Source organism: Bactrocera latifrons, unplaced genomic scaffold (assembly GCF_001853355.1).
Source record: "Bactrocera latifrons isolate USDA-ARS-PBARC rearing strain unplaced genomic scaffold, ASM185335v1 scaffold_9, whole genome shotgun sequence".
In the NCBI taxonomy this organism is placed as follows: Eukaryota; Metazoa; Arthropoda; class Insecta; order Diptera; family Tephritidae; genus Bactrocera; species Bactrocera latifrons.
Window position 1 is genome coordinate 2562911 of NW_017537600.1, and position 70510 is coordinate 2633420.

The 70510-nt window shown below is 35.8% G+C and overlaps 8 protein-coding genes and 1 long non-coding RNA gene across 12 annotated transcripts; 6 read left to right on the forward strand and 3 right to left on the reverse strand.

Moving 5' to 3' along the window:
* The first annotated feature begins 25728 nt into the window (after nucleotides 1-25728).
* On the forward strand, nucleotides 25729-28126 carry LOC108977481. 2 transcript variants are annotated; one of them, XR_001994040.1, is made up of 4 exons: nucleotides 25729-26006; nucleotides 26066-26184; nucleotides 26361-26565; nucleotides 27902-28126. It is a non-coding gene; the product is annotated as an uncharacterized LOC108977481 (long non-coding RNA). The 2 variants fall into 2 exon arrangements; XR_001994039.1 differs by having other exon boundaries at nucleotides 25729-26184.
* An 875-nt stretch (nucleotides 28127-29001) lies between these two features.
* Nucleotides 29002-30239, forward strand: LOC108977482 (transcription factor Adf-1-like). Of its 2 annotated transcripts, none has more exons than XM_018947180.1 (5): nucleotides 29002-29111; nucleotides 29186-29329; nucleotides 29385-29535; nucleotides 29588-29825; nucleotides 29893-30239. In XM_018947180.1, the coding sequence occupies exons 1-5, from the start codon at nucleotides 29051-29053 to the stop codon at nucleotides 30142-30144; spliced, it is 846 nt and encodes a 281-aa protein (XP_018802725.1). In that variant the 5' UTR covers nucleotides 29002-29050; the 3' UTR covers nucleotides 30145-30239. The 2 variants fall into 2 exon arrangements, with proteins under 2 accessions (XP_018802725.1, XP_018802726.1); XM_018947181.1 differs by having other exon boundaries at nucleotides 29591-29825; nucleotides 29893-30238.
* Nucleotides 30240-30942: 703 nt separating this feature from the next.
* Nucleotides 30943-32912, forward strand: LOC108977470 (tubulin gamma-1 chain-like). Its single transcript, XM_018947166.1, has 6 exons — nucleotides 30943-31146; nucleotides 31217-31329; nucleotides 31395-31484; nucleotides 31552-32142; nucleotides 32203-32337; nucleotides 32410-32912. Exons 1-6 carry the CDS (start codon nucleotides 31098-31100, stop codon nucleotides 32800-32802), a joined length of 1371 nt encoding a protein of 456 aa, XP_018802711.1. The 5' UTR covers nucleotides 30943-31097; the 3' UTR covers nucleotides 32803-32912.
* Nucleotides 32913-33763: 851 nt separating this feature from the next.
* On the forward strand, nucleotides 33764-34592 carry LOC108977473 (actin-related protein 2/3 complex subunit 4). The gene is made up of 2 exons (XM_018947169.1): nucleotides 33764-34445; nucleotides 34515-34592. The coding sequence occupies exon 1, from the start codon at nucleotides 33924-33926 to the stop codon at nucleotides 34428-34430; it is 507 nt and encodes a 168-aa protein (XP_018802714.1). The 5' UTR covers nucleotides 33764-33923; the 3' UTR covers nucleotides 34431-34445; nucleotides 34515-34592.
* Nucleotides 34593-34736: 144 nt separating this feature from the next.
* LOC108977441 (dynein heavy chain 1, axonemal) lies at nucleotides 34737-46130 on the reverse strand. Its single transcript, XM_018947124.1, has 10 exons — nucleotides 43528-46130; nucleotides 41412-42100; nucleotides 39446-39525; nucleotides 39252-39353; nucleotides 36563-36640; nucleotides 36073-36486; nucleotides 35833-36007; nucleotides 35582-35770; nucleotides 35086-35515; nucleotides 34737-35029 (listed from the first exon to the last, which is right to left on the reverse strand). Exons 1-10 carry the CDS (start codon nucleotides 46072-46074, stop codon nucleotides 34796-34798), a joined length of 4938 nt encoding a protein of 1645 aa, XP_018802669.1. The 5' UTR covers nucleotides 46075-46130; the 3' UTR covers nucleotides 34737-34795.
* On the forward strand, nucleotides 37431-40256 carry LOC108977472. 2 transcript variants are annotated; one of them, XM_018947167.1, is made up of 5 exons: nucleotides 37431-37500; nucleotides 37559-37649; nucleotides 39038-39765; nucleotides 39837-39990; nucleotides 40060-40256. In XM_018947167.1, the coding sequence occupies exons 3-5, from the start codon at nucleotides 39136-39138 to the stop codon at nucleotides 40173-40175; spliced, it is 900 nt and encodes a 299-aa protein (XP_018802712.1). In that variant the 5' UTR covers nucleotides 37431-37500; nucleotides 37559-37649; nucleotides 39038-39135; the 3' UTR covers nucleotides 40176-40256. The 2 variants fall into 2 exon arrangements, with proteins under 2 accessions (XP_018802712.1, XP_018802713.1); XM_018947168.1 differs by having other exon boundaries at nucleotides 37462-37500; nucleotides 37556-37649.
* A 2852-nt stretch (nucleotides 46131-48982) lies between the features above and the next one.
* Nucleotides 48983-51868, reverse strand: LOC108977449 (tectonic). The gene is made up of 3 exons (XM_018947137.1): nucleotides 51138-51868; nucleotides 50405-50564; nucleotides 48983-50317 (listed from the first exon to the last, which is right to left on the reverse strand). The coding sequence occupies exons 1-3, from the start codon at nucleotides 51849-51851 to the stop codon at nucleotides 49017-49019; spliced, it is 2175 nt and encodes a 724-aa protein (XP_018802682.1). The 5' UTR covers nucleotides 51852-51868; the 3' UTR covers nucleotides 48983-49016.
* Nucleotides 51869-51879: 11 nt separating this feature from the next.
* Nucleotides 51880-52802, reverse strand: LOC108977450 (B9 domain-containing protein 2). The gene is made up of 3 exons (XM_018947138.1): nucleotides 52566-52802; nucleotides 52140-52491; nucleotides 51880-51980 (listed from the first exon to the last, which is right to left on the reverse strand). Exons 1-3 carry the CDS (start codon nucleotides 52651-52653, stop codon nucleotides 51887-51889), a joined length of 534 nt encoding a protein of 177 aa, XP_018802683.1. The 5' UTR covers nucleotides 52654-52802; the 3' UTR covers nucleotides 51880-51886.
* A 2595-nt stretch (nucleotides 52803-55397) lies between these two features.
* Nucleotides 55398-58373, forward strand: LOC108977452 (testis-specific serine/threonine-protein kinase 3). The gene is made up of 4 exons (XM_018947140.1): nucleotides 55398-56210; nucleotides 57539-57688; nucleotides 57750-57910; nucleotides 57988-58373. The coding sequence occupies exons 1-4, from the start codon at nucleotides 55714-55716 to the stop codon at nucleotides 58242-58244; spliced, it is 1065 nt and encodes a 354-aa protein (XP_018802685.1). The 5' UTR covers nucleotides 55398-55713; the 3' UTR covers nucleotides 58245-58373.
* Nucleotides 58374-70510: the final 12137 nt, after the last annotated feature.

The window sequence follows — 70510 nt, forward strand, 5'->3', positions numbered from 1 at the left end:
TATTGTTTTATATAAATACATAGATTACACAATCGCAGCAAACCCACAGACAATTAAATAAAATGCTCCTTGGAATATCAAATTCAAAATCACCTTTTATTTATTTATTACGTCTGCACACGCTCGCCGACTAACAATAACTAATTACAATAATGAAGACAGATGCCGATCACGGCATACCAGGCCATATACATATGTACACATATATATGTATTTTCTACAGTTAATTTCTTCATTGGAGACTTTTGCCTATTCCTTCTTATGTTAAATTTACAGTGGTCATGTTCAACACATTTTAATTGATGAAACAAGTTTATTGCGATGATTGCCTATCCCGTAGAAGAGTGCACGTGTGGTTTCAATGTTTTCAAACTGGTCGTGAGGACATAAATGACGATCAACATGTGGGCCAATCAAGATCCGTGATTACCGGAAATTCGATCGAAACTGTGTGTGAATTCATCAAAAAAAAAAAAAATGGAATTGAACATCTCCAAAACATCGATTTATCGCATTTTGGCCGGGCATGCCGAGCTATTAAGTAATAGCTTCCAAGAGAGCCACTTTCTTTAAAGAACTCTGTCAAATAGTTCTACTAAATTTATCTGATAATAATAGAGTACGATAAATCGTTTGGAGCATTCGAACCAAAATCCAAAACCAGTCTTTTTATTGTAACATTTTAATAATAAAAGTTCGCGATATTTAAAAATTCAACCGAAAACTGCACTTAATAAGTCAATCAACTAATCTTCAGTCATACGAAAGAGTGCAGTTCGAGTTAATATCTGCTTCCAGTATATTTAAAATTTTTTTAAAGCTTTGTAACTTCAAGCACCATTATGTTTCCATTCAAGAAAGAAGCTTACAAAATGACTTGTGTTAACTACAAAAGTGCTTCCCACACTACAGTTACAAGCTGCATTGCATACTCTCATGCATAACATAAGAAACTATAAAAAAAATGTTTACTTATACATTTATTCTGCATCCTTAAAGTACGGGTATGTCTACAGAGCCTAGTGAATATTTGTTGACATATCTACGCACACCCAATAAAAGTCAACGCAATGAAAAATTACAAAAAAAAAAGTTTAATAAAATCGCAAAGATACGGCAGCGCAGACCTGTTTAGCACAGTTTGTTATTCCAACTGATGAAGTGTCGGTCAGCAAAAGCAATGTTTACAACCCATCTCCCCCGCTCTTTTTCTACCCACATGCCTAAGCATTTTGTCTTAGCAAACAAAAAGGGCCTTCAACTTGACACTTTAACGCGCGAGTGGCAAGTCACGTTTCATATGTGCGGCTGTGGCGAAGTCGGCGGCCACGACAGTGTGCTAACTACACTTGAAATTTTTATTTTTCCTTTTTGTGTTGTTGTTTTTTTTTTTTTTTATAGAAAAATGCAGCATCACAAAGAGTTTGAGCTCATCTGCTAAATGGGAGGTACATGGTTTTGTACGTATGCACTTATAGGTATGTAATAGCCCTGGCAGTTGCGTGGTGTCAATGTCTGCTGGGCTTAAGTAAGGTGTACGACTGATGATTTATGCAGGCAAGCAATCGTGATGTGCTTAATGGAGGAAAATAAAATATGAAATATACAAAAAAAAAACTTTTGATAAGCGTGAGTGTGCAAAAAATTATGTAGCATGGGGAATTATAAGAATATTTTTAAAGAATTGGAATATTTAGGAAAAAGACAAGAAAAATCGTTAACTTTTGTTGCACTGAATCTATATAATACCCTTCACAAATAAAAAAGTTTCCATGCAAGAGCTTGATTTTGACCGGTCAGCTTGTAGATAGATAGATAGATAAATAATTGAGGAATGCACTGCGACCTTAGGTCTATTGTGCCCTCACCTAACTCACAGGGACTCGCTTAGCCCCAGCATATTGATGAAGTCCAATATTCTGCTGGGTGCTAGCGAGGCGATGTGATCCCTATCCGGAAACATGGCTCCAAGGGCCTTCGACCTGCGCCTACAGACTGCAATGCAGTCGATTAACAGGTGCTCCGGGGTTTCAGGGTCCTTGTCGCAAAACCGACAGTTTGCCCAAGATGATAGACCCATATAGCTTTCGTAATGATATCTCATCAAACTAAAAAGTTTTTCATACAATAAGATAATTTTGAAAAGTCAGCTTATATGACAGCTATATGCTATAGTTGGCCGATCTAAACAATTTGTTTGGAGATTATAACTAGGCTTTAAACAATACTTCATGTCAAATTTCGTGAAGTTATCTCATTAAATAGAAAGATTTTCTATACCAAAACCGAATTTTGAAAAGTCAGCTTATAGGGCAGCTATATGGTATAGTTGTCTGATCTGAGCAATTTCCTCCAGATTCATAGCAATGTCTATGATAACGATCGGTGCTAAAGTTTGTGAAGATATTTTATCAAATAAAAAAGTTTTCTATACAATAACATGATTTTGACGGGTCAGTTTTTATGGCAGCTATATGCTACAGTTGTCTGTTCTAAACAATTTCTTCACATATTCTAGGGTTACCTCAGACAATATTTCATGCCGCATTTCGTGAAGATATCTCATCAAATTAAAAAGTTTTCTATTCAAAAACAGAATTTTCAAAAGCAACTTGTATGACAGCTATATGCTATAGCAGTCCAATATCGTCGATTCTAATAAATTAAGAGCTTCTTGGAGAGTAAAAGATTTGTGTAAAATTTCATATCAATATTCCAAAAATTCAGAAACTATTTCGCGAATATACAGACGAGCATGTCTTAAACTACTCATCTCCTCATATTGACATAATTATTCAGTATTTTTTTTTTAATTTATTAAAATATTCTTTACAAATTCAATTTTTTATTAAATTTATATGTTATTAAATATTTATCAACACAATCAAAAAATCCAAAATTTTGTCTCCGCTTCAATTACAACTGAGCACCACCAATACATTAGACTTAAGCGACAAACTCGCTTTGTTTATTTATTGATTTATTTATATATTTTAATTATTTTTTCGTCTACAACAAATGTTATATGAACTATTGTAATCCGCATAATTTTTATTATGCGTTGTCATTGAAATTTTAGAAAATCATTATTTTTCAATGTTGATTGGCGTTCAAATTTGTCTATTGTAAACGCTCACTTAGTAAAGAGTGCATATGTATATGTATGTATAGGTACATGTGTATATATGTAATGGCACTTTGTTTAAAATTATATACATTTTGTTCGCTTTAATTTACTGATCGAGTGATATCGTTCAATTGGTCGGAAGCTTTTGGTTTAAAGTAAATAAAGAAATCCTAAGAAAATACAAACTAACCGATTTTGATAAATGCATTGTTTGCTGATAAAGTGTTCATAGTAATCAATGGCCAGTGCACAAAAATTGAGTTTCTTGTTAAATTGTTATAAATATTTTTGTTGAATAATACAAACTTGTCAAAACAAAATTGAAGTTTTATTCTCATTTTATAAATATTTTGATTGTACTGAACTTGGTTTAAGACACGGAAGTTGTTAAAATTACAATAAGCAAATTTTTGTTTAATAATAAATATTACAACACAAGTTAAGCCTTTTAGTTATTACTTGGTGGAAGTCTCGACATCGAAAAAATAATAATTTACGCTATCTTATCTTTTCTCTTAAGATGACGATGCAGCTCCGGCTTAGTTGCCGGGAGATTTACATTGGTGTACTAACAAATTTAGATTCCAAGTTATTTTGCATATAAATTTAATGATATGACTATTTTCTATAACAAAAATAAGTATTTTGTGACGGAATTTGTCTTACATATTATTCAGAGGTTATTGAATGTTCAAATAGATCTTGAAGGCAAATAAAATTATGTGTCCTTTTAAATGGACCAGAAGAGTTCGCATTCCAATTTAAAATTACATATTTTATTAGAGCACAGAAGATTAAGGGAATATTTTAGTCTAGAGGCAAGAATTTTAGGTTTCATTATTTTAAGAGTTACTAGCAAACCCGGCGAACTCCGTTTCGTCACCAGATGGCTTCGTTTTATGTAACATATCTAAATTTTCATTATCACTGTAGTTCGCAGTGGGATCATATTGGAATGCCAAGCGATTATATGATGCCAATGATCTTCGTATCCTCACGCGTTGTCTCAATCGGTAATTTTCTCTTATTATATTTAGTCTTTATTCGCTTAAGTTCTGTGAATACACTTGTTGCTGGCTTGCATGTCTTGTGCGGCGGCCAATGTTTGCACGTCGTCCTCTAGGCATTTTGGACTATGAACATAGTGGTGAATTTAACCTCAAATGCACGATCCACATAATTTATACAGTTCAACTTACCACTTTAAAGACAAAGATTTTTCAGCTTTTCTGTTGAAATTTTTCCTGAATTTTCTTTGCTATAAACCGCACGGAGCCCGAGACCTTTCCAGCGAATGCAAAACCTTGGAAATCGGTTTATTTTCATATAGTAGTAAAAAACTCTCAGCTTTCTGATAAAAATATTTTCAAAATCCAAAAAAAATTTCAAAATCCAAAAAAATTCAAAAACCAAAAAAAAAAACATTATTTTGCAAAAAACGTTTTTTTGTGCTTTTCCAGCAACTTTTTTCAAAGTTGACTCTTCCATTCGATTCCTCGTTCACTTTTACATAAGAATCCATGTTCAAAAATATGGGACTCTGATCCCATGAAAAGCAAAAAAATGCAAAGTTATCGCTATACAGCGCACAACCTTCTAAGCGAACAGAAGAATCAATCTTATAAAATCTTGATTTAAATATATTTTTATAAATTATATATATTATATAATTAAATAAATAATTATTATTATTGCGATTTTTAAATCAAAAAATCAATCAACACAAAAAAACAGATAATCCTTTTTGGAACTTATCTTAGTCAAATCTTAGCTTTGTCATGACGATTTTTCAATTTCGGTTTTTTACGTATTTCTTTCCCAATAATGAGTATATTTTGATAAATTTTATAATAAATCATGAATAGTCATTATTTTTGAGTAAAAAATAAAAATAATAATTAATAATATTTATCAAAATAAAATTCAATTTTTTTTTGAAATGTTTTGCTAACAAAATAAAATTCACTTTTTTTATGAAGTGTTTTGCTAACTTCGAAGCATTTCCTTTTAGAACAAAGTTAGAGGCTCACCTCCAATTTCATTTCTCTGAAAATTAGAAAAATGCAAACGTCAAGCGTAATTATTGAGCTATTGTCTTTTTATTCTTCATGTATTGCACATCAACTTCTAGCATTTCATGATTGCATCTTGTAGCAGTATCTATTTTTAACGAAATAATTCGGTTTTCGAGAGAGAGAGCTTGCGCGTGATTTAAGAAAAACTTATAATGCTTACGGTCTCTGATTAATATTGCAAGAAGATAATTACTTCTCTAAAAAATTATTGATAGCTCACCTAGACATCTTTTATTGTCTTCTTATTTGATTTCACAAATTTCCTAAATATACAATATTATGAGTACTACGATTGTTAAAATTTCAGTTATTAAAAATTCATTCTATTATTCAAAACTCCAAAATTCATATTGTTGCAGAAATTCCTAATCGACAAAAAATCAGCAGAATATTTGAATGCAAAAAACCACAACATCGCTCAGCTGCCAAAATCATTGTTTCAATACTTCATTATAGCATGTTGTATGTGATTTACCCTATCGATTGCTTACACGCGTTGAATTTATTTACTTCCGCAACTCAGCTACACCGCAAACCGAACAAATCTACTTTGCATGCCACGCCACAATATGCCACATTCATAATTCAATGGACTTCATTCATTATTTAAACTTTTGTACATTAGCGAATAAACGCCGAAAATAATTAAAAGCAATTGCCAACACAAATTAACTCATAAACGCCGTAAATTGCAGATTATCTTTGCAAAAACCTGCCTGCAAATAAGACGTTCGATCAAAATCGCATCACCCGTACACAAGCCATTCATCAACGAAGACAGGCGTACAAGCGAACATCCAAGAGTTGCCATCACCATCACCATCACCAATGTTGACGGCGCTGAATGACTTCCTGCAATCATGCATAAATACATTTTTGGCCAAAACATTATAATTTTCAATTATAAATATTATTAATATTTTTGCAAACTAATGTGATAGATGCTTTTGTTGTCTTCTTTCAGCCAAATGATGAGTTGAACAATTTAACAAAAACAGCCGAAATATGAACAATATGAGCGATATTTGTTTGCATGGTAGCAGCAATTGCAAAGCAAATAATGCTGCTGAATTGTAGATATTCACACAAAAATATATAAGTTTGCACACGCATTGAGGAAAGATATAAAAAGGAAACTAAGCAAAAAAAAAATCATAAAATATAACATTAAAAAAAACTGTGCAAAAAACATGCACGCGCACGATTCACTATTTTGTTTAGCAAGAGCAACAAAAGTTGGGCATTCAAATCGCGAATGAAAACAAAAACAATTCACTTTAAACCAAAACTGGGCAAGAATATGAAAGGAAAACATAAGAAAAAAAGATTTAAATATATACATACTATATACATGAATTTTAATTAAGTTCACATACGCATTAAATCTGAGTAAAAAAACTTAAAACAAATGGCAAAAAAAAAATGTAAAAAAAATAATAAAAAAAAAACAATTAAAAACAATTAGAATAAAGTTTTAAGCACCGACTTTGTATAGAAAACCTTTTTACTTAAATCGGTACCTTAAAAAAATTTCACAAAAATCATTATCTAAGATTATAGCAATTTCCGAAGAAATTGTTCTAATCGGACGACTATAACATATAGCTACGATATGAACTGACCGATCTTACTCAAGTCCTTGTATGGAAAAATTTTTCATTTCATTAGGTATCGTCACGAAATTTGGCAGACATTTATATCTAATGTCACGCTATAATCGACGAAGAAATTGTTTACATCGGATTATTATAGCATGTAGCTGCCGTACAAACTTACTGATCCATCTCAAGTGCTTATACAGAAAACTTTTTTATTTAACAAGATAGCTTCTCAAAATTTGGCATAGATCATTACCCAGGATGTTGCTTTAATCTCTGAAGCAATTGTTCAAAACCGATAACTATAGCATATAGCTGCTGTACAAACTGACCGATCAAACTCAAGCGCTTGTATAGAGAATTTTTTCATTTGATAAGGTATCGTCACGAAATTTGGCACACATTTAATTCTGGAACAACGCTTTAATCTACGAAGAAATTATGCACATCGGATAACTATAAATATATAAGTAAAGATAAACATCTTTTTCACACTTTTATGTATTATAGTTTCAGTGCAGCCAAAGTTAACGTTTTTTCTTGTTTTGATTACATTATGCTAAAATAATATTTTAAAAAGTGATTTAAAATATTAAACTGTTTATATATTATTCTTAATTGTGTTTTTATATACCTCTGCCAACTCGATTATAGTATACATATATCTCCTTCATTTCTTATGAATCGACACCATTCTTAGCAATTTAATTTAATTACTCATAAAGTTCACAAATACCCACAATAAATGCATATATTACTAACATGTAGAGCACACCACATAACTACTCCACCATCATCGTCTTTAATTGCCGGTTACGTATACGCAATGTATTCGCACGTAAGTATATGCGCTTGGTTAAGTGGTATGAGCAGCTAGGAGCCATGAAAACTGAATGAGTGGGTTAAGCAGTCATAAAGTGTTATTACTGACGATTCTTTAAGATTTGCATGGCATATTTCGAAAGAAGAATTCAAACGCGGTACTAATGCGGTAATTATTTCAATTAATGAATTATTATATTATATATATTCTTTGGTATTCGAGCAACATTTTCGGTGACTCATTTCATTTTCATGAATGATGATTTAAATTTTATATTCAAGTATTCTATATTTGTGTTGTTTAAATTCTTTAAATTGAAGGGACGTTAAGTGAGCTAATGCGTGTGACAAGCAGACCGAATAAATTAGATTAAACCAGTATTTCAGACACACGCATTATAACAGAAAATCTCATTCTTATTACTTGTATGGCCATATTTTTTTATTTTTATCATTGCTTAAGACTTAACGGGTATTTTTTGACAAATTTTGCATTTTTTGCTTTATTCTCTTCAAAGCAATACACTGATTATAGTAACCTCTCAACTTTTCAAACACATTTTCGTAGTACGGTAGATGTGGAAGCAGTTCGAAACCCAATTCATGAAAGTTTGCTATCCTTTTCTCTGACTTATGACACATCACTTTCCTTTTCTCTATATCTTTCCGTTTCAAAGAGATCAATTTTCGGTGGTTTTGTCCTTCAAACGGTCCAATGCTATGAAATAGTCCCTGTTGACGGTTCTTCTTTTTTGAGCTAGTCACTAAAAATTATTCTAAGCACATACTAAAATGCAGACGACATAGCCTTGCCAGCTGACTGTTGAGTTTTTCAATGCTTTAGAGCGATTCATCGTGTGCAGAATTATTTTGTGGACTTTTTTGATGCTTTCCGTCGATGGTGCTCATTTCTCCACATCTAAACTTAGCACACCAATCTTTGATAGTTGATTTCCCTAGGGCAGTATCCGCAAACTTGTCATCAAGTCAAGGTTTTGCTTCAACTGTATTTTTCCTTCAAAGAGCAATATTCTATCAACACACATGATTCATCTTCATCCCTTTTTTTTACAATAACAAAAGTTGTTTCTCTCAAAATGGTATGATTCACAAAACAATGATTTAGATCAAGTTTATGCAAGAGCTTTTCTAAAGCGTAAAGATTTAGTAGAAATATATTTTTTTAACATTAAAATTATTATTTGGCGTTAGAAAGATTGCCTTTACGCAAAATACATATATACGATTATGCTCAATAACGTGTATACATTTTAAAGGAAATTTAATAATGCCACTCTGATAGAAACCCTCATGCCTTTGAGCAATCGATTTTCGCAGGTTTCTCTTGAGGAAAATTTTTCACTAGCAAAATCCATCGCAACTGATAAAACAGGGAGTAGTCACTTAGTGCCAGGCCCGGACAATAAGGTGGCTGCACAAAAACCTTCCAATGAAGCTTCCAAAGTTCCATGTGAGTGACTATAACATTAGTGGCCAAAGCTAACCGCTTCTGCTTTTGTTTCTTCTAACGATCCAATTGTTCACAACCGAGATCTAAGTTTAGAAGTTGGCTAGGTGGCAGCTAAATCTCACCAAACACATAGCAAAAGATTTCTGACTGACAGTTATGGATTAACCACTGTTTGCACTGGCTCACCGCTCTTCGTCCGTTTTCGCTTGTCGTTGCCGTAAATGACCAACTTTTCATCAGCAGTAGCAACCTATTTTTATGCAATTCGTCAGCGATTTTCGGATGGATATTCATTCAATGATTTCTTTTCATTGCTCTATGACACCTATATACCGAGTTTAATTTTTTTCCATGGCTTGTATTGTTGATGAAAATTTTACTTTTTAAATAACCTTCCAAAATAGACTGAGCGGGAGTCATATTTTTAGATTTGTGTGGCCTACTGAACTCCCATAATAGGGTCCACAATACCCATTGTATTATTTGAATTTTGTATGGAAAAACTGCTAAATTATAAACCGTGAGATTCTTATGAATTCTGGGCAACAATTTTACTAACTGCCTCATACCGTTTCAATCTGACAAATAAGATAACTAACATAATGGATAATACATGAAAATGTAAGTGCCTTCTTAGAAAAAAGGGAAACAATTTTGAAATTCAAATTTAAAATCTGACATAAACAGATGTTTATATAAGATATAATAGCTTTTAAAGAAGAGATAAAGAGTAGTTGAGAGTTGAAACTGTCCAACCAATTTGGACTTATGAAACTATTTTGCCTATAGATATTATCTAAACTGAATTACCGAGTAACAGATCAACTGGCCGGAACACAACAATAACAGTAATAAAGAATCTGAAGAGAGCAAGAGTTATTTTAATATAGAATTAAGGGGGAAAAAGTTCTAAATCTTGTTCCCTCAACATAAAAATGACCATAACTAGGTAAATATTTTTTTAAACAATAGATGGGAGTTCAGGGTGAATAAGCTCTGTCTCTAACGCTATGAGCAGGAATACGTATATTTACAATTTACTACACGGACAGAGGTTGGCAACGTGATAGACCCACAGCGGAATGTCTCTAGTGGCATTTCTGAAGGCGAATTTGAAGTTTGGAAAATAAAAAAATCTGTTCGCAACATTACCAATGTAATAAACTGAGTGGAACCAAAAAATGATGGTCAAAATACTGTTGCTTCTGTATTAGTTATTAGACCAAAAAAAAGTCACATGTTACCTTATATCGCTAAACGTATGTCTTTTAAATTTTTTTTAAATAAGTTAAATAAAGTTAACCAAATATTCAAAAATTTTACAGTTGCCTAAATATTTGCTTATTCTCTTACTAACTTTCCGCTAATAATATATACAAATGCAACTATTTCAAACGAAGAAATCCGCAAAATAAATATGTATCCATCAAATTTTTAATATGAAGCACCCATATTAAAAATTTGATGGATACATATTTATTTTCATTTTATAATTACAACCATAAATGGAAGGTGCAAAAATATCACCGCGGTTAGATAATTTATTTAGCTCAATTAAAATAAATATATTAAGCAAATAGGAGTAATTTGAGAACTTAATAAATATTGTACAAAAAAGACAATAAGTTGAAATAATAAATTTGTATATCGAATCCACATTAATCTGCAAGTTGCAAAAGACTTAAGCGACAAACCTAAAGCAATTGACCTGCCAGCATGTCGGTGGAGAGTCGGTTATACCAATTTACTAGTGTATCGTTTGACATCATTTTTGTTGGTACTTATAAATATATATGTATACATATATATATATATATAACGGTTCGACACATAAATCTTTATCCATAACCCAGTTTAAAGCCTCACCTTAAACTTTGATTTCTCAACCGAATCAAACGACAAGGCGAAACACCAAAAAATAAAACACGAAAAACTAAGTTCAGCAACTGCAACAACAAATCGAAGTAAAGTAATTAATTAAACGCTAATTTGGTTAAGTAATAAATTACACTAATAATACAAACAATAGATAAGCAAATTGAAGTGTACAACTTTTGCATTCATGCAACGATTCATTCATATATCCATTCATCGGCGTCACTAGCTCTACCACAGAGCAATTTTCTACCGCTTACTTACTTCAAAGAAATTCAAATTTAATTTAAAATGTAAATTTTTTTTCTCTGCGAATAGTATTAAATTCGAACCAATATGTCTGTTGTAGGTACGAATGTCAAATACATATGTTTGTAGATAGGATAGTAAATGAGTAATGAAATTTGAAAGAAAAGATAACATAACATATGTTTTGCGAAATACAAGAGCACATGAATATGCAAATATGCACTGAGTATTTGCTGAACTCTACAGAGCATACATAAGTACTTGCTTATATATTTATATAAGGTAAATGTACATACATATTTACGAGCATATGGTTATTGTTGAGGGTACAGCAAGTGATTGTTGCGCACAACAGGCGTCACATAACAAACACTCCAGGTGGGCAATTGTGCCATACTCAAACGTGCTAGAGGTTGGGGCAGCAAACAGTAAATATATAGTAATAGGTAATGCATAAAAGGGAGCACAAGTACTGCGCTTAAATATGAGTAGTTAACACGTTTGTGATTTATAACAATAAATACAACAACAACACGGCAACAAAGGTAACAAATAATAGTAATATTGTACTGTTTGCGGTCAAAAGGGGTCAATGCTATAGAAATTGAAAGTTTGCGCAGCAATGCAATGCAATGAACTGAAAACAGTTAACGCTTATTAGAACAACATAAATCGATTAAAAACTATTAGGTGGGAAATGATTAAAAAAATTATATTTAATGCAGCAAAATAAATTAAATAAAAATAAAATTAATATATGATATTAAAAATTAAATCATCATTTAAATTAAAATTAAATTTTTATTAACATCAAAATTCAAATTTTAATTAACACTAATATTTGTACTAAAAATAAAATTGAGTTTAATTAGAACACGTAAATCAATTAAAAGCGGTTAGCGGGAACTAATTGAAATCATATTGAAAAAAAAATATAGTTTAAAATTAATGTTAAAATTAAAACTAAACGGAAATGAAATTGACATTAAACTGAAATTTAAACTTAAACTTAAATTTAAACGACATGGCCATTGTTTTTTAACTCGCTGAATTATGTCAATGTTATATCTCGCCGTGGCCAACACGCAAAGGACCATAAATCTTACGCAGAACTTTTCTTTCGAAAACTTTTAACTTCGGTGTTTTCGTTCGTCGAGAGAGGACTTTACTTCTCAATTGCCTACTTAGCCCGAAATAGCACCTGTGGGCAAGAGATATTCTGCGTTGGATTTCGAGGCTGACGTTGTTGTTGGTGTTGTTGCTGGTTCCAAGATAGACGAAATTAGCTACGACTTCAAAGTTATGACTGTCAACGTGGTACCTAGTCGCCAGTGCGACGACTGTTTGTTTGATGACAAGAGATATTTCGTCTTGCCGAAACAGAACTAACGGCGCGGGTGCTGAGTATTAACCTCATAGCCATCGGCTGTACACCCTTATAGAAAATGGCACTTTCTCTGTTTATTTCTTTAGCTCAAACTATTTTCTCCAAAGGTAGGTTAAAGAAGACACACGATAGGGAGTAGGAGGGGATATCCGAGGCTGTTTCAACTTTTTCATTTGGGATATTTCTTACGTGACGGGTCCCAAACCCAGCGCTCAACTCTGTGGAGCGGATGTTTCGCCTTTTTACTTTAGCTGGACTTCAAACGGATGTTCTCCGGCTACCCAGAGGATACGAAACTAAGTCTAGGATCCGAAGTCATGAGCTACTTGAGCCATCTGTAAAAGAATCGTTTCTGGCCACTCCCAAGTGAATGGCGATTAGAGAACACTTGCGTGAACTTCTACACATGACGCCATCCTCGCTTTCAAAATCGGTTTACTTTCCCAAATTTGTTTATTGGTTCAAAATATTTATTATTTATTCAGTATTTTAATTTACCGGCTCGATATTGATATGCGGTTTAAAATCGGTTTACCGGTTGCAAATCATAACGGGTAAAGAAATGTTGTATAAGATTAAAAATTAGCTTACAGAAACGGCTAAAAAATAGCTTACCGGTTCAAAATCGGTTTAAGCCGGTAACGGTTTAAAATCGGATTACAGTTTAAAATCGGTTTACGTTTCATATAATTTACTGGCTCAAAATTTGTTAGTCACTCATTTAATTGATGGCAAATTAAATAGATTATTAGAAATAAGCAGTTTAAAGTTTAAAAATATTTTTACCGCTTCAAATTACGTATCTGCCGAAAAGCTTTATAACTTAATGCTTCCTCCACTTTTCCTAAAAACTTTTTTCGGTTCAGAATCGGTTTTGTGGTTCAAAGTTCATTAAATACTCCTTAAGCTGTCAGAAAATCGAAGTTTAGCGTTTCAAAATTACTAACGGTTCAAAATCGGCTTATTGTTCAAAATGAGTATACGAGTTTAAACTAGGTTACCGGTTAAAAATTAGTTAATGGTTCAAAATCAGCTCACAGTTAAAAATCCGTTAGCGGTTAAAAATCGTTAACGGTTTAAAATCGGCTTACGGTTCAAAATCATATACAGGTTCTAAATTTATTAGTCACTTACTTAATTGATAGAAAACAGAATAGTATTTTAGAAACAAGTCGTTTAAACTTTGAAAATCTTTTTAACGGTTCAAATTTGCCTTATGTATCCTCTACTTTTCTTAAAAAATTACATTTTACCTTACGTGCGTTTTGCTCTCTTAATGAAGTAATTTCATGTAATCATTGTAAGCTTAAAATATTGCAAAAGATATATCACACACCCAATTAGCTTAAAAATAGTACAATAACATTATATAAGTACCATTAACAGGCAGCAAATGACCATAATAAACATTTACAACAGTTAATAATAAAAACAATAATTAAGTTGCCACACCCGTCCGACACTCAAAATGAACTGAAAACCCCAACACATGTGTATATAATATGATACATACATATATGCATATATGTGTCCATATGTGGATCACCAAAAAATATATACCGAAATTTTAATGAAACATTGACAGCTTGCTTCAATTTTAATGAGCCGCACATGTCTAGTCTCAGCTAAAACAAAAAAATTAAATTAAAATAAAGCAAATTAATTGCCATGTTTGAAATTTCAAAACAATGCATTGCAAGAAATCAAAATTGTGCGGGCGAAAGTAATAAAATGAAATGCTTTTGGGCTGTCCTTCAAGTGCCATAAAGTATTTTTGTAGAGAAATTGTTCAAGTACTGGGCAAAGACAACAGCAAAAGAAGATATCTGTGTGGGTTTTCCGAGTTTTTTATTACATTTTGTCATGAAATAAATTTTGCCAATATTATTTTTTTAACCCGCTTTAGAGATTGCTATGTAAATATTATTGTATTAGGAGTTATGTGTGTATGGTTTTAGAGCTTAGACGCTTATGGTTGTGGTGCATAATTAATCATAAAAACTTCAGCAAAGATCTTAAATTTCAGTTTCTGCAGGCGCAAGGGAGTTGAATCCAAATGGTGGATATGACACTTTTATATTTTTGATACTTAATTGTCGGCTTTTTATGACTGCCTTTAGTATAGTTTTTATGTTTAAATGTTACCTTTAAGACAGTTTGATTAGTTTTTAATTAATTATGGTATTCTTTGTGGTATGCTCTCAGACACTGGGCTGAATATTTACGCAGTTAAGTTTTCTGAGAATCACCTGAGAAAAAAGCGTTTAAATTTTCGCTTAGTTTTATTTATTTAGAATATCGCCAACTTCAAAACTTCAACAATCATAACAAGCAATAATAATAAGGGAGCAATATTAAATGAAAGAGACCTGGCTAGAAGATAGTAGCTCAACCGCTGCTATATGATTACCACCAGGAGCCGACACCATAAACAAAGAGAACTCCAACGGTATCATTTCAGCCATAAGCTCAGTATTTATCTGCAACATCACGGCATAATACAAAAATTTTAAGAAAAGCTCATAAATACTGAGAATTTCGCCTTATCTATAGAAGATGAGCTAATTATTGCCGGAGACCAAAGTTCAAAAGCCGTAAAGTGGGTTATGCCAAACACGAAATTAGAACACGAAAATGCAACATCTCGAAACTAAATACTTCGAAATTAATGTCCACATTAGACAACCAGAACCAATCTAGCAACACCCCTGAAATTGCTAAGAAAATTGTCGAGCACACAATGCTTAATACAAGGCTTTATAAAAATCATAAAATAGCAGCTTACAGATGGACAGAAAATATCCACCAACTCAGACGCTCGTGCCTCCGTCTTCGCAGAACCTACACGAGATCCAGGCGCCGCGAAATCGCATCCACAGAAGCCGAGTAATACCAAGCAGCAAACGAGGAGCCGAAGCATGCCATCGATGATAGACAAAAAAAAGATGGGAGAAGTACGCGAGAATGTAAACAAAAACCCCTGGAGACTTATGTATAAAATAGTAAATAAGAAACTTGATGTTCAGGCAAAGCCACCTTAATTAACCGCTGCAGAAATGGAAGACATCGTAATCGCACTCTCGCCTTACACGAAGAAAGGGATAATGATCCAGAACAGACTCTAAGACTTCTGCAAATCCCCCAATTCACCTTCGAAAAGCTGCAACTAAACACTAACAAGTTCAAGACCAAAATATGACTCGTCTCGAAAGCGATCCGAGTAGGCATTCCGAAAATAATCGCTGTACCCCGAACGGGCTATTGAATATGTACAATGCCTGCTTCGAAGCCAGATATTTCTGGGAAAAGCAACGGCTGGCGCCAATCAGTAAAGGAAAAAGAGATGTCAACTCGCCGTCAACAAATTGTCCACAAAGCATGCTTGACATAGTGGGAAAGCTCTATGAAAGGCTATTTAAACCCAGACTCGAACACCTAGACAACACTGGTTTAGACCCGGCAGATAAACTCTAAGAGCTATAAAATGTGGAGTTGAAAGTGTAATAGACGCACAGCGTAGATGGCATAAATAAATAATAATAGTGTTGCTGACGACTTTAGATGTCCGAAACGCCTTCAACAGCGATAAATATGATCGATGCTCTCGAAAAAGCTTTAAAAACTCCTACTACCTCAGAGCTGTGGTGGGGAGCTAGCTTATTAACAGAAAACTTTTGTACCAAACTAGAGAGGGATCACGACAGATAGCGGTCACGTCAGCGGCAACACAAGGATCCATTTTGGGCCCAGACTTTTGGAACATTAGAAAAACCATATGAATCGTACTTAATTGGCTATGCGGGTGACATTGCAGCAAAAGACTACGGATATTCTAAGGATACAAAACGCAGCAATCTACCTAGGCGTAAGACTGAAGGCCAAACAAACCTTCTGGAAAGGTGGTGAAAACCCAATTTAGTAGACTATTTGTCCAGACTAGGGGGCCAAAAGCAAGGAAAGAAAAAGCTCCTGTTGTCGCCCACAATCAGGTAGTGGCCAGAGTGCATTAGCCTACCGAACAGTGTCAGGTGATGCAATATTAGTTATAAGCGGCATTGCCCCAGTTGACCTTTTGGCATACGAAAGGAAAACGTTATGGAAGCTAAAGAAAGCGTCCAAAAGTAACAAGGTACAATAACAGCATGGCAACGAAGATGCGAGAATAAAGGAATTAGTGTCGCGTCAGGTGGAAAGGCAGACTAATAAAATACCAGTACCTATGCATAAGCCGTAAATTCGAAGAAGTCGACTTTTACACTACTCAGCACTCAGCACACTTCAAAAAGTACCTCCAGAGAATGAGAAAAGTCGAAGAGCGCGACGGAAGACGACGCTGAACACACATCTATTAATATGAAGTACCGAATTTGGTTGAAATTGATTGAACCGTTTCTGAGAAATGTGATTTTGCCTAAAAGCGGACGGTACCGCTCCCACTGCCTAATTTTGAGTAAGCAAAATATAATGCCTGCGACGCATTTATTTATTGATTCATCGCACTTTCAGTAGTTTTTATCAAAAACTCGTATATTCATTTTCACAATGATGGAAGGGATAATGAAAGAACTTATTCTGAGCAAATTTTATTGATTTGGCTTTTGTCGTTTAAGAGATATGTACGTACATAAAACCTATGAGAGGTAGAACGAGTCGATTTTTTTCAATTAAATCGCGTATGCAGGAAATGTGCCACGAATCATTATAAGCAACTTTGCCTAAGAGAATATGGGACAAATATATAATGTATCTCCCATACAATCGATTTTACCGTTTTCTCGGCTCTCTGTATATCAACCCGTCGCCTATTCATTTCTAAAATGACACTTTGAAGCCTTTAACAGAAAATAAATTCCCAGTCAAACCCCTAACAAAGATCTATATCAGAACTATTATTGAAATTAAAATTAAAAAATGCTTAAGAAATTATCTTACAATTTATTTTCAAAATTGTTTTAAAATAGTATTAAATATTTCTTGTCCCCGGATGCTAATCAATTAATTGTCATTTAAATCAACCAACCGTGCCCCGTGAGCTACTTAGGTTTAATGCCATACTCACGCGTATGCCGCTTGTATAATTGTACGCTCTAACTTCAAAAACACGCCGTGCTATTGAATTTGTGTACGAATATGTACTTGAAATGTCACTAAATCAATATCGTAAATGCAATATTTCAATATTTTGACAAAACGTTCAATACAACTTGCATTAAGAAATGCATGAAATAGCTTGTAAATTAACCAAAGAATGGTGTGACAGTAGAAAAATATAAAACGGTTTAATAACTCGTATGATATTTCACGGATTGTGTCAATGTAAGGGTATGTGACACCACAAAAGTAATTAATATGTCCAAATGGCGCCTTGTAGAATTATTTATTCATATTTTTACAAATGCGTGATCACAATTGTATCTTAAATAATATAATTTTTACGACATAAATGCCCATGAAACGGAAATAGATATGTATTTGATTAATTGCAGGCTATTTTTTATTAAATGACTGGATATTCGAGATGCTTAAACAAGTCTTGGATGTTATTTAGTAGTAAAATGTCAGAAATTCGCTTAGATGCACCATAAAAACATTTGTCATTGTCGTTTATAAATTGACAATTAGAAATAAATAAATTTTGTCCATGGCGTCAAATTTTGCTACAGTTGAACCAAAAATAATGATTTAATATAGTTGTGTCTTAATGGTTCTTTTCTCGTGCAAGGTGCGTTCCAAAGTAAAAAGGTCTTAAAAAAAACAGAAGAAATGGAGTTTTCGGCAAAATCAATTTTTTTTATTCCAAATATTCTCCTTCTTTTTCAATTCAGCTTTTTTCATGGCCCAAAAGCATGTCGAACGAGTGTTTTAGCTCTTTGACCCGTATGGCCGCCAGTATGCCGGTGCAAGCCTTTTGAATAGCCTCTACGTCTGCATAAAGCTTTCTTTTTATGGTCAAATGCACTTTTCCGAAAAGGAAGAAGTCGTGCGGTGCCATATCAGGTGAATACGGGCAGTGATTAATGGTTAAAATGTGATTTTTGGTCAAATAAGCGGTCACAAGCGTCGATCGATCTGAGCAATTTTTGGTCGTCAGTCAATTTGTGCGGAACAAACCGTGCACACACCTTTCGTAAGCCCAAATGTTCGGTCAAAATGTGATAAATCGATGTTTTGGAGACGTTCAATTCCATTTCCATGAATTTCAATGATGATTTCGGCTGATTTTTGGTGAATTCACGCACAGTTTCGATGGAATTTCCGGTGATCACGGATTTTGATTGGCCTACATGTTGGTCGTCATTTATATATGTCCCCAGGACCACTTTGAAAACGTTAAAGCCACTCGTGCACTCTGCTAGGGAATAGGCAATCAGCGCTATAAACTTGTTTCATCAATTGAAACGTTTCGGTAAAAGTTTTACCAATTTTAAAACAAACACAATCGATGAGATGTCATGAAATTGTCAATGGACATTTGATAAAGAGCTGCTATCGCACTAGTCGACATATAGATGGCGCCACCAAGTTTACTTCAATTTATCTGTTTACTTTGGAACGCACCTTGTATATATGTGGGTACTTATATGTATATTTGAAGTATTAGATCGTTATCAGTAAACATTCAATTTCGAATTTTTGGATCATACGTTATTTGGCATTTTAGGTGAAGATATATAGTATATAGGTATATTTTATGTAATTCATATTAATATGCCACATACTAATAAAATATTCCTTGAGGTTCATTAAGTTACCTCACACCTTCAGTAACTGTATGAAGTACAGTCAACTGGATGTTCGAAAATCCTAATATATAGTAAGTTATATAGGGGCTAGGTGAAGTTTTTGTAACATAAGTATATTATACACTGTTATCAGTAAAATACGCTCTCATTTAAAGTCGTAAGTCTACGAGTTTCAATTGTATACCCCATACATTTACCGATATTTTCGGCCAAAAGTCAACTATTAAGTAATAATGGGGGTCCACAAATTCGGCAGCAGTCATAAGGTGGCCCCCATATATCCCTTAATAATTTAAGCTTTATATAGCTTTTTGATTTGTACACTGAAAAATGAAAGAATCAAATTATAATAATTAAAATAGGCGATGATTGTAGTCCGATTTCGACGATTTTCACACTGTTACATAATTGTAGAAATGCGAGAAGAATACCACGGTCTCGAAATATCTGATTTCACATAAAAGTAGGCGGTGCCACGCCTTTCGTCCAATCATTATCAGCGCTGCATTCTCTAATGCTATCTCGGGATTAAAATTTAATGTCTCTGGCATATTTAGTTATTGATTTATTGTGCTTTTAGTAGTTTTTGAACTTACATAAGGAATGGACGTGGTTATCTTCCGATTTCATCTGTTTTTGCAGTGTACAGTGTAGTTTAAATTGTTTAAGTTATATGTACATTTAAATATGTAAATTTATCTGTAGGAACTTCTTGCAAGAGTATAAATATGCTTGAATTAACGCAATAACCCTCATGAACTGCATTTACATCTGCACATCGCTGCTGAATCGCCACAAAAGCGATGAATTTCTGAAGCGGATGGTTACTAATGATGAAAAGTTTGCACTGTTCTTGAGCTCTTGAGCTCTTTCGGATTGCTCGTAACCCTTTACAGCGCCTGCTTGCTTTTACTTGTTACTTCTGCTGAAAATTGAGCGTTTACCAACAGGGAAGACGTGATTTTGGCAGCCCGCGGCTGTCCTGTGTGTCTACGGATTTGGGTCAAATTTTGTTGGTGTGTTCAGTAAGGTATGAAATTTAAAAATCATCTTCTTAGATGAGATATATTTCTATAGTGGCTTCTCCAACAAAAAAAATTGCCTGTTTTATGTTGAGTAAAGTTCTCGCATGGTTTAGAAAACCCAATTGCATTCCCACAAATTAACCGTTTGATGCGGCACACACGCGTATTGTGGTTGTAGCGGCATCATCGGGTCTTGTAAATAAAGAAATGAGGCAGCACAATTTTGAAAAACTTTCTTCCAGGAATAGGTTGAAATCAACGCGAAGGATCTCTGTTTCTAAGAATGATTCAAAACGTATTGGAAAATTGACATTTTTTGGTTTTGAGACTTATAGACATGGTGAAAGTTAAACCATTAAGAAACTGAAGTCTCCAGAAACTGTTCTGCCGACCATTTACCCAACTAAGTTCTCGGTCAATTTGAGTGCATCAAAATTATTTCTGGTGATATTTTTGATGACCAAGCCTTTTTACATCATTTTACTCAACATGAAATTATTAAACTGAAATATAATTATATTATTATTATTTTTTTTTTAACTTTGAAGACATGCTTATCTTTAACAATAAATTTTTCATTTGTTATTTGTTATTATCATAATTGTTTTGGTTTTTAACATAATTGAGATTTATGCTATATTTTATTTTAAGGTAGAGCAACCTGAACTTGGAACCACGTGTCGGTCGTTCTTCCTTTTCTCTGTTTTGTGCCAATTGGAGATTCCAAATGTAGGCAGGTCCTTCTTCACTTGGCCTTTCCAGGTCTTCCCCTTCCTCTGCTTCAACCGGCTGGTACTGCGTCGAATACTTTCAGAGCTGCAGTATTTTCGTCCACAAGCACGACATGACTTAACTAGCGCAACCGCTGTTTCTTCATTCGCTGAACTATGTCAATATCATCGTATAACTCATACAGATTATCGTTCTATAGAATGCGATAATCGCCGTTTCCAATGAACACACGAACCGTCCCCTCGAAAACTCCTAGGGCTGACCCATTAAACCCCTTGTAATAAACAATTACTGGACAAATTGAGAGACAACCTTTCATATACCCAACGAAATAGATTCATATTTCTATTATCAGATTTTTGTCAATTTATCCGCATTTCAAACAAACACGCAGTGTGTTGAACCTCTTTATTAACCATTTTTCCTATCATTCTAACTGCTTTACTTTTATTTTTCTAAGTGGTTTAAATATTTAACTAAAACCCATCATGGTCACTAATATATAGCCGTTACAACACCGCTTCAATGGCATCATTTCGGCATACTCGGTAAGATATACTATAGTACTACATAGGAATACAATCGTATATCGTATACACAAACACCATTAACACCTTGCCGACCATCAGTGAATTGCTTACTTTGCGTCAACCTATTGCAGACGAAGAGCTCTATTTGCCGCAAGAATTTAGGGAGATTTTTGCGTAACTTTATTCTAGATACTGTAACAGGTTGTACTTCTACTTTTCTAGAAATTACCCTGACATTTCAGATATATGTCCAACATGCAATGATTTCCGTACACCACCAACCACCTCTTTACATTCTCTATATGGTTTAACCATATCGACACAGCCCGTTTCAAGGGCGTACCGTTAGCTGATTTCGCTGACAATGAAATCAAACCTTACCACCCAACCACGCTATAACAAGAAACGTCGGCTATATACTAAACATGATCTTATGGAACCGAAAAGTGCTGCCAAGTAGATTGAAAGCAAGTGAGGAAAGTTCTCTGAGCGCCATTCATTTGCGAGTGACCAGAAACGATTTTTTTCATATGGCTCACGCAGTTCACAACTTTCGATCTTACACAATTATCCTCTTGGTAGACAAAGGACACCTGTTTGAAGGCGAGCTAAAGTGAGAAAGCGAACCATCCCTCCCCAGGATTGCGCGCTGGGTTTAAGAACGGACACGTAAAAAACGCCTCCAATGAAAAGAAAAAAAGGTTGAATACTTTACGCCGAACAAAAAATGTGCCGCATTATTTTTATATACTTCATACATATATACATATTAAATGTAGTAATTAGTTTCTGAACTGATTTTTCGATCACATTCCTAACACTCTTACTTATTTAGAAAATTACGTCATGCCAGCATGATATGGAAAAATAATAATAATAAAAAATTTTTTTTTCTGCTAAATTAAATATTAATGCCATCTATCGCGCTAATTCTAGCAGTTTTCGCTATCGCCACCTTTAAAATAACTTTGGCAGCAAAAAAGTAGAACATTGTCAACACATTACGGAACTTTAATACTTTAATTGAGTTCATTTCGAGCATTTCAACAATTGTCACACCCCGTCACTTAATACCAAATGAAATCAAATTGGTGACACTCAGCCCCCAAACGGACGCACCGTCATATGTACAAACATGTGTGGCATAATTACTCACGCAGGCAACGTAACGCGACACGGCCGAGCAGCGAAATAATCACCAACACACGCCTGGAGATAAGCCAGCTGTGAACGGACTAGGCCGATGTAGAGATAGAACAGCGGGCGGACAGCGAAAATATAAAGCTTTTCTATACATATGTAATTGTGTATGTATGTAAAAAGTGAGCTTAACAGCTTAGTGGTGTTCTAATAAGACAACTGCCGAGTGGAGCCGCAAAGCATCTTGTGGCGAATCAGTGAATCAACACGAGCGCTAATGCCAAACAGGAGTTTCGCATATGTCTGATGCTAATGTCTGCCTTTTATGAACATATTTAGCAGCTAGTACATACCTACAATCAGCGGCCAGCGCTGAGACGCCACTGTCATGCTGCTTCTTCCTTAGCTTGTTATTGTCATTGCTTTAGAAGTGCTGTGCTTGTTTGTTAAGGTGCTTTACCTGTGTACTATTCAATGCTTGCTTTTTCTGCTCTGCGCTTCTCCTTCTATTATTTTGTTCATATTTTCTTTTCTTTTTTGTTGCTGTTTAATAGCTGCTTATATAATAAAAATATCAAATTACGCCATCTGAAGACACAAGTATGTATGTATGCGCATACATCCATGTGAGTAACTACATGTAGCCAGCAGTGATTGCAACAATAACAACGTTGGTAAGAATGCTGTTTGTGGTTGGTGTTATCTGGTGAAGTCAAAATGCTGATGACCTTCACGCTTTTGCCAAAGAACATTTATTACGGCGGCGGAGTTGGTTTGTTCTCAAAAAAAATATAAAAAAAATTTTAAAAAAATTACAAAAATTTAAAGTAAAAGTTTATGAAGTTTAGTAGTATATTGTATGTATATGTAGTATATGTATATATAGTACATACATATGTATGTATGTAAGTATGACGGTAACAGGGCTATGCGTGCTTTATACAATTGTCATATTACATATCAAATAATCATATATGTACTTTGGATGAAACTAATGATAGAAATTATGCTTTACAAAAACAATCCGATTAAGTTTAGGCTTTTGGGGAGAAGTGTGTTCGCAAAATTTTTTTTTAGAAAAACGATTAAAAAAAATAAGAGAAAACGTCAATTTCGGTTGACCCGGGGCTATAATACCTCTCTCAAATAAAAAGTGTTCCATACAAGTACTTGATTCCGATCGTTCTGTTTATATGGTTTATATGAGCTATATGCTATATTGATTCGTTCTGAACAATTTCTTTGTTTTATTACCACTTATAAGGATTGCACCAAGTACCTTGGCAACGCGGAAGAAAGAGTGAAGAAAGCCAGCAAAAAGTGAACATAGAAAAAGATGGCTGGCGTAAAGATATGTTAGCTACACGCAACACTCTAAACATCTACTGTATACTGGGGGTAAAGAAAATCTAAAGATGATGGAACTAGCTACCTGGGTGCAAAACTGCAGAAGTCATGTGCAAAACGATACATCGGAAGTACACAAAATTCATATTGACACTCGTTAGAAGATACTGCAGGACCGTAGGCGGCACACGTCCGCAGAATGGGGTTGACAGTTCGGAAGACTGCACAAAATGCTTAGAGCAGGGCACCAGGGAAGCAGTGGATCATTTCTTCTCCTTCTTCTTTCTTCTGTTAAAAATCGCTTCAAGCGCAGGCATCTTAAATGATGACTACTTCTCTTGGATATAGGAACTGAACTACCTCTGGAGGACTAAAACTGGTGTATACGTGGCTAATTGGCCTACCAGAACATAATTATTAGGAATTGTTCCAGGTTGAGAACGTCTTGGAATCGACAAATTACGGTCCTCAACAACGCTAGCCTGAATAGCAGCAATATTTCCATTACTTCGAGCAGTTCTTATTCTTATTGGCACTTCAGTATTATGTGAAGAAAATGTATGCTCGAAATTTTCAACAATTTGAAGAATAGCGAGACGATTATTGCAGCCATAAAATGGGAAAAAATAATTATTTTGTTAATAAAATTTAATAATTTGTGAACTTTGTTCTTGCCCGGCATACTTTAGCCGATAAAGTCGGACAAAAGCAAAGGAGGTATTCCAGCGTCTCCTACGTATATATTCCTGCAGTTCCTGCATGTGTCAACGTTACTAATACCCAGCCGATCGTATATGATGCCAGTAAGTTGTGACTGTCACTAAGCTAATAACCGTGTTTCAGTTTTTTCGAGAGAATGACCTCAAAGTAAACACCAAAATCATTCGAACAGACTCGCGAGAGATGTAGAGCTGTCTTGTCTGACGATTTTCAAGCACCACTTACTTCACTCTTATAATAATAAAAAGTCTTACGGTTTTTTTTTTTTTTTTTTTTTTTTAACGGTGACTCATGTCCAGCTCTATCGCAATTTTCGACGACAGGCCTTCCGGAGCGTGGCGCATCTTCTACCGTATGAAATGAAATGAGCTTCCCAAAAAGGTATAGCATGACCCGATGCGACAAATAAAACTAGAACTACGCGCTCTGAGCGCCAACTAGCGAAAATACCGCAAGACTTTTTTGAACCTAATATTTTCATCAGCTAAAGAGGTCAAAGGTTGTCCAGAACACAGCATGCATTGAAGGCTTTGTATCTCTGCTAGGCTTGTGTTTTTGATAAGACTGAATCAATGATGGAAAATTATTGACTCGTGCTTAGTAGCGAATTCTGGGCACTTTTCGGCGTTCGCTCGCGTCAATTTGATAAGTTAACGTTTCCCAATAATGGTTTGACCAGGGTTTTAGAAACTCATAATACAGCACACCGTTTGGTCCCACCAAATACAGATTAGCGTCATGGATATTCAACTTCTTTTCGTGCTTGACGTCAAACGTATATAATCGATAATATATTTTTTGGGGAATCTCTGCAAGATATAGAACTTAGTAACTTTACTTGGCAGCACTCATTGATTTTTACTACTTGTCATTGAGTAGACGTCTGTTGGTTTTTGTTCTTCATTAAAAACGCGTTAATTTTAAATTGTTCAAGCAATAAGAACTAGTTAGCCCTGACTTTGTCTCCACTTTGCAGAAATTCTTTATTATAAGAATTAATTTTTAGTAATTTTTTTATTGTGTGCGCTTTTCAATGTTATTTTTTGTTGTGGCTCAAGTTAGTTGATTATTGCGTATGGTAATTAAATTCAAGTAATTAAAAATATGGAATGACAAGCACATAATAATGAATGAAGAAAGAAGAAGAAGCAGCAGTAGACACCAAGTAACACCATAAGATGTCAATAATCATATAATGGTGCAAATTTTTGATATTCCTCGCAGAAATAAACGAAAATTTAATAAAATTTAGAAGACACAAGTTAGAAAAAATCCAAATAAAAAAGCTAAGGAGGAACAACCGATAAGCTTGAAGGCAACATTCTAAGCACACACAAGAACAGGTGATTGGCATAGTGTTGCTCATGCAATTTTTTATGATCGCACAGTACAATTTCAGTTGCTTTTGTTTTTATTTTTTTTATTTTATTTTATTTTTTTTATTTTTTTTTTGTTGTACTTGTACTCAAACAATACAATCTAATACTGCTTTTTTGCTTTTAAAAATATCCGTTCTCAGCCACAGCCGGCATTTTTTTCGTTGTTTCGCACCTGCGCACACAACCGCCTTTACTTCAACAAAAAAACCATCGCTTGTTGTTCTTGTGCAGTTGAGACAAGTGCGTAGTGGGGATGCGGCTGATCTGCTGTCGTTTGTGCTGTGATTGCTTCACGTGTTGTTGTAATTGTTGGGTGATTACTTTCCGAGCAAAAGAAGGAAGTATGTAAGTACAACAAGAAGTTTTAATGTTAATTTTTTTTTTGGTGTGAGGTTTTTATATGTAAGTCTGAGCGCAGATGCCATTGATCTTTTATAATTTTAGGAAATTATAACTTGAAATTAAAAGGCATACAATTTGTCAGACAACCAATTAGTTGGGTGAGTCAGTATTCATTAAAAATAGAATTATTGAAAAAGAAATCAATGATGTAAGTTAAGGTTGTTGAAATAGGCGGGGGTTACTGATGAGATATTATTCCGGATTAAAAAAAACTTCTTGTTGTTTATAGGCCTTGATATCGCTTACACGGTTATAGCCGAGTTTCCAACAGCACATTACAAGTGTAGCCAGATCCTTCACCACCTTGTCTTTCCAACGAAATGGCCGTCCTCCTCTTCTTCTTTCCACGGCTACTGGAATGTTTTCATCAGAGCTGGAATGTTTTCATCCATTCGGACAGCATTACCTAGCCAGTGTAGACGCTGTCTCTTAATTCGCTGAATTATGTCAATGTCGTCGTATTCACCGTTGCTAATGCGCAAAGGATCATACATCTTTCGCAGAACCTTTCTGTAGAAAGCTCGTAACACGGACTCAACAGGACAGGGATAATGAGTGACTCATGTAATTTGGTATTCGTTTGTCGTGAGAGGACTTTACCTTTTCTATTCAGCTCTGCATGTCGAATTTGTTTCTCCACCAGTAGATTGAAGAAGTGCCACGATCACCCTGTCTGAAAACTCGTTTAGTATTGAACTGCTAGGAGAGGTCCTTCCCGATCTTGATGGTGGTTTAGTTATTGCTAAACGTCAAAGTGCAATTGCAACCGCCACCCAAGGAGGAGTCAAAGAAGGAGCAGACTCTCTATATATAATAACTATACACTGAGAGTGAGCTTCCTAGCAATTCTCAAGCAGGCGCACATGAAAATATAGTTAATTTCTCTAACTCTAATTAATCACATGACGTCATAACAGCTTGACTTGGTCCTCATTCAGAAACCATACGTTAATGGAGTGTATATTTGCTGAGGACACCGGTTTATAATTTATTGGAAAGAATCTTAGAGGTTCCCAACGGGGACGAACTATAGGGAAAGTGGTATTAGATGCTTAGGTATAGTGGGCAAGAAGCGAAGTGAAACCAATATTAAACGTAAATATGTATATTGCATAATTAGGAAAATCCGCGCGGCATGACTTTAAGCGGGCACCCTATGTACGGGTGTAACGTTTCATACACTTGTGAAAGAATTTATCATTTGCCAAAAAACGCTCGAAACTCGGGCTTATAGTTTAAAATACGTCATTAAGCCAATAAAAAATCGATTCTTTTAAAGGGCATACTACATCTCAAACTACCATAATATCCATAACGCAATTTCGTAGCTGTGTCTCTGGTTTCTCAATTTAAGTCGATGTACTCATCTATAAAAAGTGGCGACATTTCACTCCTAAAACGTCATTCTATGGAGGTAAATGGAGAAAATGTCAACTGAGTGATTATCTGTGAATGAATATTTTAAAAATTACCATCTTTCGACTATATTAAACTCACCTTCAACGAATAACGTAACTGGAACGGAAACAAGAATAATAGAGCCAAGCTTACGACTAGCAACATCGTTGTGCTTCAGACATTTGCTGCAACAGAAAAGCTCGATATAACGATACGTTCACATCGAAACGAAACGCAACCAAACGAAGCAAAGTTTTTGACTACACACAGCTTTTTACCCTTTGCCAAGCAACCGTTGCCATTTTTGTTAACGATGATGCATGGAACACAAAGATGGCGACAAACGACAGGTAGCAACTGTCAAAAATTAATATACACACATATATATATATACATAATATACATTTCCAAATCCCACTAATGTGTAAATTGTAAAATTATTCAAAACTCTGACGAACCTCACGTTATTTTACAAAGATCAGCATAAAATAGTTATGTTTTATCATTTGTAATAACAATTGAAAATTTAAAATAAATATATTTATCTATTTTCTTATTTTGTACATCAAAAATTTCGCTTTGAACAAAATATTAAAATTTCATTGAAGTGAATGGTCTTAGTATGGCAATATCGAAATTGTGTTCATACAAAATGGACAGCTGCGTTGTTATGTGTACATGCCGGCCATTGTTATATCGCTAGCGTCTTACAAATGTTTATCTAGCAGGCTTCACGACGCCATTTGCAGTTTACTGTCATGCAGTCACAGCACGACTTCAGCTGCAGTGTTGCCACTAATATGTGAAAGGAAAAATTATTCAACTCTCTAACAAGCTTAGCATTATTTTACTATCAGATAAAATAGCCCGAATATATCATTTACAATATCAATTAATAATTTAAAACAAAAAAATTGACTGATTTGCTTATATTTTGAAGAAAATGGCTGTTTCACTTTGAACAAAATATTTAAATTTTATTCAAGTGAAAGGTATTAGCGTGGCAACAACGAAACTGTGTACATCCACAATGAACAGCTGTGTGGTTAAAACTGAAATATCTGGACAGCACTGTAAATTATTTGAAATCCGTAAGTGTTTTTTGGATTTTTTAGGTTTATTTGTTAATTTAGGTTTCGTTAACAATTAAATGGTTATATTTCAGCCTTAACAATGGATGTGGATGACATGTTAATTTCTGAAGTGCGTAATCGACCATTTCTATACGATCTATCACATCCTGATTACAAAAGTTTAAAGAAAAAAGATTATGCATGGAGGCATATTGCTGTATGCCTAAAGTTGAGCGGTAAGCTAAACTCTAGATAAAGTAGATCATATTCTGATGTTCAATTTATTAATAGAAATGCAGTGCAAAAAAAGATGGAAGAGCCTCCGTGACTCCTATAAACGATGCAAAAGAATGAAGACTGATGGTAGTTCTGAAAGTACCAGGAAAAAATGGAGGTATTTAGAAGCGATGACCTTTTTGGATAACGTTAAAGATCATAAGCGGTAAGTAATAATGCATATGTGTGCTATACTTATTTCATAAGCTACTTTACAGTAGAATTCGAAGTTCAAGTGAAGAAATGGACCCTATAAGCGTAGATGAAGCACTGGATTTATTAGATGAGGATTCAACAAACTTGTCGTTCTCGGAACCAGAAAATTCTCCGACAAGATCTGCAGATGCACATGGGCAAAGGGCAAGCGCAAGTTCTCCATCCAGACCTTCTGATGCACGTGGGCAAAGGGCAAGCGAAAGTTCTCCGTGCAGACCTTCTGATGCGCGTGGGCAATTGGTATAAATTAGTTTTTTTTGTTTTTTGGTTTTATCTTGACAATTTTGCTAATTAATTAACAATCCAGAATTCGCAGAAAAAGGAAAGTGACAAGTTTAAACAGTTTTTGGATTTGGCAAGCGCAAGCATTTCGAACACTTGTGCGACATTCGTGGAAAAAGCACATAAACAGGACTCCACCGCACTTCACTTTTCCAGTTTAGCGGCGAAGATAACAGAAGCCGGTCTATCGCCAAAGGTAGTTAATCAAATAGAAGCCAAAGTATCGGCCATAGTGTTTGGAGAAATTGATAAATTTTATTCAGGTCATTTAAAATAGACGTACATAAATAATAGAAATATGATACAAATTAAATAATTTTGAAAATGTATAAGCACATAAAGTGCTTTATTTTAAGTTATATATATGCATTTGATTTGATTTGAAAATTATTTTTAAATTTTTATCTTTTTAATAGTGAATGTGAACCTGAAATGTATTTTTACTCGAACTACTAAACTTTTTAGTAATAAAGAAGACAAAAATAATATTATATGAAAATAATTATTATTATAAAGCATTATTTGATCTCCATTCTAAAATATGTTTGTAATTGAGCGATTAGCAGTTCTTGGTTGAAACGATTCAAGGGAATTTACTTCTCTCCAACAGAAGTGTATTTCTCGGTGGCCTACTGAATGGTCAGCAAGTTCGAGGATGAAAAAGTTCCTGACATTTTGCAACATTAAAAAGTTACCGTAGCTAAAACAATTTTGTCTCTGATCATTTGATACTATTAAATCTTGACAGGAACAAATTCAGGGAAATACTGCAGGCATAATCATTGTATCTAGTCGGTATGAAATCAAATTTGAAAATTTACCACTATTTAGTTATACTCGATCAAACCCATTTTAGAAAAAGATTATGTCTGAATTCCACACAGACACTTTTAAGACACTATTCGCGCGAAGTTGTATATGAATATATTGAAGGTATATGTACATATATTTACTTAAATACTTTTTTTCATTTTGTGTAAAATATTATTTTTTTATTTTAACAATTATTACTAAATACTCTACAAAGTCACAGATGCATAGATAATACAGATGTGTACATCTATTTGACATGTATTAAGTAACAGCGATACAAAAACAAACATTTTTGTTGTGTTAACTAAATAACGGCTTACAATGTCAAAAAGTCTTAATTGCAATCCTTGTTGAACAACTACAAAAGTAGCTAAGATTTAACAGAACTATAAACTTATTTTTTTTCCCTTTTACAAAATGCCAAGTGAAATAATAACCTTGCAGTTAGGACAATGCGGGAACCAAAGTAGGTTTAATAATAGTTTTGAACTAAACGATTTTAATTCAAGCAAATTAATATACAATTAAAATTATAGTCGGCTTTGAATTCTGGAAGCGCTTATGCTTAGAGCACGGTATTTCACCAAACGGTGTTCTGGAGGATTACGCCACCGATGGCTTAGATCGCAAGGATGTCTTCTTTTATCAGGTGGGCCATAGAAAAAAAATAATATGTATGTGCACATATTTATATTATTTAGTATCTTACCTTAGGCTGATGATAATCATTATATACCGCGCGCGGTTTTACTCGATCTGGAGCCACGAGTTATCAATACAATAATGACATCAACGCATGCCAAGGTAAGGGAGGTCTAGTTGTGACTTTTCTGTGTTAGTTCTTATTTTTCGCTACATTTCACATACATAGCTATACAATCCAGAGAATATATATTTATCGAAGCATGGTGGCGGGGCAGGTAACAATTGGGCTTCGGGTTTTAGTCAAGGCGAAAAATTACACGAAGAAGTTTTTGATATCATTGACCGCGAGGCAGATGGTAGTGATTCACTGGAAGGTTTTGTGCTCTGCCACTCAATAGCCGGCGGCACCGGTTCGGGTATGGGCTCATATATCATGGAACGATTGGCAGATCGTTTTCCCAAAAAATTACTACAAACCTACAGTGTATTTCCAAACCAAGATGAAATAAGCGATGTTGTGGTACAACCATATAACTCTTTGCTTACACTAAAACGTCTTACTGTGTGCGCAGATTGTGTGGTTGTTTTGGATAACACAGCATTGAATCGCATTGCTGCAGATCGCTTGCATATTGAAAATCCAACTTTCGCACAAATTAATAATCTAGTATCGACCATAATGTCGGTCAGTACAACTACTTTGCGTTATCCATCTTATATGAACAATAATCTAATTGGATTGACAGCACCATTGATACCTACGCCACAATTACATTTTCTAATGACTGGCTATACACCACTCACTACTGAAAACGATGTAAGTTTTAGAGATATATAATTATACATGTTTACATGCTGGGTTCTCCGTATATTTCAGCCAAATTTTAATGTACGCAAAACGACGGTGTTGGATGTAATGCGCCGTCTGTTACAGCCTAAAAATATGATGGTCTCTTCTGGACCCGACAAGACAAATCATCATTGCTACATCTCTATATTAAATATTATACAGGTATTAATTTTTCTATTATATATTATATTAGTGTGTTGCATTATAACTTCCAACTATCCTTATTCTTACCAGGGCGAAGTTGACCCAACACAAGTACACAAATCGCTGCAACGTATTCGCGAACGAAAACTGGCGCAATTCATACCGTGGGGTCCAGCTAGTATACAGGTTGCCTTATCCCGTAGCTCACCCTATGTGCAGAGCAATCACAAAGTTTCTGGTCTAATGATGGCTAATCATACGGGCATCACATCGCTATTTAATCGCGCTTTAGCGCAATATGATAAATTGCGTAAACGTGGAGCATTCTTAGATCAATTTCGCCGGGAGGATATGTTTAAAGATGATCTATCAGAACTTGATCACTCGAAACTAGTATTAGATTGCCTATCACAGGAGTACGAAGCAGCAACACGTCCAAATTATTTGCAATGGAGTCCAAGTAATGTACAACAAGGTTTCTGATTTTGTGCGCATTTACTATTTTCATATCGCAAAAAGTTAAGTTCAAAAATGAATAGCGTAGGAATTAATTTTTTCAATAAATTAAATATTTGAAACAAATTTAAATTAAATACTGTTATCCATGTTTTAAGATAAATATACTAACAGCCCTATTCTGATGCCCTCACAAAAATCACCATACTCTAGTGATGTTTCTCACTACAGTGAGGGTTACCTTATGCTGGCGATAATTCAAAAGCTCAAATGCTCTTTATTATCACAAATATCTATGACGTGTGAAAGCAGCCATCACAATACAAAAACATCTGTGCTTGTTTTGTTTTACATCAATATTTACATTTTTTAAAAAATATTTGAGTGTTATAACTAGCATGGAGGAACTGTTCTTTGTGTATGCGGCAATTGTTGAGGAGGAGGAAAATTTTGAAGTTTTTACGAGACAAAAGCGATCCTTGTAAAGTACTTATAGGTGAATTGGTGCCGCATGATGTGCAGAAGTCGAGTATATCTTTTGATCTGCGTTTCCTGGCGTGTTTGTATTTTTACGGGCATGGCTCTTACCAAAAATGCATTGGTAATAGTTATATGCTCTCTATGAGTCAGTCCCCAGTCAGTCAGTTGCCACATACACCAAGAACAGTTTCTCCATGCTAGTTATAACACTTAAATATTTTTTAAAAAATGTAAATATTGATGTAAAACAAAACAAACACAGATGGTTTTGTATTGTGATGGCTGCTTTCACACGTCACAGATATTTGTGATAATAGTGAGCTTTTGAATTTTCGCCAGCATACGGTAACCCTCACTGTAGTGAGAAACATCTTTAGAGTGAGTGTGGTGATTTTTGTGAGGGCATCAAAATAGGGCTGTAAGATTTAAATTACTAATGAGACATAGTTTTAAAATGCAACCCTAGCTCGATGTGATGTGTGGAAGCTATTCAGTAGTCAAGTTTGAAGTTTCGAATGTGGGTGTTGTTTTTCCTTGCATTATTGTTTCCGACACATATTTCTGATAAAAATAGTGAATCAGCGTCGGCATTGTTGAAAATATAACTAAATAAAATCAGTTTAAAACAATTTATTACTATCGTAATATAGAACACGAAAGTAAATATAATGGCCGCCACATTAAAGCCTTATTTAACCGCTGTGCGTCATTCATTGACCGCTGCTATGTGTTTACAAGATTTCCCTTCGCAAGTCGTGGAGCGTCACAATAAGCCCGAAGTTGAAGTTTGCTCCAGCAAGGAATTAGTTTTAACACCAGTTGTAATTTCACGGAACGAACGTGAGCGAGTGCTTATTGAGCCCTCTATCAATTCGGTGCGTGTTAGCATTGCCGTTAAACAAGCAGATGAAATCGAGAAAATCCTGTGCCATAAATTTACACGCTTTATGATGCGCCGTGCAGAGTCGTTCATAATTTTGCGCCGCAAACCAATCGATGGCTACGACATTAGTTTTCTCATCACCAATTTTCACACTGAGCAAATGTATAAGCACAAATTGGTGGATTTCGTTATCAGCTTTATGGAGGAAATTGATAAGGAAATCAGCGAGATGAAACTAGCTGTAAACGCGCGTGCACGTACCTGTGCTGAGGAGTTTCTAAAGCGTTTTTAAGTATATAGGAAAAATGTGAGACGTTTTTGCTTTTGTTTAAACTAAGGAAAATAATAGAAAATCACTTTGTATTCCAATAAACAGTATGTATTGTATGGAGACAAACGAGGTGCACGCTAAGCAGGCCAGCAAATAAAGTATTCAGCATTTTTATTACCAAAATTGCATTTGTTTACAATTCATGTAATCCGGTTTCAATTATGTATTTACATTACGATGCATTTTCATTAATTTAATTATAAATATTATAAATTATATACTTAAAACTATACGCTATAACAAAATTATATATATAGATAATCTTTCTATTTAAATGTTTACAAAATAGAAATGGATGCATTATTGAAAATTTGATAATAATTCCATTATGCTAAATCAGAATCATTATCATCAACATTATTCTTACCAATCCACCACAGCATCAGCGCATTTTCATAATCTATAGTTATATCTTCTTCATTTAAATCTGTATTTATACATTTTGTTGCAATTTCATCTTCTGTCATATCCACAAAGTGATGTTGCCCTGAAGTAGTCGCCAATATGGGTAAGGAGGGATGAAAGTTAGCACCATTGCAGCAATCTCCATGTAACGGTAGCTATAATTGCACAAGTTATTATGAAGTAAGAAATTATAATAAACACAAAATCTTACTTTTTCTTCCAAATTGTTCTCCAAGTCCCAAATACATAAAAATCCAGATGTGTCGCCACTCACTAGCCAACGCTCATCGTATGGACACACGTCGAAATAGATGCGTTGATTTGTTGCAACATTTCGTGTAAACTCTCTAACTGGACTGGAATAGTTGCGCATATCCCATTCTAATATATTATTGTCCTTACGTGCGCCACTGAATAGTGACCAATTATCACCGTTTGCTAATACTGCATAACGTAACCACGTTATGCCACCAGTATGTCCGCCAAGCGTAAATAGTGGGCCCAATTTGGGTGCACGCAAGTCGAAGTGATTTATATATCCATTCCAAGAGCCAGTCGTCACTGTCCTATCGTTATCTGTGGTGAGCGCAAAACATGAGATGGCTTGTTTTACTGAAATCGAGCTCGAGTCACGACCCGGTCTAGAAATTACATTTTTTATCAACCCATAAAATCATAACCACTTATTATTATTATATTTTACTTACACATTTGTATCAAATATTTTTATGGATTTCTTATAGCCGCCGTATACTTTCTCGCCATCGTTAGAAAATGTTACAGCAATTGCCGATTCCACTTCATCGACATTATCGTATCCGCGATAAGTACAACGTAGCTCACCGTTAAATGCATCCCACATATGTATGGGCTCATGTTGTCTTGACGCCAACCAACTAACAGAAATAGTACATTTAATAAAATTAATTGTAATAAAATTAAATTTCTGAAAATTTACCAACAAGTTTCCGGTGCGTTACTATTCATAAACGGATACCACGCATAATCGTAAACCGTACCACCTTCTTTTACATGTACGGCGGTTTCAAGTTTACTTAACTCACGGTTCGCTGACACGGTTTTAGTGGAAAAGGCTGTATAAAGATCCCTTGGCAGTTCAATAACATGCATGCCTGCAAGTAATAAAATTATTATTTTTTAAATATTTTTCTAAATGCATACCATTTTTATTATTTACCATCTAAATGCACCGGTGTTAGTATACAAGTACCATCTGGCGACCACAAACAACCTTTAGTGTAGTGTTGTTTTTCTGCTGAAGAACTCCACAAACGCCGGCCTAATTCCAACAATGCAGTCTGAAACAGTTTATTAACCTCAGGCGCATTTTTATTTTCAGTGAATTCTGACTCGTTATTTTGCGCTGTATCATTTAATGTATCACTTTCAATTATATTCTCTTCGATTACAACGGTATCAATGCAACTTTCATCCAAGGATATATCGGTGAACTTGGCCGATAAGTCGCGTGTATTTTCTTTAAAAATTATGGTATTTTTAACTTCCGGCGACACCTCCTCTGCTGACATGTCTATATCGCTGCAGCTTATGTTCTCATTCAGGCTAAAAGAAGCTATGTTATCAATTAACACTGTTGGCAAATAATGTGCATATTAGATTTTACGGCCAGTCATACATTTCGATGTATGAAATTGTGTTGTACTTACTTTTATCTGCTTTTTTTATAGCTCTAACTTCCATATTGTTGCAGAGTTTATTCAAGTTACTCGGCAGGAAAATTAATAAGTTTTATTTTATAAAATAAAGTGTCGAATATTATGTGAATACAAAAATACCGGCAAATTTACTTAATTTAGCCCGAATTAGAAACAGCTGACGAATTGCTATGTTTGGTAGAGTTGCATTTGAAAAATTATTTCACTTGCGCTTTGCCAACTATACGAAACTTCTAAGAGGAAGAACTTTTAAAATAGGACAACACAGATGATGTCTAAATTATACCCTAAAAGACAGTGGCAACCAATTCCCCAATGCGCAAGTAAATTTGAGTAATTCTTACTAATACATAAACATTTTTGTTTTTAAACGATAAATTGTAATAATATAATAATAATGTAATAATATTGTAAGTGGAGCGAGTTCAAGTTTCATTGATTTTTGAAGATATACAGCCTTATTTAGCATTACCTGACATTTTATACTGAGTGAACGAACCGCAGAAAGTAAACGTATTCCAGAAACAACGCTTTGCTTTCAGTGTTTCTCTCTAATAAAAAATGGTGCCATTTGCTTGGCAAAGCGTAAAAAGATATGAGTTGGTGAACGTTTCACTTGGCTTCGCGTCGAAAACTTTTTATCCGAACGTAGTCATACAAAAGCGTACATAAAAATTTGCTGTCAAAACACAAGTTTTACGCTCTGGACACACTTAACTGCACAACTACATAACCGTGCCCATAAGAACGCGTGTATTTTAATATTTGGCAAATGTCGCTTGCAGTCTGTCGCGCTCTATGTGTTCAGAGCGTTACTCAAAGCGAAGCAAAAGTTGTATGTGAATTGGTCATAAGGGAACATGATTTGAAGCTTCTGTTGCTTGCTGTCACTGAGCTTGACATTTGAAGAGGTATTTGTAGAGCGTGAGGTAAATGGTGTTTATTTGTTATTTATAATTGAAAATTAATTAAACTCTTTTTAAGCAGCAAAAAATCAAACGGGGACAAAAATTAGTATAACACGTATACACACATTAATAAATATATCAAAATGACATACTGAGGAAGCAAGTATTGGGTAAGTATGTTAAAGCAGTTAGTATTAGATGCTAATCCATTATAAATTATGTTTTAAATCTTGCAGCAGTTGTGGATAAAAAAATAAATGTAAATGCTAGCACAATATAATTAGAGTATTTGCGTTGCGTTGTTAGGATAGTGAATAATCCATATATGTTCATAGAGGTTTCGATTGTTGACAAATTAAAAATAATTGATTATTCTGAAGCTGTCTAGCCCAAATCAGATACTTCGTTTGGAATTCTGACTTTCTAGTGTTTAAAATATGTTTGATCAATAATTGAATAAACAAAGTTTGCAAATATACATATGTAGTATATGTGAATGCAGTGAAAGAAAGAAGTGTTTGTACCCATAATGTTAAAATCATTTGTTGTTTGTTTCTCATGAATTTCAATAATTTTTTTTTTGTTATTTACAATTTTTTCGTATTCAGTTACCATCCACAAAGCATTTTTATTGGTTGAAACCTTTGCAAAATTTATTTGTGAATCATAAATACAAAAAAACGACTGATTCTGATATTATGGATACAAATACTTCTGACAAATTGTTGCTTTTAGGCTATGGCCTTATATGATTGAAACTGAATCGAGCTTTATTTTCAAAATTATTGATACAAAAATAAGAAAAATGAATGAATTTTTCATTTTGGAATGTTACTGAACATGACACAAGTATATATAATATATAATAGGTTGTCAAAAAAGTCTTGCGGTATTTTCGCTAGTTGGCGCTGAGAGCGCATAGTTCGTCGCATCGGGTCACGCTATACCTTTTTGGAAAGCTCATTTCACTCGTTAACACGTGTTTGATTGATTGCCGTTTCTTTTAAGTCGTTATAAATTTGTGCAGTTTATGGACCGATACAGTTTCCATTTCCAGCGCACAGCGATGGTTTCAACGTTTTCGTTCTGAAGTAGAGGTGGTCGAAGATGCGCCACGCTCCGGAAGGCCTGTCGTCGCAAATTGCGATAATATCGCTGAATTGATCGAAAAGACCAGCATAGTAGCAGCCGTAGCATCGGTCAAGAGCTGGGCATGAGTTATCAAAAAATTTTTATGAACAATAAAAAATTACCGCAAGACTTTTTTGACAAGTTATTATGTATATATATTTTTTTTTGTAGACTGAACATAAGCTCATGTTAATAAATATATTCGCTCTCGTTGTTGTAACGTCGGAATTCTGCCGAGTTGAGAGTTTTTGGACGGGTTAAAATCCGGGTCCGTTCCGGTTACGTAGACCCGACTGTCGATATTCCTTCTTTATTAATGGTACTACTTTTAACATAAACATTGCAAACACAATTAAATTACACTTTTTAATTGCATTTGTATTCATATATTTTTCACAACTAATATTTATTTTCTACTGCTTTTTAGTTTACAACTTGGAATACCGGAAAAATATTAACATTCGAGCTTAGGGTGCTATTATTAAACTAATCATAATCTATTAATAATTGTCATTGTATGCATACATGTTAAACATGAGTAAAAAGTCGCCTTCCATCCGTTTGAATAAAAAGAAAACGGGTGAAAAACTTCGGAAACTTAACGATTCTTCTGAAGAATTTGAATATCTGTCAGATAGTACCGATAACGTAGATTTCAGTGTTTTGGACGAAATCCGTGTAAAGTATGAGGAACTCCAAGATGACAGTGATTCCGGAGTTCATTATCACATCGAATGCGCAGACTATGTAATGGAAGACAGTAATACGGAAATATCACAAAATAAACCAAATAAAAACTTAGAGCTTAAAGAGTGGGCAATTAGGAACAATGTACCCCTTAATACTTTGACGGACTTATTGGATACTTTACACAAAATAGGTGTAAATGGTATAGCCTCATCAGCGGGAACGCTCCTATGCACAAATAGAGATACGGAAGAAATAAGTAACATATCTTGTACACCGAAATGTTTAAGCCCTAGACAATCTGTAAAAGAGAAGGTTAGTTTAGACAGAAAAGTAGATAAAGCCAAAACCCAGTACGCTGAGGATGAAGAGTATTTGGACTTTTCAACTATTATTCCCCTAACATCGCCAGAGCAACTGTTGATCGTGGAAACGCAGTTAAAAGAGAAGGCCGCTTTTGATGCCATGGTAATTATTATTATTTTTCAAAAGTGTATATGCTTCTTTTTGTTTGTATTAATATTTATTTGTTTTCATAGAGGCGCCTACTGTTGAAGACAAAGTGTTTTAAAGGAAGTGTGGACGGTGTCCTTCGTTCGTTGTTTTCAGACCGTTTGATGGTGCACTACAATTTAGAGGGACGAAAGGGGAAATTGGCGCTTTTAAAACTAAAGTGCATTGATGTAATTTTTGGTGAGCTTTAACAAATTAAATATGTATACTAAATTTATTATAGCAACACACATATTTTTTTTTTTGCAGATCTTTTTCCAGAATACCCAAAGGAACAATTATTTTTAGCAATAAGACAATCTGTAGCGTCAAGTCATAATAGAAATAAGCAACAAAAACATAAATTAAAGAAGAAGTCTCTTTAAGTAAGGTGCATATGTATATATATACAGAGGTTGTGTTATAAATATTAAAGTTTTAATTAATATAATATTTTATATAATCAGTTTAAGTCGTTGTGGACTATGTGTTATTAATAATTATAAGATGTACATGAACCTTTTAGATTCTAAATAAATTAGTAATACATATGTATATGTTTACAAAAATATGGAAAAATTTTATTTAAAAGCAAGTAAGGGAGGGTTAATGTTTTATATTTACGCATTTTGAAATTTAACTTCGTTCTTATTTTATGGCAATTGGAATAATTCGTACGCCAATATATATTTGCGATACAAAACTTGCTAGGTGCTATTGAGGCGATGTGATCCCTATTTGGAAACATGAATCCATGGGGCTTTATCCTACGCCTACAGACTGCTGTGCAGTCGATTAGCAGGTGCTCTGGCGTTTCAGACTCCAAGTTGCAGAACGGACAATTCGTACAAGAAGCTAGTCCCATTTAAAATAACTGCTTCTTCTTGTGCTTATAATGACCAGGGTAGAAGACAACAAGTAGCCTCCCGTTCCCACGACAGTCGGGTCTACGTAACCGGAAGGGACCCGAATTTTTATTCGGCCAAGGACTGTCAATTCGGCAGAACTCTGTCACTACAACAACAACAACGACAAGTAGCCTGAGCTTGTCTTTTGGGAAGTTGACTAAGGTTGTAACCACCCATTAGAAACTTAGCATGGTGCATGCCTCGTCGTCAATGCTTCTTCTTATTAACTGCTTCATCATTGCGTATCAGCTTCTTTATGGTGTGGGGATCAACCGTAATTAAAAGTTCTGGTCCTACCATGTTGTTGGATACTGCGGAGCGGGCAAGCTCATCAGCTAGTTTATTTCCGGCTATACCTTTGTGACGAGGCACCCAAATAAAGTGCGATCTGAATTCCGATTATGACAGTTTTTAGCCGGGAGTAGATGAACCTTAAAGGAACCGATTTCTTAATTAAAACATTTATTCTGAGCAAAATTTGCTTCATTTCGCTTTAGTGGTTTGGAGATATGTACTTAAAACCTATTAAAGAGCTACCTCCTCGGTTAAAAATGGAAATTATAATAAACACGACGTATCATTGTAGGTTTAGAAGTATTGTTAATATCAAATAAAATAAATATTTTCTAAAAACTAAATACAAAATAAGGGTAGGCGCTCTTATCTCCTCATAATCAATTTCTTTTGAAGTATTTAGTTACTCCCGTTAATTACTCAGCTTTCTCTCCTTCTTTCTTTTCCACTTCGCCTTGAGGTTCATCTAACAGTATATCCCTACGACATTTTCGCAGAGCTTTACGCATAATTAGCTCTTGTAATTCTTGCTCTTTACGACGTTCCTCTTCTTCCAGTTGTCGCCTATATTCATTTGCTTCGTACTCAGCTTTGGATGAAATCTCATGTACCAAACTTAAGTTCTCCATTATACCTTTACGTACAAGGTAGGAAAAATTCATGGCAGCCGAATACTTAATTTCCATGCCACTGCGTGTGGAGAGCTCTTGCCAATGCATGTATAGCCAATGTTCATTCTTCAGCCAATCGATACATTGCCAGACTGGCACAAAATCATCACATTTGGCCAAGTAGAATTTTGCTACATCCTGTATTTCGGGCTTCTCGGTGAAAATATTAAACGTTTCTTTTAAGGATTTACGTATATCTTGAATGGAATTCCAAACATCTTCCAAATCAATATTGATTAGTGGATTGCCAACGGTTGCTTCTTCGAGTTTCAGAAAGTCCAAACAAGTTAGCCACAATTGACGGTATGGTGTAAAACCGGATATAATACTTTCGAGAAATTCTAATGAGAGATCTTCTAGGTCGAAAAGTTTCTGACGATACTGTAGTGTTTTGCCGAGTTTCTCCAATTCTTGGATTTGCTTCCAGGTTTTTTTGACCTACAATGAAAATGAAGTAAAATAAGCTATTTGATATTGAAATTAGTCTCCGCGAAAACTCTTGCTTTTTTCGTCTGAGTATGTTGGTCAGTTCGGGTAAACCAGTGGAGTCTAAGAAAATTCGAAAAGAATTCACAAAACATCACCGCTAAGTATAAACCTTTATTCGCTGGTAAAATCCGATTCTACGCACAGATTTAGAGAGAAGGCATTTAAAGTAAAGTCCTTAGTGAGAATAAGCTCCATCTATAAAGCTACTTCCACGGCGGAATCTGTGGCTGGAAACTGTAAAGCCGATGAGCTTGCATGACGTTACCCAAATCCCATCGGGATGGGATCGAGTCTTCTCCTACCATCGTGTGTTATGGCGGTTAATTTATGGGCATTGTGTGAGCTCAATAGTTGGTCAGTAACCAGCACTTGTGTGACTGCGAAAGCCTAAGCTAGGCTTCAGCAAGTTCATTTAAATGAAATATTTATTCAGAAGGAAGAGTAATAAATGGAAAATGGACGCCGAATCAATCAATATGGAAGGGTCAGAAGGGAGTGTTGGCCCCCTTTCCTTTCGGCTTACTGGCGTAGACATCGGTTACGCGGTTACAGGCGAGTTATCAACAGCGCGCCAGTCGTTTCTTCTTTTCTCTAACTGCCATTTCGAGAGACCAGATGTAGATAGGTCCTTTCTCCAATGGAGAAGAGATCTTTCTCTTCCTCTGCTTCCATTGGCGTGTTCTGAATCGAAAATCTTCTCTTCCATCCGGACAACATGACCTAGCCTAGTAGTCTCTTGATTCGCTGCACTATGTCAGTGTTGTCGTATATCTCGTCTGTCACTGTATTTGTCCCTTCAGCTTCACGTCATCAAAAAGTACGCCGACCAGACTTCGGACGCAACGAACTTCAGACACGTACTGGCCGCCATTCACAGTGTAGCCGTGAACACCTCCATCGGTTCCTTCTCTGTGAATCGCATACTCTAAGTCAACCTGAGTTGCAGACGAAAAGCTCAAGATGCCACAAGAATCTAAAGTGACCCTTGCGTAACTGCGTTCTAGATACTACAGCAGATTAAACTTCTACTTCTCCAGAAGTGACCGCAAAATACCCCTCTTCACATGCCTAACGAACCCCATTCATCTAATATCCTTCTCCCTATGGCTTAACTGCGTCAAATTAGGACGTTTCCTCGGCCCACTGCTAGATCGATACAACCAACACGAACCTTATCACCCAATAATAGTCCGCTGTCCCTCGTAAAAGAGTTTCAAATAGGATCTATGAGAATCCAAAAGCACTGCCATATCGTAAGAAAGTATTTTTCATTCCATTTAGGGAAAATCCAGATTTTGGGACCAAACTTTCGACCATTTTGAATAAGTTTTCTAGCAAGTAAATGGAATGCAAGTAACTGGTGCGCTTTTACTCACCTCCACCGCTGTCTCGGTCACCTTATTCGGATCGAATATTAACGAAAAGGCTTGTATCTCTTCGTTCAGCGACTCCAGACGTTCCTCAAAACTAATACACTCACTGGAATGTACGCGTCGAAACTCTTCGATATCATTCTTTTGCTCCTCACGCAAAGTACCCAAACGCTGCATAATTGTATGCGGCCAGGCGTAAACCTCCCATTTCATAGCGAATTGCGTATCACTAAGGTTATAGAAGAAACTGTCTAGCATTTCATATTCTAACCACATAATCTGTATATCCGCACGCAGCTGCTCGACGACATCCGGCACTGTGGCGGCAAAGTCGCGTATCTCATACAGATGTTCAATGCTTTGCGGACGATCGGAAATCTTCTGATATATGCCTAAGCATTGCTCCAAAATGGTCTCATTTATATCCCACATACGTTGTATATAGTATTCGAAGAGTTTGCGTACAATTTCCGTGTGTTTCTTAATCATCAGCTGTTTCATTAGATCCACATTAATCAGAAACGGGCCAATCGTAATAAACGCTGGTAAGATCTCACGTAATTCCTCTTTCTGACGTTTATGCTCCAATATATCATACTTCACCTCCGATGAAGAACGTTTTATCGACTCGTATTCGCGCATGTACTCATTGACATTTAGCAGATAGAAATCGATGAAGCGCTCATAAAGGCGTGCGTAGGAATTTAGCGGTAGAACGGCTTGATTGTAACAACGACCCAGTAGATCATTCCATTGTATGAATAAATCCTCAATAAGCTCAACCGTCTCTATATATAGATTGGGTGCAAATTTAAGATTCAACAAAGTCTCAGCTTCAATGCAACGCACACCGCTAGTCTTCTCCAATGCCTTCTTGAAGATATCTGTCAGCAGCGGTGCAAAGTCTTCCGGTGTGGTTGAGTAAACCACCTTCTTGGCCTCCGATATGCTGATGATTAGAAAGAATATGGGTTTCTCACATGGAAACTCCGTTTCAATGTAATTATTGTGCCACTTATAGTCCGATTGTAGTTTTAGGAATTGCAAGCATGGATCCGTTAAATATACGCTAAAAGTATCGATCGATTTCTCCAAAAGCACCTGCATAGATTCTTGCATGCGAAATTTCGTTTGCAATATAAAACGTGATATCTTACACATCTGATAGACGCTCCATTTATCGAGACTGATGTCCAGCCAACCTTTACCGAGTGCGCGCAGTACCAATGTTATGCCGGACGATATTTTTTGTGGCCAAAAATTCTTCAAATACGTCGCCACATTATTGCTATTCGACTGCTGTGACTGTAGGAAATCATTCAGCGCTACGGGCTTCACAAAACCGGTCAAAAATATCGATAATGTCTCAATATACTGACACTGCACGGCGACATTACACATGGCCTCGATGCCGGCGCCAATATAAAATATAGTCGAGCGCAATAAAAGGTAACGTAACTTTTTGATATTCACACGAAAGTTCTTACAGCTACGCGCTTCATTAATATTCGCCACCGATTTGAAGGCGCGTGGCAAGGAATTCGCAATGAGATTGTCATCAAAGGTGGGAAACTCTTTCGGCATGAGTTTGACGAATTTCTCGAATTCATAACATGCCATTAAGTGCTCGAACACAAGATAGACTTCGGTGCGCAGTTGATATTGAAATTTATCATCGGCTCTGCCGATTACTTTCTGTAGTAGATTATCGATGCGATCGTTGCGCATAAAGCGCTGATCTTCAATATCTTGCATCAGCACACAATCCACGATTGACTCCATTTTGATCACACGCTCGGCATTGCAACGATCATTTAGCGCTTTTTGAATGCGTTGCACAAACATTTTTGGACTGTCCGCAAGAAACATAATTTGTATACTTGGTATTTCATACAACATCTCATCATCCAAGTTCAGCGCAGTCCATTTAGATGTTTCCTTCTTGTAAGCGCTAACGGCGACATATTGCCACCTGTAGTCGAATAGGCTTTGCTTGTATGGCAGAAAAGCTTTTGCTGGCAGTGGATATATGCCATCCTCTACTTTGCCTAAACTCAACCACGCCTCCGGCGAGTTTGTGTCATAATCGGAATCATCGAAGAAACTCAAAGGTAAAAAGTGTTTAAATACATTATCGGAGAGGCTGTAGTACAGTATTTCGGTTGGCATTAGATCGGCATTGGTTATACCGGCCTCATCCAACATTTGCAATAAATCCAGTTTACTGTTTTGTCGTCGACGTCGATCAACTTCAACATCACGTGGCAGATGCTTTGCTGGCACCGTACGCGTCATTTGCACTTTGGGCAAGATAGTTTGTAGTGGAAATTTGTGTTGTCGCCCATTTTTGCCGTTCAACACAAGCCATTTCTGCGCGGTCTCGATGTGATAGTGACTGGACTCTAAGAATTCAGTTTGTATGATTACTTCTGGAAATTCGGTCGGTTGTTCGGCGCCTACGGTCGGGCATTGAAGTCGTTTTTCTTCCGTTATCATATCGTCTTCGATGCCGACATGCTTCAGTAAGTTCGTGGAATAGATGCGACGCATTTTCGAGGTTTTTTTTTATCTTTTCTTTTAAAGAAGAGCTTGTCGTTAAAATTGTAAAAAAGTATAATTTTTTCTTTGCAGTAAATGGTTTTGAAGTTTTTCCTTTCATAAAATCTCATGTGATCAAAATTTATATTTGAGTGTTGTATCATGTTCTTTCTTGAAATTCGTATATTGAAAATTATTGGGAAATTATTGAAGTAGCGTTAGTGAAAGAGTCTGTAAGTTTGAAAAAAGTAATAGGTGATTTCAAAAATCCTCAGAACGCAAATTTGAAGTTTTTCGATCGATTTTGACTATCCCCAAGCCGCGAAAGCTATCATAAGGACTATACGTTAACCGCATTCTTAACTGAAACTTACTGACGAAATTTCTTGGAGCCCATGAGAGGTCATATTCCTGGTTTATGCTTTTTGACAACCATCAAAAGCTGCAAAAACTTTCAAATAAAACAGCTTCTCAATTTGATAATGAATGCAGGGTTACAGAAGAGTTTTCTACTCCGATAGGTCTGGATTCTGGAAACCAGTTAGAAAATTTTATTGCACGGAAACAATGTGACTATGGTTGTAGTTCTGCTTTCATAGTCGTAAAACCTTCGATTTAAATATTAACATTTATGTTTCAATTACTTTAACCATTGTTTAATCATGGCTGTAGTCGTTTCTATCAACGCCATTAGCAATAGTCTTATTTATCAATACCATTCTTTATTTTACAGCATTAAATTTACTAATTACCTATTATCATTATCATTTTTCATTATCATTATTGGTCCTTACAGTACAAATTTTCAATATTGAATTAATTATACTTCTATTACTGTAATTATTATTCGGAGATATTGACATATACTGGAGTTGGGACTTCTTTCATTAGCTGGAACCCACATTCTCGTTATTTAACCGTCCGTGAATTGGAAATGTATCCACATTACAATTATCATTACTATTATAATAATCATTGTCATTATATATAGTTACAATTCCATTATCTTTTCCAATACCATCACCATTTCAATTACTATAATAAGTATAAACCTGCCAATTGTAAATGTAATTACAGCAATATCCGTACCAAAAATGACATTCCAGGTATTCAGGAGCGATTTTATTGGAAATATAACTAAATTACCATTATCATTATAATTTTCTATTACCATTACTTTTTTAATTCTAATTCCTCATACAAATCTCATATTCCAGGTAATTATCAGCGGCTTATTGCCAATATGGACCTCTTTTTCATCCAGAAAAAAAAAAAATTCAATCATATATGTACATTAATACTATATAAAATGGGTCGTTCACTAGGTAATTTTGTTGTTTTAGTCCAGCTTAAACACAATTTTTTTATTTTGTAAAACATTTTATGAATATCTATATTATCAATTTTGATCCAATAACTTTTGCTACCTTACGGGTACGAGACTAATTCGACGCTCAAAAACTTTTTGATCTTTACAGAATCTGATCCAAGTGATTTTTGAGGTCGTGATTTAGGTGAAGGTTTTCCCATTCAAAAAATGTTACAGAGACCGTTGAAAGCGTCAAGTCTAGAGAATTTGGTGGATGTAGCAGCGCATCCCATTCAAGTTGCAAAAGCTTAAAGCGAGTCATCAAACTTGTATGAAGTCTCGCATTGCCTTCGTAGAACACCATACCTTTTCTATTGATTAATTCTTGCTTCTTCTGTTTGAATGTACTTGTATTACTCAATTTGTCCAGCTGTTCGCAATACACTTCAGAATTAACCGTGGCGTTGTCGAGCAAAAGCTGAAATTAAACGATGCCTTTGAAATCCCACTAAACAAATAACATAACATTATTTTGGTGGCTGTCGGCTCTCGAAGTGTTTTGAGCTGGTTCATCCTTTTTAGACCATATATTCTTCTGAATAACCCCTTTTCGTCGCCAGTGACAATGTCATTCAAAAATATATTGTTTCTCTGATGTTTAATCAGCGAAGCACAGTCGATATTGTGACGAAGCAAACTTCATTCCGTAAGAACATGAGGAGTCCATATGCCAAGCTTCGAAAATAATTATAGACGTTTCAAGTGTTGTGGATGGGGGCGTTAGATAAATTTAATCTTTCGCTAATATCTACAGTTGTTATTCGGCAATTAGCATCGATCACTGACTTTATTTTATTCACATCTGCTTCAGGAGTCCTTCCAGGACCTGGTATATGTCCAAGAACGAAATTGCCGGAAAGTAATTTAGCAAACAAATTTTCTACCGAAATTCGGAGTCAGTGACCACAATCTTAAGAGCTGCAATTTATGCTCGTCATAATCGTCTTGCCAGATCAGCAATCGCACGTATAGGGGGAAAATTTGAATCCACAGGCACAGTACAAAATGTTCCCGTGTCAGTGAGATACAAGATCAAATTGACGCAAGAACATTGGGCTGTGCAACAACTTGAAAATTATCCGGATTTTCATCGAAAAATCATCTTCAGCTATGAGGTTTATTTCTGGTTGAATCCACACGTCCTCCATGAGTCACCATTGCATCTATGACGGCGTCATTGGGCCGGACTTCTTTTCGTAATGATCAAGACCGGCACGTTACTGGGAATGCGAATCGGTACCGCTCAATGATAATTGAGTATTTTCTCGAGCTCGAATTTAATGATATGAACTTGGACAATATGTGGTTCCAACAGACAATTGGTCAACTTCGTACGAATACCGAACCTGAAATTGCAGCAGTTTTGGCAGCTTTATAGTGTGAAGTTGACTGCGAAAAAATTAAATAAGGTCAGCTGTGGCTATCAAACGAGGATACTTCAGGAACGATCCAATATATTCATTTCTACGCGCTTTATTTGATTGAATTTTCAAATGCTAATTACATACTAATATCATATATAATATTATACTCGTATTACTACAGGCTAAATACTATTCTATATAGCAGTTAATTCATAAATATTTTAGTGTTTACGTATGAAGTTACAAAAATTAATTAATATAATAAACCATACAATAGCGGCATTAAAACTCGTAATACCGGAGTTATGCACGTCTTTAGAATAATCGAAGAACATGACGGATACCGTCAACGGCACCTCGATTACTTCATCCATTTCGAATTCCAAATCATTACGTTCGCCAAACAGCAATGTTGCACGCTTAACCAACGCCTGCTGCGCTACACCCGCTTCGGTAAATTCACCCACTATGAACTCGTAAGCAATATTTAATAACATATTGCGACAAGTGAAACTTTGTGTCTGCGCATTATATTCACCGCTTGTGGGCGCGAAATTTTGATTCTCTACCCGTAAAGGCGTCCATTTGTCGCTACGATTTTCTGGCCGTCCCAATTGAGAGATGTATAAATCAGGAAAGTTTTCACCCAATACGAAAAGATCAGCAGCGAATAACTGTGTTGTGATTTGGTTTTGTAGTTGTATACAAATTTCGGTGAAATTGCGTTCTTTTTGTGGCAATTTCGTGAGGCTTTCATTGTTAAAGTGCAGCTTGCATTGCTTCAACACACTTATGCCATAATTAATAAGATTTTCCGATGAAGCATCGTGGTGGCAATAACGCTGGTGTGTGGTGAATAAGGAAAGCGTGTTATTTGTTGGCGACTTAGTGGCATTCACATGGAAATAGTCTAAAACTTGATTAGTTTGTGTTAAAGCTGCGCTTTGATTGTTTGCTATAAAGCGTGCTATAATTATGGGTTTGCCTTGTGTATAGCCCAAAGCGCCGGAAGTGAGTTTGACAGCATTTTGTAGGCTAAAAGCAGTATCATTCAATTCCTTGCTAGCATTCGCAACCGTTATGTTTTTGTAAATATATTCCAACTCGTATGTTTGCCATAATTCTCTGCTGTTTAGCGTTGCATTTATAGCACTGAACTCTACCACGCCACCCAAGAGTTGTGTATAGTTATGTAAAAGTTGAAATTTTATCTTTACGGGGTAGAAGATCTTGAGACGTTGCTCAACAATTGTACTGTTATTTAGTGGCACTATTTGACATAATTCGCTTTCGCAAATCTTCAATTTGAGATCGCTCAGCATATTCATAATATAATCCGGTGCGTTGGCCTCGCTTATGGGTTTTAAGAGTAATTTGTTATTTTGTATAAAATTTAGTATGTTTCTGGCGCTCATTTGCAATTTTTCTAATGTGGCTAATAAACAGTCGATTTTGTATGTTTTTAAAAATTTGACAGATTCCATTATTTGACAGTGTGGCGGTTGAAAAGTATTTGGAAGATCTATGATGAGTTATTAAGATTATAGAATTAGTTTGTGGTATAATTTAGTAATTTAAATTTTAATTTTATGGTAATAATTTCACTCACCAAATTGTTTCAGTGTCATAGTTTTCATATTTAAAAATTGTAAGGGGTCTCCATATTTGTAATAGTTCATATTGCCTTCAGCGCTTTGTTCGCTAATAATATTCCAAATAGGTGTAGGCCATTTGTAGTAATGATTTGTATTCAAATCGATTTCGGGTAACTGAAATGGTCACAAATATTAAAAAATAATATATGTGAACTTATGAGTATCAATTTCAATATTTCAATTTTAATATCAAACACACACTAAATCATTTCAGCCGTAATTTCAATACCAATCTGATGTTAACCCAAATTTCGAACACAATCCCAAACTCAATGACAAACTCAATCTCAATCGCACTCTCAAACAAATCTCTTACTCTTAACTACAGTATCAATTTCAATCTCAATATCAATATCAATCTCAACCTTAATCTCAATCACAATTTCAATCAAAAATTCAATTTGAAACTCAATATCTATCTCACTCTCAAACAACACTCTCCTCTCACTCACTCTCAATTTCAATTTCAACCTCAATTCTAATCTCAACCTCAACCGCAACCAATATCAATATCAATATCAATATCAATATCAATATTAAAATCAATATCAATATCAATATTAAAATCAATATCAATATCAATATTAATATCAATATCAATATCAATATCAATATCAATATCAATTTCAATATCAATATCAATAGCAATATCAATATCAATCTCAATCAACTATATGCTGTACTCACTTTCTCTCGCTCCTTTCGCGTATTCGTCCGAAACACGCAAAGCCAACCATCGCTTACTTTACACGATGGTAATCCATGTTGATATTGAAAGTCCTCTAAACGATTTTTCAACTTTTTCTCCATTGGTGGAGCATCACAATTAAAGACATTTAAAGCTGCCTGCATACAATCCCTATCACAACAACAATTTATGTCGCATCCATCCAGCAAAAGATCACAGTTGCAATAATAGAAGCCCTGGCTTGAATGCGCATTAACTGAGCTGCCGTCAGCATTCGAAGCATTGGATGTATTCTCTGCTGTATTAGTGGCTGTTGTGCTCGCTACTGTAGGCGGTGTTGTTGTCGATGTTGTTGTAGTTTTAGGTGATTTGGTAGTCCTTAGTCGTGGTGGAAATATGGAAATTGTGAAGTTAGGCTTTATTGTGGTCGTTGTTGTTGTTGTCTTTAAGGTTGTTGTTTTAGTTTTTAAAGTTGTAGTTGTTGTAGGGCTAGTAATCTCAGTTTCTATTTCAGTAAAATCGGTTGTTGCAGTGCTTTCCATGAGATCAACTACCGTTGTGGGCTCTGTGGTACTTGGCGGCATTTGCGTGGTTGTTGTTGTTGTTGTAGTGGTGCTTGGTATGTCCAAATTTATTCTCGAAATACCAATTTTTACTGCAGCCACACTTTGTAGCAACAGCAAGAGCTGTGCGGCTGTAAGTATTTTCTTCATTTTGTTTTCAAAGAAGCCTTCTCTTCTTCTTCTTCTCACTTAAATTCCACACCAAACTTAGCGAAATTGCGGAAAACCAAATTAAGGTCGATGATAATTTTACCAGACGAACGTGTTTGTAGTTTATATCTGTAAAAAATATATATTTATCCGACTTCTTGTACTTAACGCTATAAACGTTATTTTACGCTTGGCGCTTAAATGTAGGCAACGCATTTTCGAATCAACCAACTCACTGTTATTATTAACTACTTTCGTTTAATTGCAAATAAATACACATTTACCAACCTCTCTACACCTGTATAGATTAGATCTGCTTTACTGAGTCCCACACCGCCACCGCCGAACTTCTCACGCACACTATCCCACCAAGTGAGCGGTGCCACTTTCCAAGTCAATAACTCTAACCGATGTACACCTGGTCGGCTGGGTATATGCAAAAAACCGTAACCAACTGGCCAACTTTTTTGCAACACATTCACCGCGTAAACTTCCACATGCAATTTGGGCCAACCCTGTATGGAAGCGGTGGCCAGATGTATATCCAAGGGATGTGCGAAATCGGAGGATTGCTCTAAGCGGTTCGAGCTGACTAGCGTCTGACCGGCTACTTCGCCTTGTACGAGTCTCCAGGCGCTACCTGTTTGGCATACGATACGAAGCAAGCGAATTTTTATATAAATATCTAAATTTAGTATAATTTTTGCTACCAACCGCTTTGTAAGCTCCACTTGCAGTAGAGGTGTGGTTCCGCGAAATCAACGGCTTTTAAAATCTGGCCGATGACATGCACCTCCGCCATGAAAAGGATTTACAAGCTACAAACTTTGCCAGTATTAGCATAGCATACTTGTTTTTATAACTTTGTATTGATTTAATAAGTTTTTATTAAGTTTCTTATTACTTCTCCTCAACGAAAACTTTTTATTTCAATAATCATTATTTTTGTATTACAAAAATATCTTAAACTAATGTTGCAGCACGTGCTTTTTATATACAAAATAATTGTAATACTGTTGTTATTATATTTTTCACAATTTTGATTTGTTTATCGTCACCGATCGTCTTGGTTACTTCTAAAGGTTGCCACATATGAAACACCTGACAAACTACCCTTAAATATGTCATATTTAAATCTTGTATGCACTCTGTGTGGTGTGTAAGCTAGAGGGGTTGTTTAGTTGTTTAGTTGACAATTTAATAGGCGCCTTCGATTCGCCATTTGTCTGTTTGCTACACTTGAGCGTTTGCTCTCCTGGCTAAAAAAAAGTACCCTGGAATTCTGATTCAAACGCAAACTATTATATTATTCATCAATATTTATTTTGTCACCTACAAAGTAATCAACACCATACACTTAAGTCAACAACTTTTCCAGTTCTCGAAGCACTTTTCATAAGTCCTTTTTGGGATAGCCTTCTTGCCTCAATACAACCAAACAGAACTCTTTATTGACCGGAATAAATTCATATTGTACCATACCACGAATATCGAAAAAACAGGGAGCATCATCTTTACTTTTGAGCAGATTTCGAGTGGTTTTTTTGGCTTTAGCTGGTTTTTATACTCTCGCAACAAAATTGCTAAAGAGAGTATTATAGTTTTGTTCACATAACGGTTGTTTGTAAGCCCTAAAACTAAAAGAGTCAGATATAGCTTTATATATACCAAAGTGATCAGGGTGACGAGTAGAGTTGAAATCCGGATGTCTGTCTGTCCGTCCGTCCGCGCAAGCTGTAACTTGAGTAAAAATTGAGATATCATGATGAAACTTAGTACACGTATTTCTTGGCTCCATAAGAAGGTTAAATTCGAAGATGGGAAAAATCGGCCCACTGCCACGCCCACAAAATGGCGGAAACCGAAAACCTATAAAGTGTCATAACTAAGCCATAAATAAAGATATTAAAATGAAATTTAGCACAAAGGATCGCATTAGGGGGGGGCATATTTGGACGTAATTTTTTTGGAAAAGTGGGAGTGGATACTCCCTACTAAGCTTTTTGTACATATCTCGGAAACTACTATAGCTATGTCAACGAAAGTGTATAGAGTCGTTTCTTTCAGGCATTTCTATATATAGTTCAAAAATGGAAGAAATCGGATAATAATCACGCCCACCTCCCATACAAAGGTTATGTAGAAAATCACTAAAAGTGCGTTAACCGACTAACAAAAAACGTCAGAAACACTAAATTTTACGGAAGAAATGGCAAAAAGAAGCTGCACCCAAGCTTTTTTTAAAAATTGAAAATGGGCGTGGCGACGCCCACTTATGGACCAAAAACCATATCTCAGGAAGTACTCGAAATTTCAATGAAATTCGGTATATAATATTTCTGAATACCTTGATGACATTTACCAAATATGGGTGAAATCGGTTCACAACCACGCCGTAAATCTCGATTATAACTTTATCATGCGAGAGTATAAAATGTTCGGTGACACCCGAACTTATCCCTTCCTTACTTGTTTTTATTCCATTCCGCTGACCGTTGACTTGTGAGCGTTTCAAACTCATAGACCTACATAATTATGTTTCATTGGCAGTTATAATGCTCGCATGAATTTGGGATCGGAGTTCGCAGCATCAAGCATGTACAAAAAGACCTGTAGTGTCAAATTGTCATATTATTTTCTTTTAGTATTGTTTGGCATTAAATGAAGGAAAGACTTATGCACACAATCTCGCTTCGATTCAGCCTTTGGAGCAAACCATAGCGCATGTCATTCGCCATTTACCAGTCGAAATACTAGAACGAATCATTGAAAATTGTACCCAAAGGATGGACATTTGGAAAAATTAGGGAACCACGAAATGAATCACCCTTTAAGTTTATATCGGCATTCGATAGAACGGACTGTAGGCAGATGTTTGCCAAGCTCACTGGTCTGGTGGTGGCGCAGGTCTGCAAAATCGGGCTGACAGATCAAAAAGCCGGCAGGTAATACCAATAGGTGCCAGCAAAACCCTGAATCCGGACTCTTGTGCTTGTCCCGCATTCGCAGAGCAATGCCTCAAGCATTTGGGTCCTGAGGTTCGTGGTAAGCGCTGGCACCCAATAGTTTGACTACACTTTTTGGAATCCCCAACCTCCGTCTATGCGTGGTTGATTAGGCCAAACTTAAGCTAAGTACGAAGTTAACTGACTTACTAACTGAAGTTTATTTGTTTTATTTTACTTAATTTTTATTTTATTTTATGTTCTTTATATTTTTCCTTCTTTAGCTATACTTTTATCGGTTTTTTTACTGTTTCATCGCTCTCTGTTATTTGTTTTTGTGTTTTAATTTTAATTTTCTTTTACTCCTCTATACTCACTCCGTTTTTTCTCTTTCTTACTTCAATTGTAGTTATAGAAAATTATTAGATAATTTGTTTCCCAGATTTTTGATATAGGAAACACTACGTCAAGCCTTGTTCTTGTTTTAATTTTCGAAAATTTAGTTTTACGTCACCTTGCACTAAATCACAGGAAATAGATTTTTTCATGTCATAAATACTTCAAAAACTTTATTTACTTTTCCTCAAAAGATTTTCAAAACCTAAAGAGAGTCAGAAAAAAATAATTCTAATAATTTTCAAAATCTAACGTTGAAAACTCAAAATTTATTGCAATACTGAAATACATATAACATCTATCCAACCGTTCTTAAACGGCGTTAAGAATAACGCTATAACAGCGAAATCTCACGGATTTGACATATCAAAGTCTATCGTAGATAAAAACAAGCTCAAATTAAGGTCCACATTCTATTTAATGCATGTTTTGTCCATGCGAATGCTTCAAAAGAACGCCAAAACAATTGCTGTTGGAAAAATAAGAGAAGTGAGAGGTAGTAGCGGTGATCCCCAACGGTTATGCCAACACCACCGCAAAAAACGTTTACGAAATGTTCGACGAGTAAAATCGTAGAAAACCAAACAATTGACGACATCGACAAGAATACGCAAAATAACAAGACCGATCAAAAAATAAATGTTAACCATGCGTTACGACAGCATGGTGGCGCTACTAAAGACGATGAACGTTCACAAGCCGACATTTCTGTGCATCGTGCTGGTTCAACGGCAACTTTAGCAACTGAAACAAAGTCGTATATAAACGGACGCCCGAAAACTATACTAGAAGATCATGGTATCGTACTTGGTAAAGTGATAGGTACGGGTAATTATGCAAAAGTAAAAATTGGGTTCTCTGAGGAGTATGGCAAACGTGTCGCCGTTAAAATTATATCGAAAGTCAAAGCGCCAGCGGAGTATACGACGAAATTTCTACCACGTGAAATTGAAGCCGTCAAAGGATTGCATCACGAGAACTTGATAACGTTCTATCAAAGTATCGAGACAAGTCATAGGTGAGTGACTTTTAAAAATCGCGTTAACCTTCAGAATTCTTTCAAACTAACTTTATTAGACTTCCCAGAAAGTGTTGCGAAGCTAGAGTTTTCTATTCCAAACGTTCACTAAGTAGTTTGGTGATTGTTACGCTATAGTTTAGTACCAACTTTTCAGACCCTATGAAATTGTACCTCACTTTTCCCCATACAAATTTGACAACTTATATTCTAGTGTAAAAGAGTCTCACTGAAGCTATAGCTGCACTGAAGTTTATAGCTGCACTGCTAGAACGAAGAATTGGGATAAAGATGCCGCGCATTTGATGCTATCTTGATAGTGAGGAGAGCCACTGCTTGACTAGCTACGAGCGCAAAATAAGCGAGGTCAAGGCAGTCATTACCAATCCGCTGTCGGAGTGAAAAAGGCTGTACATCGGAGCAATACGCCTGTACCAGTGTTATGGTATCCTAAAACTAAGATTGGCTGTAAGCTCCTAACAGGAATCTTTCCCATCAACTTTCACTCTGAGTTTCGACCCATCTGCGGGAAAGTTCATTGCCCTTCTTCTCCAATAACTTTGCCACGTCCGCATATCTTTTGTTAGTACTTGAGTAGAGAAAATGTACCAGGAGAGGACTCTGCGATGCAGTAGTCCAAGTTTTCTGAAATTTTCAGTACCTGAGTAGAGGAAAATTCAGCACAAGCAGATTCTGCGATGGATCCAAGTTTTCAGGGATGCAGTTGAAGAAAAATATAATTTCAGAACCTCAATGTTTGGACCTTTATCCTCTTTGAGTCTTTGCAGCTCTTGTATGCAACTGCCGGCCATGCCCAAGGGAATAGCTTTGAGTGCCACTGTTGGTTTCATCCGTAGTGCACCGTAGATGCTGATGAGACCCGTTTTTTTAAATTCAAGTTTACTGCCGACCATAACTTTTAAAAGTACATAAAACATGTTTGAATTAACTACGGCTTCGTAGAGCCAAAACACCATTTTCTGTGAGAGAGGTTATTGTCACATAGATGGTCTTGTTTTCAGTGGGTTCTTAGTAAATAAAGTGCACTAAAATTTTTATATCTTTCACCTAGATATTGTTGTCGCAATATAAAACCTTTAATTGGAATTACCAAATATAGGGATAGTCCAAAAAAAAAAATAATAATAATACGGAATGTTTTCGGTTACGTAGTCTCAGTTGCCTCGGGGAAGACTTTAAATCTTCCTAAAATCTTCTGTAGGTAGATTTGCTCTTCCTAAGCGAGAAATTTAATACTCTGGTCCGCTTCGTGAATCGTCTAAACATCTCTAATACTGCGATCTGAGTTGTAGACCGTTTCTTTATAGAGTCTACTTAATCATGCAACTGGCTGAGAATGGCACACTACTCGATTATGTACGCGAAAAGAAGTTTCTAGAAGAGCCACATAGTCGCAATCTGTTCCAACAATTAATCAGTGCCGTGGAATATATACATTCTAAAAACGTGGTGCATCGGTAAGCGACTAAGCAATTTTTTGACACATTTCGAAATCTCTCACTTTCTCACTCTCCTCAGTGACATAAAATGCGAAAATCTTCTACTAGATGAAACCTATACGTTGAAGTTAATCGATTTCGGTTTCGCACGTAAAGATACGCGTACCTCAGATCAGCAGGTGATACTCTCGAAAACTTTTTGTGGCAGCTATGCATATGCGAGTCCAGAAATCCTTAAAGGTAAACGCTTAAACGTCTTTCCGCACACATTTTCTGTTTGAAATTGAATTCAATCGAAGACTTCTTAACTCCAACAGGTATTGCCTACGATCCGTTCATGTCCGATGTTTGGGCATGTGGTGTTGTCTGTTATGCAATGGTTTTCGGCCGACTGCCCTACGATGGTTCCAATGTGCATATACTGCTTAAACGTATTAATGCAGCACTCGCTTTTCCTAAGAATCCGACCGTTTCTGCTGATTGTAAACAGTTAATTGGTCATATATTGGCGCCATTAAAAGTACGCTATGCTATACCACAGATTAAAGAAGATCCTTGGTTCAATAAAAACTAACGTGGGAATATACTTTCATAAAACTTATCGGAAATTAAATTAAAAATTCTAGTTTGGTGCGAAATGCTTTGGAGATTTTGTAAGGAAAGAATTAATTATAAAAGAAAATAAATGTCAAAAAAGATGGAACATTTTGAGAAATTTTGATGTATACCAACTGATTAAATTTGACCCGGGTTGACTAAAAAAAACAATATAATTTTAACATATTAGAATAGAAATATTTATTACAGCCTTCGAGATTCCAGAGACAATAAAACCATGACGACGTTTCCAATTTTCAATGCACTTATTATAAGTCACTGCTAAGGTGGTATTCAGTGCTTTGAGCAAATTTTAGTTTCTGTACTTTTTGGTAGCGGTATTCCGAAGTTCGTCGGAGAGTTTCGATGTCGTATTCATAATCTCACTTCTTGTCAGCAGTAATGATGCGTTTGTTGGATGTATCTACGTTGGACCAGTCCGGGTAAAATTTGATCCGATGGCATTTGGTGAAAATCGACACCAATTCTTTTGCCAGCAAGTCCATTGAGAAGTCCCCGGTCGGCCATAACAAAGCATATTTTTTGGCAAAATTGTTTTTTTTTATTCAACATAGTTCCCTTGAAGGGTGATACACTGACTAAAGCGACCATATAACTTTTTCATATAATTTTTGGAGCACGATTTGTCTTTTGCTTCAGAATAGGTAACAGTTTCGCTGATGACCTCTTTTTCATTCGCCGAAAATTTCTTCCTACTGAGCATACTTTTGAGATCTGAGAACGGGAAATAGTCGCTGATGGGCAGATAAGGAGAATAGGATGGATGTGGTAGCAATTGCAAGCCGAATTCATGGATTTTTTTCCATCGTTTTCAATGACTTGTGACACTATACATTGTCTTGGTAAAACAGTACTTCCGTTTTCTTCAAATGCAGTCGTTTTTTTTATCGATTTCGTCCTTGAAACGGTCCAACGGTGCAACATTGTGAAATAGTCGCTGTTGATGGTCCTTCCTTTTTCAAGGTAGTCAATAAAATTATTCCTTACGCATACCAAAATACAGGCGACATAACTTTGCTAGCCGACTATTTCGTTTTTCTACGCTTTGGATGAGCCCATCGTGCAGTCACTGCGGATGACCATTGGTTTTCGGAGTGAAACTTTGTAATTCATCCATTGCCACATATCTATGCAAAAAATGGTATAACTCTCACATGCAAGGGGTAGGGCCATCTAAAATCATATGGATTTAATTATAATAGCGCCATCTGTGTGTCAAGCCGGGGTCATTTTCAAATGACTTGTTAAGTTGGTCGATCTATTCTTTTTCTGATATTCCTTCGACAAATGTGTACCCTGAAAAAGTGCAGTTATTTTTATATACTTTGGAAATATTGTCTACCTACGATCGGCGATTTGAAATTTTCTAATTTACTTAGATTCTGTTTCCGATGGGACTTTAACCCAGAATAATAGAGTGAATATTGATTTTGATGGGAAAGCTCTCTTTATCGAGACCACACAGAAGTTTCAAGATAATTTGTACCAGCTTTTAACCTCGGTACTTTAAGAATTTACAAATTCGATGATTAATATACATACATAGAAAGAAAGACATCTTTGCTAATTAAAATTCAATATTTAAGTTTCAAATTGAGTAATTAGCATTTGCAAGCAAGTAAACTTTCGCCACACGCTACAAATACAACTATTACAAAGATTTATTCACTAGTTTACATTACAAACATTTCTCACCTTTGCAACTTCAGTGCCGTCCTGAAGCGCTTATGGGCCCAACAACTATAATGTAGGGCGCGCTATTTTAAGAAGCCTCGTACTAATTCAATTGTCCTACAAAATGAAAATTTTTCTTCAGATGCCAGTAATCAGATGGCAAAAATTAACCAATTTTATTGTTCTTCTTGATGTTAATTGTTCTTAGTGTACCGGTCTTATATTAGTTCAATATTTCTTCTAAATGCCAATGGTCAGATATTGGTCTAAAATGTGTCAGTCACTTACTTGTTCTATTGAAGTTTCATATGTAAATTGGTCTACGAGACGTCAATTATCAAATATTGGTCAGAAATAATTTAATTTCCTTCCAGCTTAATTATTCTTCGAGATGTTCATTGTTCTTATAAGTGCCAATTGTGTAAAATCGGTCAGAAATATTCTAGTTATTACTGGTTAAATTTTGTTTCGAGATTTGACAGCGAAGTCTGCTCTTAGACTGAGGGCACCTGTTATAAGGTGCATTCTATGAAATCCTATAGAATTGAAACTAAATTCGGTCTTCAATATTAACTTCCCTTCCAGAAAAGAATTGTAAAGGAATGAGGTGGACAGAATCACCACAATGACAGAAAGTCTTATTGTTCTGACAAGAAGTGTACTTGCATCAAGGAATGTATTTATTTATGGTCGCCAAGCCACATTGAAATCATTACACGACAAACCTGCAATGAGTTCCAGGACATAGTGATTCTCCTGGTAACTGCCAGAACAGTCAAGTTCCAACAATTAGACTCCGAAATAGAAGAAATATATATGCTTTTGGCTACTTGTAGGCATTTAATCGACGAACATGATTACAAATCTGGCTGACACCCGTTATTGACAATCACTGACTTGCTCAACTAGCAGGCAAATGCGGCATAAATAGAACAGAGGCCGCACTCGCCGCCTATTAAAACTTAAAGGACGTAATAGAATTGCTAACAGGTCACTGTCTAATTGGAAGACAACCTGGAAGGCTAGGTGTAGCATACAATGACTATTGTAAAAAGTGTCAGATATTTGAAACACTTTCTTTTTCTTCTTTAGTTTAGCGTGGACACCGCTTACGCGGTTATTGCCGAGTTGACAACAGCGTGTCAGTCATTCTAACTTGCACTTTTTCACAACAGTTGGAGATTTCAAGTGTAGCCATTTCCTTTTCCATCTGTTCTTTCCAACCGAGTGAAGGTCTTCCTCTTCCTCTGCTTTTCCGTAGCCGCTGTCTCTTAATTCGCTGAGCTATATCAATGTCGTCATATATCTCGTGCAGCTGATCGTTCCATCGGTTGCGTTATTTGCCACTGCCAATGTGCAAAGGACCATAAACCTACCGCAGAACCTTAAACTCGAAAAGTCGTAACACCGACGCAGGTGTGGTCATCTTACATACCTCTGCACCAAACAGCAGGACCGGGATGATGATTGACTTGTAGAGTTGTTCGTTGAGAGAGGACTTTACTATTCAATGGCCTACTCAGTGCGAAATAGCACAAGGTAGCAAGAGCTATTCTACGTTGGATTTTGATCTGACGTTGTTGTAGGTGTTAATGCTCGTTCCAAGAGAGACGAAATTATCTACGGCTTCTAAGTTATGACTGCCAACAGTTACGAGGAAGCCAAGTCGCAAGTGCTTTATGCTGTTTGTTTGATAACAGGAGTTATTTCATCACTACCAGACCCATTTGGCAATGCATAACAAAACTAATGGTGTGAATATTAAGGTCAATGATATCAATATCATCGACGTACGTCAGCAGCTGTACACTCTTGTAGAAGATGGTACCTTCTCTATTCAGCTCTGCAGCTCGAACTATTTTCTTCAGTAGTTAATTGAAGAAGTCGTACGTTAGAGGTCGTCTTGTCTGAAAGCACATTTGGTATCGAACGGTTTGGAGGGGTCCTTCCCAATCCTGACGGTTTTTGGTATAGCTCAACGTCAGTTTACAATGCCATCTCTCATCCGAATCTGTTTTTTTCTTCTTCTTTTAATTGGGGGTGTTTTTTACGTGGCGGCTTCCAAACCCAGCGCATAACCCTGGAAAGTGAAGTTTCGCCTTCTCACTTTTGCTCGCCTTCAAACGGATGTTTTTTGACAATCGGAAGTTGTGAGCTGCTTCAGTCATATGTAGAAGAATCGTTTTTGTCCACTTCTAAGTGAATGGCGTTCAGAGAGCTTTCCTCACAACAAATGGCTCCATTATTCTTTGAATCATTTTACCGAAAGAAAATAGTAAACTTTTGATTCACTCGAAAAAGCTTCAAAATTCTGTGCGCCCTTTATTGGGCCTGCAAAACCTGCCCTGTCGCTTAATTTCACTGTTAAGGCTAAGACGTCGCTTATTATTGTATTATGTGTATGTACTATATGTGTTTATCTGAAGTCGGTGCATAAATTGCTGTTCAACCGAGTGTGTGTTCGCATGCGACTATTTATTTAATAATTTTCCAAATGATTAATTTGGAATATATAATTTGCAAAAACAATAACAAACTCATAAACAAATCACATACAATTGCTTTACTTCACACACATATTTACACACGCTATCAAGACAATTTGATATGTAAATGTTGCAAACTTAAATATGATAATCGTTCTCACGCTTTAATGTTCATAATTTTTAAGTAACTAATATTTATTAGTGAATACAGTAGTGCTTATTGACCAGTGTGTTGTCACCTGTATACTTCAGTACCTATAAATATGTAAATCATACATAATTATACGAGTATATACTTAAATGTTCGTTGACATTTTCTACAGTGGAATGGTCTCCACTAATAACAAATAAAAGCGCCATTACATACATATATGTACACATATTTTTCCTCAAAATGGATCTAACTAGTATTTAGCCAGCAAACGGTAGATAAACAGTAGTGCCTAAATATAAACACCAACACCAAATTAGCGACAATTGACATCTACAACGTGTTCAACTCCCATAATGTCGTATGCAAATTTTAATGCAAACACCTTGATATTTCACAATCCATATGCATATATATACCTACATTCGCAGAACATATACTTAAACTCATACTATAGTATGTGTGCAGGTGTGCAAGGCAATGACATTTGTCCACTTGGCAATGTCGACTACTTGATTGCTCTGTTGAAGGCGTTGCCTCTAGTGTTTGCGCTGAGAATGAAGATGCACTTTGGTCTAATCTGAAATTATTGTATTTACATTTAGTAGGCACATCATGTACATCATCTATATATGCATTTGTGTAGAAAGACATATGTACTATTATATATACATGCGTGTGTGTGTGGTAGTAATTTCTGTAAAGTACATAATTTTCTTAAAGCTTAATCGAATTGATTATTTTGTAAGGGAGCTACGACCAATGATTGGAAATACGGGAAATCATTGATGGTGGGTGCTGGTAAGCATCGGTTCAACGTATGGTGTACAATAATTCACTGAGTGTTATGTGGTCAAGTGAAAAATAAAGCAGTTATTTTTTTTAATATATTGCTTTAGTAATATGTACTTCGCGTTCGAGTTTAGCTAAATGGCGTAAGAACATTAGATCTCGAACTAAGTGTTGAAACTTGGCTAGGCATAAAAAATTATAAGAGTGCGTACATGGCCCACAAATCGCCATTAACCGAAAACTTATAAAGTTCCATAACTAAACACTAAATTCAGATAAAAACCTCTAATTTGGCACAGTGGATCGTAGTAGCCGTCATATTAATTTTGTTCAGTATTGTTTTCCATTTCATCATGTGCAGAAACTAAAGTTGCTCGAAGACGGGATTCACGATATGCCTTTTCATCCTGAAAAAAAAACTGTTTTAAATTGTTTGTGGGCCGGTGGAATCATCAAGCCATATTTCTTCAAAAATCATGCCGGTGAAAACGTCAATGGCGATCGTTATCGTGACTATTTAATGGCTGAAATGAAGTTCGCTGACATTTGGTTTAACAAAACGGCGCCACTTCCCATATATTGTGTCGATCTATGGATTTATTGAGAGAACACTTCGGTGAGCAGCTAATTCCACGTTTTGTGCCGGTCGAATGACCACCAAGATCGTCTGATTTCACACCGTTACACTTTTTCGTGGTAGGATAAAGCCTACTTTCACATAAAATTACATTTCTCGGGATCTGCTCGACCGGTTTCAACCAAATTCGGCACATAGCATGTTTCTGAAATTTTTATGTTACAGTGCGCTTTAAAACTCGCATTCTCAGTTCAGTTGTCAAGCAACTCTTTCGCGATCTTCACTCGACGTCGTTTTTATCAATGTTCCAGGTCCCTTGGTAACTAGTCTAGCATCGCGATTCGTGAAGAACTCAGACAGCCACTTTTCACAAGCCTCTATTGAGTTCAACTTTACACCAACGAGGGCATTCGCCATGGACTGGAACAGGTGGTAATCACTTAGCGTTATGTCCGAGTTATATGATGGTTGCGATTAAACCAGCCATCCGAGTTCCCGTAGCTTCTAACGAGGCATCAACCCGTTGTTCGCGGTAGATGGTAGAGTTAAGCGTCTGACCATATGCGAGCAGCTCATAGTGCATGATTCTTTTCCAATCCCACCAAACACACAGCAAAAACTTCCTGGCTGTCAATCCCAGCTTGACCACTGTTTGGAACGATTCGCCAGTTTTCTACTAAGAACGTTTCCGCTTGATATTCTCGTATGTAATCCATTTTTCGTCGCCAGTCACCATCCTCTTCATAAATGGGTCGAGCTCGTTTCATTTCAGCAGCATATTGCAGGCATTGATTTGGTCCAGAAGGTTTTTTTGAGTCAAATCATGCGGTATCCAAACACCGACCTTTTTTGCTTAACCAGCCTTCTGCAGATGGTGTAAAATAGTTTGGTGACTAACTTCCATCTTCTGGGCGATGCCACGAGGTGCCACATGCCAGTCTAACTCCATGTTTTTCATGATTTGAGCGGTATTCGTCGTCACAGGTCTTCCTCCGGCTGGCTTACCCATGTTGTCCCCAAAACACTACTAATCTCACGAAACGAAGGCAAAATTTCAAATTGCGCGAATTTCGGTGTTAGTGAACTCCATGTTTACACGTCTATAACTATTGAACGCAATACCCAAACTAATCAAATCAAATCCAAATTGTAGGTTATGCCAAGACCTTTCAAAGATGAATAGTATTGCCAGATACGACCTCTGTAGCGCTTTATATGTAGCCGCGAAATTCAAAACATCAACTAAAATGTTTTTAGTCGATCCATAAGAGGCCTTCTGCTATCTCTCTGATGTCAATGCTATCATTTTTAAGCACTGTTTCTTTAATTAACTCCATATTGTCATCATTAACAAAGATGGAACTCAATGCCATCAACATCGACTGCAAAAACACATGGATTCGGTAAGAACGTAATGTTTGGTGGGAACAGTAGGGTGTGGTATATCATTTGCTTCTAAAACCTGGTGAGACGGTTAATACTGACCACTACAGGCAACAAATTATCACCAGGCTGCGGCAAAGTAATGTGGTTACACGACAATGCACCTGCACACAAAGTAAAATCGGTTCAGAATGCAATCAAAGTACTTGGATGGGAGCTGCCACCCCCGTCACCGTATTCAGGAGTACTTCGATTTCTGCACAGATGCCGAAAATTGGGCGTCTGATACACAAAAGTATAATGGAAGTGCTTAAGCGAGTCTGTATTTAGTAATATTTAAAAGAGTGCAGCTCCAAGGTGCTGTGATTTCTAAAACGTTTAAGAAAGTATATGCTATCATAAGAAAGAAAACATGCTAGAAAGCCATTGGTTTGGAAGTAGTGATTGAATAACTGCTTAAGTTTGTGCTGTCCATTTAGACATGAATCTTATTCTTACCCCGCCAACAATTTACGAATCTATTCTTATTCTGCCAACTTTCAAAGGCTCCTCCAATCTGAGAAAGATATGCTATCCCCTACAAATTTCTCAATTGCAAATGTTCATAGTTTCTGATCGTGGAAAAGTGCCTTTCAGCTTTGACAGCTGATAAGTATATACATATGTTGATCATAAATATATGGGGTATTTAGTAAGAGATACACAGACTTTCAATAATCCAAAAACCATAATTCAGCTTATTCACAAACCCTATAGAATGGCGAGTTTTATTAAGACCACATACACTCGAAAATAACTATCATGTGATTGTCTGACTTCTTCAGACGAGCGGCTAAGTGACGTACATAATTTCAGATGGTTTACCATAGTGTGAATTCAGGCAGAATTCGATCAATTCTTCTACATTTTTCACAAAAATATTCGTATTAAAGTGGTCGAACGCCTGTAAATATGCAATGTATAATTATTGCAGTATTTTTATGCTTTCTGTATTTATGCTAAGGCGTTTTTAATGCAGACTTGGGTTAAATGTTTATGTTTTTCCCGATTTTCCCCATATTTAACTACTATAGTTTGCCAATATTTTTCTGAACCTAACGTTTGTAATTAATATAATTATCAGCACAGCGCTAAGCGCATATTTATGTTTCTTGTTGTTGTTGTTTATTTATGCTCCTTTTAAAGCACTGTTGGGGAATAACCGTATGCAAAATTACATGTCAATGTCTAGACATGAGGAACACAGCGTATAATTAACTGTGCATGACAGCGATGCCGACAATTAGTGTTTGACTTCTACAACCATTTCAGGCAAACCACATGTACACATACACAAAAACATACATAACTAAACGCTTGTGTGTGCGTGCGTGTAGCTGCGCGCTTCAGCAACTTTAGTGTCCTGCTCGAATCGCGTCCACCAGTATTTATGTACTTTGAGCTGGAAAGCGTTGTAGGGCTACATTTTGCTGTGCGCTGTAGTCCTACGCATTTTCCGCTTTGCGCTCATTGCATCGTCACGTCACGTAACGTAGGGAAAATCCGCTAACTGCAAATGTCAAATGCAAATGCAAGTTGCACAATGAAATGTGGCTAGTCGTGTGGAAGTGAGCTATGGTCATGTTGTTGACAGTTGAAGTCATGGTGGCCGTGGTGGCGGCAGCGACATACACTGAAACCTTAGTTCGGTTTGTTGACTCTCTTCATTAAGGACTTTTGTACGTTGCGCTGTTGCAGGTGTACGCACAGAGACCATTCAAGAGACGCGTTTAATTAAGATCTTTGAATTGAGGTGGATTAGATGAATGCTACTTTGATAATATCTACATAAACTGATGGCTCGATACAAGTAGGGTAACTGAAGTGGTTTATTTCTAAGCAAAACCAACTAGAAATCTTAACAAAGCCTGCAACAAAACTATATGCCATACACAGCTGTAGTTTATATAGCTTACAAATGTATAAAACCAACTATAACTCGTTTTTGATTGGACACTATGTATGGTAGCTATATGCTATATTGGTCCAATCTAAAAAATATCTTTATAAATTGTGGTAATCTTTCAAAAATTTGGTGAAGACATCTTGTTAAATATAAGAGATTTCCATACAAGAACTTGATTACGAATGATCAGTTTATATGGGAGTTTTATCTAACAGCTACTAAAAAATTCATTTAACTCTTTTTTATCAAGAAAACTTAAAAATTATTATTATATATGTGCTCACCGCGGTGGTCTCTCTATAAATCCATTGAATGATGCGATGTGTGTGAAGTGACGACGTCTTGTTGAAAGCAAATATTGCCGCAATCACAAGCTTCACTTTCAGGCATCAAATAGTCGGTTATCATGACGCCATTGACTATTACGTTCTCACCGGCATCATTTTTGAAGAAATATGCACTGATAATTTCACCGGTCCACAGACTACACCAAAACTTTTTTTCTGGATGAAATGACAGCTCTTGAATCTCTTCAGGTTGCTTTTAGTCTCAACTGTGGCAAGTTTGCTTGTTTACATACCCATTGAGCCTGAAATTGGCCTCATTGCTAAACAAAATCTGGCTCGAAAATGTTGAATCTTTTTGGAATTTTTTAAGAGCCCATAGAGCGAAGCGATGTCGCTAGGAAAGTTTAGCGGCTTTAATTTTTGCACAAACTGTATTTTGTACGCTTTAAATTTATGATCTCAACGAAAAATTCAACAAGTCGTGCCTTACGTCAGCCGAAATTTCTGCGAATGGCGCCGTATCAACTCTCCACGGTTTTCGTGTACACGCTATGGCTTCTATATTTTTTTCACTTCTTTTCGGTGGAATATTATCCATTAATAAATGCTAGATCTCAAAGTATGCCGATTACGTTGACCATAAGTTGACCTAAGCGCTTTACAGAACGTGAATTTCGTTGTACGATTGTGCAAGTCCTCCCATGATCTCACGCGTGATCTGTTAAAAAAGGCCACTGAAAAAGAACCTCTATTTGGATCACCGGTTACAACTAATATCTGGTTATTTGGGTTTTGTATGAAATTGGAGAAAAAACAGATTATTGAGCAAATGTTGATTTTTTTTTACTCAAAAAACGCAAAGAAACATGGTTATTCATTATTTTCACTCCTTTTTGAACAGCTATAACATTTTTTCAACTTACCCGAATTTAATTTTTTTAATTTAAATCAATCTTAAAATCTCACCTTTCTCACCTATTATAATATATATAGTGCACTATATATATATATATTATGACACATTTTGATTGGTAGCACTGGAGATACTGAAACGTCATCTATTGCTATTAATGTATGCGGTCTGGCTTTGAGCTGATGGAATAAAATTTCTCTTCTCTTGGCCAAATCTGATTGCTTCTGGGTCATTGCTTCCTTGCAATTGATAACAGTACAGATACGAATTAAGAGTTTCGCCATAGAAGCCCAGCTCGTAGTAGATGATTGCCTGCCAATTGCAGCAAACACGTAGCAAATCCATTTTGACCGACCATCCTAGGATTTCGCGCGAAAACTCATTCGTCGAAATATTTTTTCTGTGAAACAGAGACTGGGATGTCATGAAAGAAATTATTACTTTCGATGAATCTTGAACACACACATTCTCATAGTCGGACACAGACAGTTAATCGAAAGAATATTGTGGCACAGGTAAGCCTGAAATCGAAAAAGCCAAGTCAAAGTAGGTCAAAAATCAATGTTATAACTACTAACAGTTTTCTTCGATTACTGAGATGTGGCCAAACGGTCAACAAGGAATACTTTTTGAGTGTTACGCGTCATTTGCGGGAAGCTATTCTTGGAAATAGGTTGGTATTATGGGATGACAACGCGTGGCTTTTGCGCCACGATAAAGCACCGTCACATAATTCGTTGCTTTTTCGTGAGTTTTTCGTTAAATGTTCAAGCAATATTGTGCCGCAACCATCGTATTCACATGATTTAGCTTCGCGTGACTCTTGGCTATTCAGTAAACTCAACTGTCCGCTCCGGCGAAAGCGGTTCAAGTCAATTGACCGGAAATTTACCTTAACAGCTGTTTCGAGGATTGGAAAAAAACGTTCACACAAGTGTAGATTAGGCCAAGAGGTATTACTGTGAGGAAACAACAAACGTTTTGAAGAAAAAATTAAGAATTTGAAAATTATGAACAAAGTCTTACTATTTTTTGCTCATAGTGATATATTATATATGCTATAATTCATGCTACGTGTGTATATATGTGTATTTATTTTCTCCATAAAGTTTCAGAATAATTAATATTATTTGCCAGCAACGTACATACAGTTAATTATCTTATAACAGTAGATAAATACCATAGATTATGAGCTACATGCGCTTCGACTGAGTAATGCCACTTAATACTCATACATAATTGCTGCAAAAGAAGTTGATTTAAATACGATATACATATGTATGTGCGTCAGTGTGTATGCTTATATGCACGTATGCACAAACAGCATTAATCGCCGATTGATTGACTACAAATAATGAATTCAATAACAAAAGACAGCGGCAATGCTTCGTTTCCAATCAGACGAGAGCACATAATGGTAGATATACTTATGTTTATCGTTAAGCAATAACGGTGAAACACCTGCACAGCATCAATGGATTAAATATTGTTGTTGTTGCTGAGTTTATATGTATGCTTGCAATCAATAATAAATACAGTATTTATGCTTTTCATTTAAGAAATTTTCATATCCTGTTAATTTATGTAACATTTCCGTATTTATCTGTCAAAAAAAGACGATGCGTTGGAAGTATAAAATGCGAAAAGAAAGCAAATGATTACGCAAAAAAATGGAATTGTGAAGACACTTGATATGTGAAATGCATTCATTTATAATTTATGTACCAGCTACTGGCTCGTGCAGGCAATTTCTGATTGTGCAAATGGCAGGAGATGGCAGCCGTGGGCTTATTCGCAAGCTGCGCACATATGAGTTACATTATGACATTAGGGTGTACATAATTTTTTTTTATACTCTCGCAACAAAGTTGCTAAGGAGAGTACGATGGTTTTGTTGACATAACGGTTGTTTGTAAGTCCTAAAACTAAAAGAGTCAGATATAGGGTTATATATACCAAAGTGATCAGGGTGACGAGTAGAGTTGAAATCCGAATGTCTGTCTGTCCGTCCGTC

Coding starts and splice junctions, on each gene's coding strand:
- LOC108977441 (XM_018947124.1), bottom strand. CDS start 46,074: ATGCGTCGCATCTATTCCACGAACTTACTGAAGCATGTCGGCATCGAA. Junction 42,101..43,527: donor TGACCGAGACAGCGGTGGAG/GTGAGTAAAAGC, acceptor TTTTCATTGTAG/GTCAAAAAAACCTGGAAGCA. Junction 36,487..36,562: donor TATAAAAAAAGCAGATAAAA/GTAAGTACAACA, acceptor ATTTGCCAACAG/TGTTAATTGATAACATAGCT.
- LOC108977482 (XM_018947180.1), top strand. CDS start 29,051: ATGAACAGCTGTGTGGTTAAAACTGAAATATCTGGACAGCACTGTAAA. Junction 29,536..29,587: donor AACGTTAAAGATCATAAGCG/GTAAGTAATAAT, acceptor GCTACTTTACAG/TAGAATTCGAAGTTCAAGTG. Junction 29,826..29,892: donor CTGATGCGCGTGGGCAATTG/GTATAAATTAGT, acceptor TTAACAATCCAG/AATTCGCAGAAAAAGGAAAG.
- LOC108977449 (XM_018947137.1), bottom strand. CDS start 51,851: ATGAAGAAAATACTTACAGCCGCACAGCTCTTGCTGTTGCTACAAAGT. Junction 50,565..51,137: donor CGCGAAAGGAGCGAGAGAAA/GTGAGTACAGCA, acceptor TGACCATTTCAG/TTACCCGAAATCGATTTGAA. Junction 50,318..50,404: donor TATGACACTGAAACAATTTG/GTGAGTGAAATT, acceptor AACTCATCATAG/ATCTTCCAAATACTTTTCAA.
- LOC108977452 (XM_018947140.1), top strand. CDS start 55,714: ATGCCAACACCACCGCAAAAAACGTTTACGAAATGTTCGACGAGTAAA. Junction 57,689..57,749: donor TCTAAAAACGTGGTGCATCG/GTAAGCGACTAA, acceptor CACTCTCCTCAG/TGACATAAAATGCGAAAATC. Junction 57,911..57,987: donor GAGTCCAGAAATCCTTAAAG/GTAAACGCTTAA, acceptor TAACTCCAACAG/GTATTGCCTACGATCCGTTC.
- LOC108977470 (XM_018947166.1), top strand. CDS start 31,098: ATGCCAAGTGAAATAATAACCTTGCAGTTAGGACAATGCGGGAACCAA. Junction 31,147..31,216: donor AGGACAATGCGGGAACCAAA/GTAGGTTTAATA, acceptor TTAAAATTATAG/TCGGCTTTGAATTCTGGAAG. Junction 31,330..31,394: donor AGGATGTCTTCTTTTATCAG/GTGGGCCATAGA, acceptor ATCTTACCTTAG/GCTGATGATAATCATTATAT.
- LOC108977450 (XM_018947138.1), bottom strand. CDS start 52,653: ATGGCGGAGGTGCATGTCATCGGCCAGATTTTAAAAGCCGTTGATTTC. Junction 52,492..52,565: donor CAAGTGGAGCTTACAAAGCG/GTTGGTAGCAAA, acceptor TATGCCAAACAG/GTAGCGCCTGGAGACTCGTA. Junction 51,981..52,139: donor ATCTATACAGGTGTAGAGAG/GTTGGTAAATGT, acceptor TATTTTTTACAG/ATATAAACTACAAACACGTT.
- LOC108977473 (XM_018947169.1), top strand. CDS start 33,924: ATGGCCGCCACATTAAAGCCTTATTTAACCGCTGTGCGTCATTCATTG.
- LOC108977472 (XM_018947167.1), top strand. CDS start 39,136: ATGTTAAACATGAGTAAAAAGTCGCCTTCCATCCGTTTGAATAAAAAG. Junction 39,766..39,836: donor AGGCCGCTTTTGATGCCATG/GTAATTATTATT, acceptor TTGTTTTCATAG/AGGCGCCTACTGTTGAAGAC. Junction 39,991..40,059: donor GTGCATTGATGTAATTTTTG/GTGAGCTTTAAC, acceptor TTTTTTTTGCAG/ATCTTTTTCCAGAATACCCA.